This window comes from Notolepis coatsorum (assembly GCF_963971535.1).
Source record: "Notolepis coatsorum genome assembly, chromosome: 11".
Lineage (NCBI taxonomy): Eukaryota > Metazoa > Chordata > Actinopteri > Aulopiformes > Paralepididae > Notolepis > Notolepis coatsorum.
This window is the reverse complement of record NC_140175.1, coordinates 39,974,394-40,025,687: the sequence shown is the minus strand read 5'-3', so window position 1 is coordinate 40,025,687 and position 51,294 is coordinate 39,974,394. Positions and strand designations below refer to the sequence as shown.

Genomic DNA, 51,294 nt, shown 5'->3' with positions numbered 1-51,294 from the left:
GTCGTGGGGTCAAGCCACGGTCTGCTCACCCTGTGCGTTAAGTTGCTTGAGTGCCTCTTCGCACGGTCGGGTCCGTCGCCTTCCCGTGAAGCCTCTAATAGGGGGGATACCCTCCATTAGGGGGGGTCGGGGGGGCTCGGCCCTCCCTGTTCTGATGGTTTTGGGGGGCTGTCAGCGGGGTGTATTTGTCAGCCAGTGGCTCCGCTTGGCCTCCCTTGTGCAGTAGGTGATGCCAAGCTAAGCCACTAACGATACAGAACGTTAGGTTATGACTATAACCAAGTTCTGTTAGTTAGGGGCGATGCTTGGCATCAGACGGCCGCTGCAGCCCTTGACCTCACCTTGTGGTGAAAGCTTGGGAAGGAGGAGAGCAGGTGACCACACACCTGCTTATGAAGGTAAGCTGATGAGGGGTGTGGTCAGACTAATACTGGTATTAGAGGTACATTTGTGGTTTATTCAGTACGCGTGCACGTACGCGAGATAGTGCAGTAGGTGATGCCAAGCATCGCCCCTAACTAACAGAACTTGGTTATAGTCATAACCTAACGTTTTATAGTATAATAATTCATCATTGCGATGAACATGAGCTTTTGTCTGGAACAACTTTATGAAGTGACTGCATGTAGCTGCCTACTGGAACTGCTTCATAAAGTAAAGTGTTCAAGACTATTACTTTAGGGGACAGGTTCACTTTTTTGCCCTTTTTTTAACCAGCATACTTTTGACTATACAGGCCATAATTTCACTTTGCTTTAGTATTGACAAACTGCATCCTCTCAGTCACCTGGCTCCAATCCAATGGGGCAAGTGTTTTAAGCCTTCAAAAACCATGATACAGGAAGCTCACAGTATGTATTTGTGTGTTCTCCAGAGGAAATGGTAGCAAACCATACATCTAATCAAAAGTAATGGGTATCATAGTCCAGTTATGCATGTAACTGGGCAACTTAAAGCATACTAAAGTGGAATTATGGCCTCTACTAGTTCAAGTTTCTTTAATAGTTGTCATACAGAAGTACAGAATACCTTTTTTTAGTCAACATCATGCCAGACAATGTTTAAATAGGGCCTATTTTCAAAAAGGTGAGCTGTCCTTATGAACATTCAATCAATGGGCTCCACGGTGTTCCAGGCTGCCTGGGACATAATAGGCAACGAATTAATAATAGTTTATAATTCATTCATTAGGGAATTCCTTTGACTACGAACCGTCATGTATGAAAATCAATCGTATGTATTGACCTGATAGCCTTTAATTCAGGTGTTCAAATCTGACACTGACATGACATGACCCAACATCGCCCTCCAGTGATTGGTGCAACAACCACTCCGCTTCGGCTGTATGGTGAAAACACTTCTCTGTCTTCCTACAAGACAAGGCACACAAACATGTCGAGTACGTAACGGTTCGAAATAACTGGCCATTTCACAAGCTGTGGATACACTTTTATATGATTCCCGTCGTGTTAACGGCCACCAACCCAGAGAGATGCCACAGAAAACACTGGGATCCATTGTAGGTCTGCTTTACACCGGGACCTGTTTGGTGCAGGTAAGCCGCAGTCGGCGCTCACAGCGCGGCAGGCGCTTTGAAGGGAGCTCGTGGATCGCAGCTGGACGGAGGCCTTCTATTGTGCGGTTTTGTTTCCCCACAAAGGAAACTGGCCATCGGTCGCTAGCTACACTTGGTGTGACGTCAGTTTACATAGACATAGCTAATGGTATTTTTGTAGCTACAATATGTATCACTCGAATAACAATGTGGATAGTTTTTCTCCGAATTTTTACTTTCAATTTGTAGGGTGTCGCGACTCGCGAGGAACCGGCAAGTTGTATGATCCTCCTAGGCGTAGTTACCGTTACAAGCGAGCTAACGTTAGCTAGACAGAGGGTCACTGTAGGCAGCTAACGCTAGCTTAGCCCGTCTGTCTGGTGGAGTTATCTTTGGTGCTGCTTGCTTGTTGACTAAATAACTTTTAACACATTTGTATTGACGCACCGTTTGATTGAGTCACGAGCACATTCGCTCACCGTAACCTTACTCACTGTCAAGATACCACAAGTTAGTAAATTATCATTGGTTTTGAACTCTCATCCAACTTGAGTGTTGATTAACTGGTCTGGTCTGTGTGGCTAGAATACAAAATACAGCTTGCTATTGTGTGTTTATTATTATTTTAAAGATGTATCTATTGAGAGAAAAAAACTCAAACATGTGATGTATGGAAATACAAATTACACAAGTGACAGAGAACTAAGTCAGACTCATATTTTTGTGTTTTGAAGTCAAACCTGGGTGTCAGTAGTTTGTTTGTTTGTATTTATGACCGTTGTGCAACAGAAATGTATGTCTTCTTGTTTGTGTGTGAAGGGCAAGGAATTCTGTTTTGGTGTCAACAACGAGCAGTACCGCTGTGAGATGGGCTACTGCTGTGGGGAGACAGAGTGCTGCACCTACTACTATGAGCTGTGGTGTAAGTTCCCAACCGTCTTCTCTATTTTAAAGCCGGCCTTGCTATACATCCGTTACCAGTTAATTATTTCCTTGACTTGTCTGGTAGTCATTATCCATGGAGTGGGAATATCCGACCATATCTGAATGAATGAATGAATGAAAACTTTATTAACAGATTGCAGAATGGGTACAGTGCAGTACAGCTCAATACATACAATTGTTAAGGGGATGCAGACCAGAGAAAGACTTTCGTCTTGTTTACACCAGGGTCCCCCATTTCCAATTCATCGTAACATATATGACATACATGACATACAGATAGACAGTACTGCTACATCTATACATTTATGACATACCAGATTTGCAATTGCAGTACTGTATTTGTGATACAAAAAGAGTCCAGAAAGAAAAGAGTATATACATTAGGCGTAGAAACTGTACATTGGATTGGGTAGGTGGGGGTGGGACTGTACATTGGAGGTGGTTGGGGGGGGGGGGGGGGGGGGGGGAATTTTGTTCTCAATGGCATGCCCTTTTGTTAGTTTATCCCGTAAACAACTATTTTAATCTATCTGGCATATCAGCTGGGAGGGGGGGCAGTTGTCAGAAATCACAATGTGGTGATTGAACTGCCAGTGTGTGTGTGTGTGTGGGGTATAATATCAGGTTGGATCTCATTAGACTACGCTGAAACCTTGCAACCCCCCACCCCTCCCTTTCTCTCTCAGGGTTTTGGCTGGTGTGGACTCTCATCATTATGCTGAGCTGCTGCTGTGCCTACCGCCATCGCAGAGTCAAGATGCGTCTGCAGCAGGAACAGAGGCAGCGTGAGATCAGTCTGATGGCCTATCAGGGAGCCTCCAGCTCCTTCATCTCACCCCCACCCCTCAACCTGAGTACGTAGCTCTGGGGAGAGGGGCGGTAGGGGTTACAATCTTATCTGGGGATCTTTTTACTTTATTTATTTCTTCAATTCTTCTCTTCAATTTACCTACTGATGTCTAAGTTATCCACGGTTCGGGCGCACATGTGCACCAGTTAACTCATGATTCGCTTATGATTTGAAATAGGTCCCCTGCAGTATTACAATTTCCCCAAGGGGATCAATAAAGGAATATATTATCGTAAATCTGCCTCTCTAATGCAGATTCAGACAGTAAAATCTATGACCTGGGGGTGTTTATAGTGAAAGACATGCAGCTCTATGCTGTTGTATCCTGAAGGGTTCTAGATTCCAGTGCATGACAGTGACAGACATGATGTAATATCCCCTATCGGTGCCATTTCAGCAACAAGGTTGTTTTGTGCAACACATCCTATACAGCTCTCACTTCAGATGGATGGACATTCAGGGAAGCTGAGTGTGACTGTCCAGTGTCCAGCACATTACTCTGGAGTGGGAGTCAGAGAAGGACCGAACTGAAACTATGATCCCAAAACCTAGAGGTGTAACAATATGGATACAGTATTTGAAAAAAAAAAGTTTGATACAGTGTATCAACATAAGAGTGTATCGTTGATTCTCTTGTTGTTCTCTTCCCTACTGAGGTTTCTCATTTTCTCATTGTCAAGGCATCTGCCTGCATCCTCAGTGTAGAATAGGAGGGGAGGTCACACACACACACACACACACACACAGTTTAAAGAGAGAGACTGAGAAAAAGAGAGCGAGAGAGGAGACACAGCTCTGAATCAGCTGTGTATTGTTTCTGTGTTTATTCTAGTCTGTAACTTCCACGAGGGGATTGTCCGCCAGTAATTTCCTAAGTGATGATGAAGCCAAAATGCTGTTTCTGTTTGCTATCCATCTCGTCCTTGGCTTTTGGACAGTTTTCCTCTAGATCTGATATACCTGGTTTTGGGCTTGCTAGATTGGCCTAATGTTAAGCTTAATGTTAGCTCGGTGTCTCTGCAACAGCAATATGCCGCCACTTTCTTCTCCGTCAGAATGTGCAAATTACCGTCCTGTAGTTAGCACTTTGGAAGAGACAATCTCAGTTCTACGCAGAGACGCTATAGATGTACATGAACATGATGGGGATATACACAGTACACTGTATATACGAACTTGGGAACAGCAAGGACCCAGACCCAAAGTTGCCTCCACACCGCATTATTCTGAGCCATGGCAAACGGTCAAGAGATCAAGAACAAAACTCTGGTGGTTCATGTCAGAGCCAATGATATTAAAGGGATAGTTTTGTTTTTTGAACCCTAGCCCTATTTCTTGCTCTCCAATGATGTTGTTGATTGATGGAGTCTTTTCTCAGCACAATCCATGCTGTTCCTCATACTAGCTCCGTCCAGATGGTTAACAAAGTCAATGGTGGTCACTGGTCACGCTCCTGTCCTGTCTCCTGTGCAAACTGACATAGACTAGCTGAAATTACCTTTGTGTGCACTGTGGAGTAAATTTCAGGGAGCCTCAGTCAGCTTGCACAGACAGGAGCGCAACCCCATTGACTTTGTATTGGTTTGTGGCTAACTATCTCGAGCTTGTACGAGGAAGAGCATGAATTGTGCTGAGAAAGGAAAGAATAGAAGTACTTTATTAATCCAGAGCGAAATTCAGCACTACAGATCGCTCACGGTAAACGTTTAGGTAGTCAAAAATCACTAAGAATAGAATTTACATTCTAAAATATACAGTAAGTAGGGGTGTAACGGTATTCGTACCGAACCGTTTTGGTACGGCACCTTCGTTTCAGTAAGAGCTGTGTACCGAACAAATACAACGTTACTTTAACCACTAAAGGAACACACGTGCAGAATTTGTTTTTCCATGCAGAACTTAATTAAAAACTCAAGTTCACCCCTTCCCAAAATATAACTTGCGCAAAGGGCCAGATGTTGTTTGTTCAGCACACTAAATTACCTGTAATTTAGCATAGCCTCATAGTATGGCGAACACACCCTCTCTCCCTGTGCTAGATTGAGAAGGGGCTGTCCCTCGGAGATCAAATTAATAAAAGTTTATGGCATATAGAACGGACATTCATACACAGCAACGCGCCTCCGAATAAGGTGTGATAAATATGGAACAGGAAATAGTAATTAAACCATTAGGGACCTGCATGATGCTTCTTTCTCTATTCATTATTCAATATCTACAAGTTTTACCCTGAAGGATGATTTACAATAAAGTGCTAAAAACGGAAAGGTAAGCTACTTACATTCTTGACACTAGAACTCCCAAAATAGCGTTTATTTGAATATAGAATATTCGTTGATAGCCCTACTCAACAGTAACTGCACACTACATCACCCCTGAGGGGAACATGGAAATCCATGTTCTGCAAACCTTCCCCCACTGTACTGAAATCGCACTGAACCGTGACTTCAAAACCGAGGTACATACCGAACCGTGTTTTTTTTGTACCGTTACACCCCTAGTCATAAGTGTAAAATTGTAAAATCACTATTTAAAAATAAGTCCAGGAAGATTTTCCAGAGTTGTACTTCACTCTGTGCTCAGTGATGCAGTGATGCACAGTGATGCGATATATAGTCTGATAGCTGTCAGAATGAAGGACTTCCTGTGCCTGTTGCATCTTGGGAGTCCAACACTGAATGTGCTCCTTCTATCAGCCAAGTCTGTGTGTAGTGGATGGGAGATGTCGTCCATGATGGCGTGGAGCTTAGCAAGAGTCCTCCTCTCTGACACCACTGCTAGAGTCCAGCTCCACCCCCACCACGTTACTGGCCTTCTTGACCAGCTTTTTCAGCCTGTTTGCGTCCTCCGCTCTCAGTCCGCTGCCCCAGCAGGTCACTGTGTACAAGAAGGCACCCGCCACCACCGACTCGTAGAACATCCTCAACATCGTTGTACAGACGTTGAAGGATCTCCGCCTTCAAGGAACTTCTTGACCTTCAAAGGGTTATTGTACCAATATCCAATATTCCCTTCATAGACAATTTGTCATTTATTTTATGCCAGACAGGCCCTGTTTGAATTGGATGGGGTTCATCTTCATCATGTTAAGAGGTTAACAGGCACCCAGAAAATTGGAAATGTTTTAACTTGAACTTGAGGACTGCATACTTTTTTTTTGCAAAGCTTAGCTTTATACTTATAGCACATGCATGAGCCTGGTCTCTTTTGAAAGATAACATTCTGAAGTTACTAATGCAAAAAAGGAAATCACTTTTAGTGCTAATGAAATAGAGTAACAGAGGTCTGAACTTGAGTTGAACTTGTGTACTCACATTTTTCTGTAGTGGTTGCAAGATTCCATATTCCAATATTCCAGCATAGAGGTATAAGCTGGAAAACACTGGTTCCATAGCCTGAAGTCTTATGTAGTACAGGTCCAACTTTTATAAAAATCTTTGAGAGACGTCAGAGTAAAAAGAAAAAAAACTCAAATCCATTTCCTCATCCACCGCCGTTCATTCTGTGAATGTGTGATTCACTTCTCGTTTTTGCTAGTCAACTTTGACCTCCTTCCTGTATTTGGTCGCGATTCTAAGTATTGATGTCCATCGTGTCGCCAACATAATCCATCATGCATCGGGAGCATTTGATTCTTCTCAATCCGACCGTTATAACCGTTCCCATTGCACAGGGAAAAGAAAACGACCTGGAGACATTAGATCGACGTACAGGCCAAGATACAAGGTTTCAAAGGGTGCTCGATACCGCCGTCTAGCTGGATGTGGCCGGTATTGCACTTTGGCGACCTCAGACCCATTCCCTATGGTAACACAAGGCTCCCTGGATGGATAATAAAAATATAGAAAAAAACTAAACGTAAAAAGCCGTTTTTGGCACCCACACTTTGGACGCCAGCGGTGTAAGCCATCCTTGTACTCAATGGGCCACCGCTTTAAGAGATAGGGATGCGTGGCGGTGTTTGCAGGGCTACATCTATATTCTATATTATAGCTATCGAGACAATACTATGGCTCATTTGACATCAACTATCCATCGTTCAACATGTGAAAAATAATACATTTCATGTATACGTTTGCGTGTTATACCGTGGTGAATATTGTATAGTTTCAGAGTGATCCTGGCTAATTCCTGAAAACGGAGCTATGGAGCAATACGTGAATTTTGCTAAAAGCGTTGGCGTTGCTCGCCTGGACACGCTATTATTTCCAATTCAAAGGTATAGGTATTATGTTATAATGGATGTTTCACTATCCATTATATCCAACATGGATATGGCTTTTTTAACAGTATATCCAACATGGATATATAGCTTCTATTTTTTTCACTTATTGCAGCATTGGATCAAAATTCCAAACAAAATAAAAATAAAGCTTATCAGTGGTGCACCACAAAATAATCATGTAAACTAAAACAAATGATGTGCAGAATAGTGCAATACGAAAGGTAGTGCAGTAACAGAGGTAGCTTGACTAGCTTCACAAGTTCAATTACATTCAGTCATAAATAATAAAATAAAATATAAAATTGGCTAGTGCAGAATAATTATAGACTATGAACTAATCTAGTTTTAAGGGTCAACTTGATTGCATTTTTTTCTTAATGCATTGCCGAAAGATCGGACCGGGAAAAATCGGTATCGGCAGATACTCAAAATCACATGATCGGGATCGGATCGGGAGCAAAACAATGCGATCGGGACATCCCTAATTCTAACAGGAATGATTAAAGGAGGAATATATTGATCAAGATGTGGGTGATGTAGTGTGCAGTAACTAATTGTACTTGTAGGGCTGTCAACGAATATTCTATATTGAAATTAATAATTGACTTGTAAAAAAAAAAAAAAAAAATTATTATAGATTGTGAACAAAACAGCCCCCGGTGGGCGGTCGTTAGTGGTTAACATACCGTTGTATTCGTTTGGTACACAGCCGTTCGGTACGGTACACACTGAAACGGTTCGGTACGGATACGTGTACCTTTACACCCCTAATTTCTACAATATAACAATAATAAATATTAATAACTATCTATATAGTACTCTTCACACATGGACAGCAGTCCAGAGTGCTCCACAGCAATTGGTATAAAATTAACATAGGCATAAAATCAGCACACAAATTGACGAAATAAAAATTGCATACATTTCAGACATAAGAATAGGTATAAATAGGAATATATTGGATCATCTTTCATCCTAGTTGTTATTCAAATCGTACTGTTGCTGCCTTTCATTTAATTCATTTACAATCCCCCTACGACTTTCTTTTCTCATTTCTTGTGTTTGTCTCTGATTCTACTCCAGCTTTTATGAGCATAAAATCATCCTACGGATGATTGATTGAAATATTAGACATTTGCCCCAGTAAAATGGATCATCAAGATTCTGGTTTCACAAATGGATCCTGATATATTGGTTTTGACTGGGACACAGTTAAAGAAAAATGTCAGTGATTGCAGTGTCGCTCTGACCTGGCTACATTATACCAAACAGATAAAACTGACGGAAGTTTCGGTTGGTTTGTTTTTAAATTGGAACCTAATGTCATGCGTTTACAGAAACAACAGCTTTGGTAGCGGATGGTGACGTATCCCATCGGTTCCATTGAATTATCTCAACTCTTCTGCCCATTAAAACAGACTCAGATTTGGTGGAGATGGGACACATCCTCAGCCCTGTCCAACAAACGGATAAGACTCATCGAAGAATAACTAAAAACAGACGCAACGGATCAGTGCAGCTAAGCGATTCTAATTTGTTTAGAATAGATAGGAATGCGAGAGTTGGTCAAGTAGTGATCTTTACTGAAACCGGTTTCTCTGTCACAATTCTTAAAGGGGCATTTCACAAAAAAAAACAATGCTGATTTTTGTTTTGCACATAATCTTGCACACATCCCAAAACTAAACAGTTTTGCAGACATTCATTTAGTTTGATAGTTATTGAGAGTAAATTAGTTTGAATATGGCTACCAGTGATGTCATCAGGGATTGGGTAGGGACAGTGGTGCTGTGTAGGGACAGTGATTGAGGGTAGGACAGTGGACTTTCTACCCTCCACCGCCCCTCAATCTGCAGCATGCTAAATAGGGCTGACCTTTGAATATTTTTTTGGAATTCCCCTCCATCTGCAGCATGCTAAAAGACCCCAGCCACTGAAATGGCTTCACCACCTGTCCCTCTGTTATCTAGCTATTCATAGCATTTAGGATTAGGGATGCCCCGATCACAGGTTTTTTTGCCACCGATACTGATCTTCTATGAGCCATATCGGCAAATACACTGCCGATACAGATCGTTTTTGTTTTTTTTCTTTCTTGTTACTCTTACTGTCATGCACTTGTCCTAATATACTAACCTACACTGTAGCACCAACATTGTAACCAACATTGTTACTCAGCTGATAGAGTTGTGCCCTTCCTGATGACTGATGGCTCGTACAGAACTTGTAGGTCGCTTTGGATAAAAGAGTCAGCTAAATGACTAAATGTATTGTAAATACCCATTGTTCAATTAACTCTTTGGACGCCACTGACTTGAGCATCGTTTGTTCCTACCACGCCATCGCTCTAAAAGATAGGAATAAGTGGTGTTTGCATGGCTATATATATATTCTATATTATAGCTATGGATACAATACTATGGCCCATTTGACATCAACTATCTATTTTCAATATGTGAAAAAAAAATGAATTTTTTCATCAATACTTTCGCGTGTTATACCGTGGTGAATATAAGTATAGTTTTAGAGTGATCCTGTCTAATCCCAGAAAACGACGATATGCAGCAAAGCGTGAATTTCACTAAAAGCGTTGCTGTTTCTCACCTGGACACGCTACTATTTCCAAATCAAATGTATATAATAGGTATTATGTTTCATCATGAATACATGAAAGGGGGGGGGGGTTTGATGCTTTAATCGTCACCAACGACATACGTTGTGGAGTAACGTTACACACACGTTGCGATCGAGGTGAAATCATGGTTTGATCAAAGCAGGATTGATATAATTTAGTCCTTACCTTCACTAGGAGGTACCCCAAAAAGAATATTACAATTGTCTGATCGCGAGTCCAAGTATTTGTGTCCATCGTGTCGCCAACATAATCCACCACGACAGATGCATCGGGGGCATTTGACGCTTCTCAATGCGATCGGGATACCCGCTCGACTCGCCTGACAAAGAAAAGTGCGCCCGGAGACATTTGAACGTTGCACAGGCCAAGATATAAGGTTTCAAAGGGTGCTCGATACTGCCACCTGGGAGGATGCCGGTATTGCACTTTGCCATTCTCAGGATGATTCCTCATGTTAACCCAGAGTCCGTGTGCCTGTAATGAATGGAAATATCGAATAAATGAAATAATGATGAAAACCCGACTATACTCGTGTCTGGCGCTGAACGGTCGGCGAGATAACCCGACTATCCTCGGGTCTGGCGCTGATTGAGTTAACAAACTGTATGCCTCACTCACTGTGTGGAAGAGACTGGGATCATTCTTTTGTGCAAGGCAACATTAGGCTTTACTTAAAACATTACATTCCTAACTTAGTGAAACTAAATGTAACAAATTAACACATAGATATAAATGTATCAGAGTTTCCCATTAATTACCTAGACTGTGGCGGAAAAAACCCTTTTATTTATTTTTTTACAATTTTTTTTTTTTAAATATAAAGTTTGCCAATAGGGATGTATCAGTAGTATTGGTAGTAGTCGTAATAGTAATCTTCTAAAAAATAAACCAGTTCAACACTTTTGCTTCATTTCTTTGATGGCTCAAATGTATGCTCTAGTCCAGTGGTTCCCAAACCTCTCCTCGAGACACTCCAGCCGTTCCATGTATTTGTTAAATTCCACCACCAGCACACCTGATTCAACTAATAAAGGGCTAGTTAAGTTGAATCAGGTGTGCTGGTGATGTAATTTAACAAATACATGGAACGGCTGGGGTGCTTCAAGGAGAGGATTGGGAAGCTGTTTTGAGCACAAAGTTCATCATAGATCTAGCCTCTTTATTTTGCTCTCAAAGTGCACCAGATTGATGCATTTAACTTTAAAATGTACAAAAAATGTTAAAAAAAATGTTCCGGGGCGGCATGCCCCCGGACCCCCCTATAGGGTCGGAGGTTCACCCCCCATAGTCTCTGAAAATCCTGTGGGAAACAGTGTGAATAGTTATTTATTACTTTATTTATTAGTATATTATATATAATTAATCTTTTTAATAAAAAAACAATTACCGATACCCGGTCCAGCTATTTTAGTGAATATCGGCCGATGGCAATCGCTGGCCGAGCGATCGGGGCATCCCTATTTAGGATGACTTGATTGCTGGTGTTTGTTCCCCAGACAGAACAAGCTTTATATAGATGGGCATAGAACAGCTAACCCTTTATGTATTTGTTGACTCCAGGGTTCTGGAACGTGGGTGGTAGTACAGTACAGCTAACCCTTTATGTATTTGTTGACTCCAGGGTTCTGGAACGTGGGTGGTAGTACAGTACAGCTAACCCTTTATGTTTTTGTTCACTCCAGGGTTCTGGAACATGGGTGGTAGTACAGTACAGCTAACCCTTTATGTATTTGTTGACTCCAGGGTTCTGGAACATGGGTGGTAGTACAGTACAGCTAACCCTTTATGTATTTGTTGACTCCAGGGTTCTGGAACGACTGCAAGCTCCCGGACTACGAGGAGGTGGTGGGTCACCCTCCCACGCCGCCTCCACCTTACTCTCAAATCCCTCTGGACACCATGCCTGTCCTCTTTCCGCCGGCCAGCCAGCCACAAGCCGCCGTGGTGCTAGAGCCCCCGGTTGAGGAGGAGGAGCCTCAGGCCTCGTGCTCGTCGGTGGACCAGGAAGCGCCGTCGACACTCGGCCAATCGCAGTGCCTGGCGGGGGAGGACATGGAGGCTATGTTGGCAGCAGCAGAGGAGGAATCGGAGGAGGAGGAGCTGATGACTCGGCGTCGGCACGTGACTGGTGACTCTGGGATCGAGGTATGCGTGTGCCAGCTGGACGTGGACGAGGGATCGGGACCGGAGGAGGGGGAGGGGGGCGACGAAGAGCAGCGGGTATGCCAGGGCGCCGGGGGGGACTGCTGCACCGGGCGACAGCAGCACAACCTCAGACACAAAGAGCGCACGCCGGAGCCTCCCGGACAGACCCCCAGCACCAGCACTGCAGACCGCCTGGTCTGAGCTCCACGCCTAGCCTAGCCTAGCAACCAACTAACTAACCAGCCAGCCGACATGAGAGCTGCTGTCATCACCATCATCCCCTCTCAAGATTATCACCTGACCTTTCTGTTGTTTCAGAGACGTCAAGAGGTTTGATTTCATGATGATGATGATGACTAGCCCAGACAGCTCATATTTGAGGAAGATGAATGATCTGCCATGTAGGCTATGCTAAGTAATTGTTTAATAATTCTTTAAATATCTGTGGATGGTTCTTTTGTTTTGTGAGGTGAAGGGGGGTGTGGGCATGATGGAGGAGATACGGATGTTCTTGTTTGCGGGATGGAAACAGGCCAGTGTTTTGCAAGAGACCTCTCCACCGAGCGTTGAGAAGAGTAGTACGAGTGCCCACTGCCTTAAAAGCAGAATTGACTGATTCCCTCGTCCCGCTTCTTTCTCCTCTCCCTGAACACTGCGCCCCCCCCCCCCCCCCCTTTCCTTGGTCCCAACATTTCCAGTCATCCAACCGTCTCCCTCTGACATTTCATCTCTGGTTGGATGGCCAGCTAACAGCACGGTCACCACCCCCCCCACCTGCCTCTACCCCCTCCCATGCCACCTCTACTGAGCAGAGGGGGTCTCAAACCGCAAAACAAAACCACTATTCACTACCCCCCCCCCCCCCCCCCCCCCAAACACGCACACATAAATTATACCCGACAGCAGCGCCTGGTCTTGTCAGCTTTTCTAGAATGCATGCGCGCGTCTGTGTGTTATCTAGGGCACAGCTGCACAGTGATGTCATTTCTGAGGTAATAGCAACCAGTGTCTCCCGTGTGGAGCGTTTTGGTGTTTTCATCCAGAGAATCTGGAGAGGGAGAAGAGGAGACGGGAAAGGAGCGGGAAGTGGAGATGTCTCGATCTCTTCCCGGCACTCTGTCTCTCTGGACCCCCCCCCCCCCCCCTCAAAATACACACGTCGTCCACCTCTGCCCCTCAGTATGCGTTATGTAATCGTCCCAGACTTGGTGGTCAAAACTTGGCCTGACTGGTATTGAATGGACGACGTGTGTGTGTGTGAGTGATCTCTCTTGGCTCTCACCCGTGGGATGTACGCAGACTGAAGCCTGCAAGCCGAGCCAGGCGTGACATTATGCCAGGGCTATGAGACTCAGTCGCTGTCTATAAAAAGCCTCCCACTGATGGTTTGAGTGTGTATGTATGTATCTATGTATGTCTGTGATTTCACTACGCTACAGGAAAGGGAGGGTTGTTGAACTTGGGACAATCCCAAATCTTTTGTTCATCAGACCTTGTTTTCCTCTTCTTTTTTCTTTCTTTCTCTTTTCTCCGTTTCACTGTATTAATATGTTCTGCTTTCGTCAATGCCACTATAATTAACATTAACGACTAACAAAGCTCCTGCACTCGGGGCTGCAAGCGTGTATACTAGCGAGTCTACGATGTATATGGATGGAGGTGGAGTCTTATTTAGTGTATGTACTGTATATATATATATATGTCTGTGTTCAAAGTGCCCAATCACCTTGTGGAGCACATCTGAATCACCGCAGGGCTTTTAAACCACTTGACTAACAAAACAAAAACACTGGCATTTAGAGGACATGGATGTGTCGGTCTGCTTGTTGTAGAGACTAGCGTTTCTTTTACAAGCTCAGATTAGTGACACAGAGTTTGGAAATTATGCGAAAAAGCCGTTTTTGTTACACGTGTCCCAAACATGACATCTGGGACCACAGCCGCCACCACCACTACCAACATACCGGCCAGTACCCAAAGTCGTTGAGGGCTGGGGACCTTAGAGGGTTCAAGTATAGATAGTATAAGTATCCTGGATGTGGTTTCATGGTAGTGTTATGACTGCACAGCACAGGCCATGCTGTGCTGTTACGTGGTGTCCAGGAAATCTTAGCTAGCTTGCTGGTACTGTCTTGGCTCACAGTGTGTGGGCCTGTAGCACTCTGCAATGCCAGAGATTTGCGCTGGTATTTTCCATTGCCAGTGGCGTGCGTGTGTGTGCACGCGCGTGTGTGTGTGGGGGGGTGGGCTGTGCGGAGCAGCTGGTGTTAGCGCAGCTGCAAATTCTGTTGTGATAACCAAACACTCCCCCGTGACGTGCGTTGGTCGTCCAGCATGTGTGTGTGTAGAAGTGTGGAGTTAGAATCGGCAGGTATCGTGCGGAGAGCAGCACATGTGATATGGGCTGATGTATTTAGAGCTGGGAGAACCACAACAAAGTCCCTGACAGCTTTAGTGTGTGTGACACTGTGTGTGTGTTTGTGTTGAGAGATAACGGCACTGATTGATTAGATAATGCGATACAGGGGAGGGGGGGCTTTGATGAAAAGGAAAGCATGTACAACAGATTATGTTCTGAATGATCTCACCGTCAACATCAGCTGTGTTCCCTTGATCCATCTGATACCGTCTGTCGAAACTTGGGAGTAAAGATTTAGGCCATGCGCGAGCATGCACACACTGCGTAGCCCAGCAGATTTCTACATCGTCGTCAATAACGATGTTGATACTACAGCGGCTGTGACAGCCTTCTCAGTGTGTCGTTAAAGATCTGTTGCACTGCACAGCCCAGTTACAACGTAGATGACCTGGAACGGCACAGCAGCCCCCCCCCCACACACACACGCATACATACATGCAAGGACACGTAACTTTTTTTTAATTTATTAATGAAGACCACAGGCTGCCTTGCCAGGTCAGTAGGGAACCGAGTTAAGTGACTCAAGCAGGTTATACCCAGTTAGTCGGATCATTTAGAGAAAGAATGATATGGGATTGTTTGTGTTTTTTGAGGAATTTGTCTAAATGAACTGTTTGCTGATTCTTGCAGCCATGGCAACCGATGAGCTCTCCTTGTGAGAAGTTATTGCGTAATCTATTCTATTTATCTGGTTCACTGCTCCTTGCAACAATCATCTACCCACCGCCACCCACCCAATGTATTGTAGTAGAAGTGCATCATAACAAGCACTTGTGTGATTGGACAGAATCAGTACCGGTGTGGAAACTTCTTACCACAATACGGTGGTGTGTAGATGGGTCGCGTTTTGGAACTTACTACAATGCGGTGGTGTAGATGATGGTGCGATTGGGAGGCGAGCAGTGGCAGTGTGTTAGTGAGGCATGCAGAGCATGATTGTTTTAGAGCAGGAGTGGTTTGTGATCGATTTTTAGACTAGAATGTTCAAATGTCTCTCGGGGCTGATATGAGATGGTCTCACTCACTTTGTAAGAAAAGGATGTGGTTTTAGAGAAAAGCCACGAGAACCAAACCACCGGAGCTGAGCTTCTCTACACGTCCTAGAAGCTTGTAGATTAGGTGTCATGTTTGTGTATGAAATTACATATTTAATGCTGCGTGTCCCCCCAAGTTAGTTGTGGTGCTGTTATAATGTTTAAATGTAGCCCCCCCCCCCCCTCTTTCTCTCCGTTAGATGGATTTCCATCAAGAATAGTTTGAGATAAGAACTTCCCTCAGCATGAGTAAAAAAAATGGAAAGAAAATGTTTTATTTTCTATATACAGTTTTGTCGTGATCCATTTGACTTGTTGCTCTCAAAAAGAGAATGTGTTCTAGCCTGTATGTTAACACTTTGAGTGCCAGCAGGGGGCGCCAGAAATAGCGCTCGAGTGCCAGCGCTGTAGTCAATGGGAGGGTGATCACATTTGCGAATGCATAAACTATATCTTAAATTATGGCTATGTGTCTAATACGCCCGTCGCTTATCAATGACTTGTTTGCAGTCAACATTGTCGAAACGGATTGTTTTTTAATCCGTTCATTTCCGTTTTATACCATTTTGAAAAACGCTAGTTTTTTTTAAACTTCCAGAAAAAGAAAAAAAGATTCTGCAGGAATCGCGCTTTACTGGAATACACAAAACACGTTGTCATTTTTCTGCCTATTTATGAATCGTTTTCAAATAAACGCTAGATTATCGATAGTATATGTGTACTTATGCATGCTAGAGAAGCGGGCTGAAAAATCGATTATCTTATTTCCTGATCAGCAGCCACACGCACACATATGGGACTTGCTGAGATATAGGTGAAAAACTCTTGATTATCCCAAGACTGGTAAAATAGATTCCTTACCTCAGATCAGATGTTCTCCAAAAAGATTATTCAAATTCCTGATCGCCATTCCAAATATCGATTGTGTTTATTGATCCAACGCTGGGTACTGGAAACAGATATTCCACGCTGTTCTGAGGGTGGGCAATGACTGGGATCGTCTCCGGTTACATGCCTGACAAGTAAAATGTGGATTCCGGACTCTTTTTTTCCCATCCATTTCATTCAGTCCAATCCAATGGGTGCAATACCATCCGGAGAGACGATAGGGGGTGGTATTTTCCCTGTTCGAGCTCAGACAGATCCCCACTGGTAACGTGAGGCTAGATTGATGACAAATTAATGGAAATCGATAAAAAAAAATAACGATTAAATAACAAGATTTCTCGTTCTTGGCACTCAACACATGGCATGAACTAACGAGATTTCTCGTGGCTGGCACTCAAAGTGTTAAGGTGCATTTAGGCCTGTTTTCTATAAACTGAATGAAGGTAACACATGGGGGGTGTGGTTCTGTTGTGAGTGCGTGGATAGGGGAGGAGCCATAGTTTTTCCTTCCCTTATTGCCAAGCTAGTACTATTTCTGACTTATACATGTTTACCTATAAAGGGCTATATCAGTCAGTTAGTCATAGACAAACATCCATCCATTTATTCATTCATTTATCTGCTCTATGCTTTTAATCTGCCACAGAGATTTGCTATCTGAACATAGTCCTCGTTTGGATGTGCTTATTTTGTGTGTTTTTGCTGATGTTTGCTAATAGCTGATTGTACATGATTGTATATTTTCATTCAGGCTTCATCTTTGCCTTCGTTGTTGTCGTGGTTTTGTTTAATGTTCACAGAGGTGCGTGATGCTCCCTCAGACGGACCTGATGAAAAAAACTCACAGGAATACTATAATTTTACAGTGGTTAATTTTTGTATGGGGAGCTATAGCTATGGATAAAAGCGTCAGCTAAATGACTAAATGTAAGTAATGTATAGGTCCTGTAGAGTAGCTCCAGGTGCAGTAGTGCTGGAGGCTCCGCTCTGTTGAGTCCCTATGGACCGTGACACCCCCCCCCCCCTTTGAGGGTCACATCCTGGTTACCTGGCAACCCACAGGCCCACACCAGCATGCTGCTGTTTGTTTTTCTCAGCCACCATGGTTGTGTGTGCATCCCTCCACACATGTCCCCCTAGACCAGATCACGTTGATACCAGGTTCAGCCTCAATTCACTTCTCACCTATAAAAGACCAGATCATGTTGATACCAGGTTCAGCCTCAATTCATTTCTCACCTATAAGACCAGATCATGTTGATACCAGGTTCAGCCTCAATTCACTTCTCACCTATAAAAGACCAGATCATGTTGATACCAGGTTCAGCCTCAATTCATTTCTCACCTTTAAGACCAGATCATGTTGATACCAGGTTCAGCCTCAATTCACTTCTCACCTATAAAAGACCAGATCATTGACACCAGGTTCAGCCTCAATCCACTTCTCACCTATAAGACCAGATCACGTTGATGCCAGGTTCATATCACTTTCACTTTAGTGGATGTCAGGGAGTGTGTTTTCCTCAAAAGAACGTTGCTGTGTCAGCGCTAGTTCAGAATGCAGAAGACTCATATCGGCAGCGAGTGAATCGCAAAACAAATTCTATCCTTTGAATTGAAAGTGTCTTGACCTCTGAACCCGGGCTGGTGTAAGATAAGAACATTGTATCAAATTGAATATGCCCAACCACGCTACAGTTCACATTAATACCATTTGAATGAATGTACCGATTTCTCAAAGATGGTCCGTTTCCCGATCTTAAGGACCATCGTAGCTACATAGTTCACCAGCTTTGATCCAGTAATCTCATAAAAGCCAAAGCCATTTTTACCTGCATCTCTCCCATCATGCACCTCTGTAATGTATTGTACTGTACCCAACTAGGCTATGCAAAAAAAAACATAAACCCATTGATATATGCTGCAATAACTCTTTCTCTCTTTCTGTTTGTCTGCAGTCTCTCCAGTACAAGCAATATTATTCAGTACCCGTCGCTCTGTACTGTACTGTACTCCGGTCAGTCTGTGTATATGTATTTGTTTAAGAAAACCTGTAAAAAAAAAAAAAAATGTATCTAAAAATATTTATCGCCACTACTATGGTTGTGTTTATTGTGTAATGCTTAAAAAGTCTGTATTGACCTCCCAGCGAGTGGGAGGGTTCTGAGGAGGGGGGGGGCATTTTGAAAGGCCATTGTATTCTTTTGTTTTATGTGTGTTTGGTGTTTTAGCGACATGGCAGATTGAAATACAGCTTGCTGTCGTAAATCCTCTGAGAGTTAATACTTCTCTGACTTGATCTGGATAGAAGCCACACTGTGTGGTCGTGTAAAAGCCCAAGGAGAGCTTTATTATATATTTTTTTTCCAGATGAATTCCTATTTAATCTCTCCATTATTTGTGTTTTTGTTTTGTTTGTGTCCTGTGGATAATGTCTGCCACTGGTCCAGCCCCTCGTGTTTTAATGCACTGATGTGGTCTGTTGGATGTCCTTTATTTTAATTTTTTATCTTTAAGACATTTTCACTGACTGAATACTTAACTGTTGCCTTTAATCCTCAATGATTCTCAACCCCCTCCCCCCCAACTTTTTGATATTGTACAAATCAAGAGACCTGTGTATAGCACGCTGTCCGATTCATATGCAAAGGCAGCCGTGTTGAAATTTGGACCAGGACTCTTGAATACACGAGGTTGTCAATGGATAGTTTTTATGACCACACCTCGATCAGCCTCAGCTTGACTCTGTAAGATTTGTTGCACTTTTGACAAGCAACAAGTCACTGTTAGAGCAGTGGGAATGAGTGTTTTTTGTCAAGCGACCCATTAAAAACATCGTTCTTTTTGCATTTCCTCTTCTAAACCATAGATAATGTGGAGCAGATGTGTTGGTGCTGTGGTTGATTTGTGTGTTTGGAAAGAATGTCTTTTTTGTTGTTTTTTTCCTTTTGCCAAAATTTAGAAATGGCCACACTCGAGAAATGATAGCAGGCGTTCACAAACGCAGACCCTTCTTTTTCCTATGTTTTCCTGTCACCCAGATCAAGCCAAAACAAAAAGTGGAATGAAAGAAAAACAAATATACAAGCACTGAATTGTGTGATAGATGCAAAAAAAATGCTTTGGTTAAAAAATAATAATAAAAAAGGGGAGGGGTCTGCTGTGTACTCTTGTGGTCATCATTTGTATTTTATTTTTATAATAAAACATAAACATTGGCACTCAAAACGTTATAGCCTATTGTCTTCGTTGTACTGCATTGTCAAAACGCTTCTGTTTATTGAATTCACTCAAGATAGCCGCTGGCATTTCTCCGGGGCCTCCCCCATTGTGGTGTTTTATCAGCATTGGAACAGGACCCCTGCGGGCTGCGGTGTTCAAAGAGGGAGGGGGACCCGTGTCCCGCTGTGAGGAGTGTTGCCCCCATAGATGTGTTTATATATCTATGGTTGCCCCACCCCGAATTATGTGAAGCAGCAGAGATATCGATCTCTCGAGACAGAGCACCCCCGTCAGTCACAAGGCCACGGTGGGGTGAGAGCAGCGCGAGGCACATGCACTATTGACGAGATGAGAAGGAGGAAACCGCCTGAGGCTGTTCACATCTATTTACATGGAACTATCGTGGGGTTATGTTGTGTTTGTGGATTGGGGTGCACAGCACAGCACACACACCGAAGGCAAAATGAAAAGCCCACGCGAGGCATGTGGAGGGGAAATAATGTGCACGAGTTGTAAACACCGTTCCTCCTTTGTACCTTCCTCACATCTAAGACATTTCTGATAAAAGGGGGTATTTCATGACTCGGGGTTGGACAGCCACAGCCACGTTGGACATTTAAATACGGTGGCCAGTTTAGAATTGCAGCCTCCCGTCGAATCATATGACGTGTGTGTCATACATTATATAGCAGTACTTTCAAAACGATGGAATATTTTCTAAAAACAAACACTAAAACAAAACAGTTCTAAGTCTAAGATGAAAACAGGGTCATTGGAACACTTTGAAGCTGGATGTTTTTTTTTTAACTGTTTACAATTGAATTTTCAAACATATTTACTATTACAAAAAGTATCGTATGGGCTTAACGTTTGGTTCAGTGCCTCAAAATGATTTTATTTTGACTTATTAGTACACAATAATTACATGTATAGTAGTAAACATGTATTCAATAATTACAGGCTCTGCTCTAAACAAACCCCTCATAAACCTTTTAATAACAGCTGATGGTATTTATCTAGTCAGGCCAAAAGGAAGCAATCTAGATTCATATTTATTTATTTAAACTTGGACCCATTATGTGTCTGTGCCTTATTAAAGCAAACACCCATGGATTGAAGGAAACCGTGACATCATGTCTTATTGTGTCTTTTTAATGGCAGCAGTGAAAATCATATAGGACACTTGCATGTGGAAAATAAACATGTGGTAAACATATTGACATATACCTGGGTCACTGGATGAATGACGAGGCACATTACACAGGGTTAGTTTTCAGTTCAAAATATGACACATATTGGGAATTTATTTAGCTGACAATGGAACATTCACTCTATAATTAGTTAGGTCAGAAAAGGACAATCCCAACAGTGGTGATGAAGACACCATGTCAGTATTTGAATTCTGAGGAAAAGTGACCTGTCAAAATAAATGATAAACGTGAAAACAATATAAACATTTATGTAAAAGAATAAATAGGACATAAATCTCATATGGGAGGATCATCAAAGTGGGCGCAGGAGAGGCAGTACAGTACAGTGTTGTCATCAAAGTGGGCACAGGAGGCAGTACATACAGTACAGTGCCCACATGCAATGTTTGTTCAGAATCAAGTCATCATACAGTGCAATAAACAAACCCTAGTGTACAGATACTCTATATAAGGCTTCAGACAGTGGCTTGGAACCCTTCCCAGAACCAGTAGAGGAATATTGGATTGTGTCGACACCACCAGGCTTTCCTTTTCAGCCAACAGTGTCCTCTTCAAGGTTATATTCCAAGAGGCCAGACTTGAGGCGAAACACGAATGTGTGCATTGTTTGTGGAATGTGGAATTCATTCCATGGGACAAAAAAAAATATTTCTCTGAACATGTAGGCGTAACACAATGAAAACAAACACACACAAAAAGAGAGATGAGGTTTTAGCACATAATGTACAGTATGAGAAGCACAGTGTGAACGCTGTTTTAGTGTTTTGGAGGAGTTGCAGTGAGTGCACATACAAAGACTCAAAAGAGTTGAAAAGATAAACAGGCTTCAACAAACCACAGATGAAAACACAATGACATGTAGTGGTTGTCACTTTGATTCTCTCCTTCAGTAAAATTAACCCCACTAATCAGTGCAAAGTTCCTCTTATAATCTAAATTCACTTGGTTCCTGTGCGGATTTGTACGATGAATATAACTATCGTCGATTTTTTTTTAAATAGATCCGACACAAAACAGTTTGAATTAGAAACAAAAGTGATATAAATAAAAAGAAAATACATTGTTAAGACTCAACAAAAACAGGTAACTTATTGAAATGTAGGCATTTCACCTTCAGGATCCAGTGGTTTTTCACATGCAAGGATGAGAGAGAGGTCAGCCTTCCCTTCACTTCCACACAATCATACATGCAAGGATGAGAGAGAGGTCAGCCTTCCCTTCACTTCCACACAATCATACATGCAAGGATGAGAGAGGTCAGCCTTCCCTTCACTTCCACACAATCATACATGCAAGGATGGGAGAGGGGTCACCGTCAGCCTTCCCTTCACTTCCACACAATCATACATGCAAGGATGGGAGAGAGGTCAGTCTTCCCTTCACTTCCACACAAACATACAATACATGCAAGGATTGAAGGGAGGTCAGCCTTCCCTTCACTTCCACACAAACATACATGCAAGGATGGGAGAGAGGTCAGCCTTCCCTTCACTTCCACACAAACATACATGCAAGGATGGGAGAGGGGTCAGCCTTCCCTTCACACAAACATACAGTACAGTACCAGTTAGGGCTGGGAAGCTAACTTTATAATTGGAATAAATTACTGATTACCACCATCAAAATTATAATCAGTAATACTCTTTTGGACTAAACGGAACTCAGAAAATGTTATTTGATTACTTTCCACTACTTTGCCTCCCAAAGTAGTAAAATATGTTAAAAAAGCAATTACAAATCACAACTGTAATTTGAATAGCATTAGCATATTTCATCATCATTCACAACCACCATTAACCATTAGAAAAGAGAAAAAAAGTGATGTTTGTGTCCATAATCTCAAAATCAACATGCCTTTTTTTTCTCGCAAATAACTCTGAGGAATCCAACAACTAATCGCCTATAATTCTTCTAACTAATGGATTAGTTACCCATTTTCTTTTGTAACCCAATTACATATAACCGGTTACTCCCCAAATTAGCAAATAATGATCTAAAAATACAAACCAGCCTATTTCTGACTAACAACATCATGGGAGGGTACATGTTTCAGAACTAAATGACCTCATGGAACTTCATGCGTTCTACAGCAACTACACCAGCCTGCAGTCACATTGACACTAATAATATCATTAAATATGAACTCTGGGTAACAATGCGGGACACGTTTGAAAACAGTTTGAATTGCTTGCGAGTCAAACAGACCTGCACTGAAAGCGAGCAGGTGATCTAAAATAAAATCCCATCACCGTGACTGTTCTTCTGATGTGAAGCAAAGTAGCGACTCATCGGTCAGTTAGCGGTCTGAAGCCATACGCAGAATTCGCTTGGAGGCATTCTTGCATATGTTTTAACTGGTGACAAGGGAAGAGGAACAGATTAAATACATTGTCCCTGCTGGCTTTTCAACGTGTCCAAAACTATTCCTTTTAGAAGCTTTGTTGGGAAAGCCCCACTCCCCGCGCCCACAGTGAACTCTTCTACTATATAAACCAAACCAGTCATTCCTCAATTTTGGAACGCAGTAAAATAAAAATCCTTTATCCATCTGTTGTACAAAGTCACATTATATACAGCATATACCGTATACACATTTTTACATGTACAGCTGTGAGAGCGGTAAGGCCCGATTGGTGTCGGATGGCAGGCAGGTCCACAGTCCTCTCTCACGTCTCGCGACTCCCCCGTGACAAAGCAGCTGGACTGTGACTTTAACGTAGTGTGGCGGACGGTGCATCGTCTCTGCAGTTACTACGGTGTTGTCCTTGGGAAAACAACAACACCACCACCACCACCACCACCAACCTATTGGGTTACAATGGTCAGCAACAGAGTCTCAATTTCCATTCCATCTCTCCCAGTGCAGTTGCGTCCACAGACCGCAGTAGTCATTGGTAGTTGGAGATGGAGGGAGGGAAGGCCGCGTTCCCCGTCCCCCATCTTGTCAGTAGAAACGCTTGCGTCGGTTCTCACTCCAGTGGCTGTAGACCACCAGGCCCACCACGATGAGCAGGAGACACCCCAGCATGGAGAAGAGCACGGTGAAGAAGATCGCTATGCCACTCATCCCCTCTTCAGGCTGACCCACTGGGAGGACATGAGGACAGAGTCAGAGATATATGCTACATCGTTCAGATTTTTGGGTAGGCCTCTAGGCGCTTTCAGTGGAATTGTGTTGCTAGGGAACAGCTTGGACTGCAGTTGATTTCCTGTTGCAAGTGTCTGCTAACGTCAACAACTGACAGGGAATCAAATGCAGTTCATATATTCTAGGATTGCTAGAGGGTCTGATCCAGATGTAAAGAGTTCACACAAACATTCTATGGCCTCATAAAGTCAGAGCCCCATTCATTGTCTATGGAGCTTTTTACATCCCAGTGACATCACCGATTGCAGGTCGGTTGGTCGGTCTCTCTCTCTCTCTCATTTCTAGCTTTAGGAGAGTGGAGAATGTCCACAAATACTGACAACTGTCCTGGGAGCGTGAATACTTTCGGCAGCCCACTTGTCCTTCCGCATTGCTCCGATTGGCCGAGTGCGCGCATGAGCCGCGACGCGGCCCTCAGCCAGGCAGCAATACTACGCTCCAGTTAACCTAATTTATACAAATGGAGTATTGATTACGCCGTAACGAATCATTAAACAAATAGTTAAGTATGTGTTCACTGTTGTGTTACTGGCTGCTTCTCGGCATAAGCCCCATAATAAGACCGTCTCTGGCTTTGTCCAGCGGACACCAGAGCTCAGCGATGCCGCTCGCTGCAGCATATTCTCCCTGCTGGCGATCGGAGCACGGAGGGTCGTGGACCCGGCCGCAACGCAGCCGCGAAGCCGGCGATGCGATTTTTTATTGGTTTGTCATGACAAACCAATTACATAATCCAACATATGTGTAAAGAAACAACATATTCCAGTTAACGGTATATTTTTTTAATGATTCGTTACGGCGTAATCAATACTCCATTTGTATAAATTAGGTTAACTGGAGCGTAGTATTGCTGCCTGGCTGAGGGCCGCGTCGCGGCTCATGCGCGCGCTCGGCCAATCAGAGCAATGCGGAAGGACAAGTGGGCTGCCGAAAGTATTCACGCGTCCTGCGATAGTGAGAAATTAATTCCTAAAATGCGCGGCATTCCCCTTTAACACATTCAGCGCCAATAACGAGTAAACTTGGCCAAAACTCGTTATTGGCCGCCAAGCGTTGAGCGCCAATAAGGAGTAAACGAGTTAAAAATAATTCTTTTTTTTGTGTGTGAAATATTTTAAAAAAAAAATCTCATTCATTCCATAAGAACGTAGAATACACATTTATAGACTTTTTTAATATGGTCCATTTGCATGTTCTTGGTATCTGATTCTAGGGACATCTATGGATCTGTATTCCCAGTGTCAGAAATAACTGTGAATAACACCATGCTAAAATTGACCAGACCTGAAAAATCTAAGCAAATTAATAAATGGAAGATGATTAAACAGAAGATTTTGTAGATACAGTACTGAATTCTGCCATCCGGACACATGCAATTTGAAATATGATTATAGAATATCAGGCATAAAATGGTTATGCGATTAAAATGCGATTAATTAGATTAATTAATTACAAATCCTGTAATTAATTAGATACATTTTTTTAATCGCCTGACAGGACTAATTATAATCATATATTATGAACTGACTCATTGTATGTTTGACTATATCCCGTCCACTGCATTGTCAACATTGTAGTCTGATAATAGTTTAATGCAAATCAGGCCACGTGAGCGGATCGGTGCGGCCGAGAAATCCGCTCTTCGCTCTTTAAAGCTTGGTCCGCTCCGCTAATCGCTCATGTTGACCCCGCCCCCAAGTCGCTCTCCGCTCGCTCCCCGCTCACCTTGAATCGAGCGCTCCCCGCTCCCCGCACCAGATCGCTCGGCAGATTTTTATTTTTATTTTTTTGGAGCATGGTGTAAATTAGCTCAAACTACAACAGTCTACACCCCCTGGGCCCCTTAACAATTGTTTGTATTGAGCCGCATTGTAATTGTACCCATTCTGCAATGTTAAATAACGTTGTTTATCCATTCACTAGCTCTATTAAGCGATGATAGGCTAGCCGAGCCACAATGCTATGGTCGCTGCCATTAACGTTAGCATGTAAGCTAACGACAACAACAATGGCGTCGATACTTTTTCTAACAGGAGTGAGTGACAAAGCCTGAACAGGATATCACAGGTTCACCCTTCTCATTGGTTGAAAATGGCCTTCATGTTTGTACATCGCCATCTGTTGCTTTGGCATTGTACTGCATGTATATATTACATCAATTCAACAGTGTTAAACCACTGTGAGCGGCCTGGAGTGGATTGGAGCAGAGGAGAACTCTCGCTCCGGACGTCGCGCCGACTCATTTTAAAACCCACTCCTCGCTCACGTCAAAACCGCCCGCTCCGCACCCCGCGCTGCTCACGCGCCGCGCACATGGCCTGATGCAAATAAAGCATATTTTAACTGAAATTGAGACTGTCAGAGAGGGGGATGTGTGAGAGAGAGAAAGGCAAGCAGAAAAGAGACAAAAAGGGTGAGGGAGGGAGAGGGAGAGAGAGAGATGACAGATGTCTCAGGCCATGGTTACACTGGGGGAAAACAGCAACGTTGTATTTTCGAATGATTACGTTTGCATGTCCAAGTTAAAAGGAAACGCCGTTTTCCTAGCGGCAACGCTGAAAGGGTGTTTTCGTTTTGGAAACTCGCCGACAACAGTGCCATGTAATTTGCACAAGCCGGATACGGAGCCGATCTTGGTGACGAAAGCAATCTCCGCTCGGCCACCTAACCGCCCTTGTCACAGAACATTCTAACGATGATGGCACAACGGCTACTAGCCAATGAAAGCTATAGACAGTTTCAACTCAACAAAAGAGACATTCCAAATGGACTACATTTAACTTGTCGTTAGCTATTGAACACTGCAGGAAATAAACTCGTCTCCCAAGGTTTTCTCTAGCAATGCAATTCCACTAAAAGGGTCTATAGACCTGAAAGGGCTTTAGTTGGCTGGTAGATAGTGTGTAATAGTGTGTGCAGCTCTAGGATTACATTTTTTTTTGTGAAAATAAAAAAGACTATATGAAATGTGAGTGTATATGATTTCAGTCATCTAAAATTATTTTATTAAATTTGATTAAATTCTAGTATTACTTTTTTCACCAGTGAATTTGTCCTTTTTTAACATGTTCTTTTCTTGGAAAATGATAAGCACATCTCCGGCGTCCGTCATAATATTGGCTTAATAGATTTTGGCTTCATGACTACGGCCTTTGTTTAAAAGAGGTCCTTTGGGGTGACGGCGTTCGTTTGCAGAAGGGCATTCACTTGGGAAAAGCAACTTGACCGATTTGTCAATTAAATAAATGAGTCAACAAAATCCTATAACTTTTAGTGGACAAGAAAATCCTTTGATTGACAACAGACGTACTGTGTTGTGGTTGAATGAAGGCGGTGAATGTGCTCTTATTGCCTCATCTTATTTGGCTTTTCGACCACCCCAATGTCACCAGTCCTTGTGCGTGATCCCACTCCAGGGACAACGTTAGCAACTAAAGCCTCTCCTAAAACCAGGGAACATCCTGTTGTGCTGCTAGAACTTCAGGGGGACGGGCTCAGTCTTTTCAGCTGTGACCAGCAGCTGGTATAAGTTGGTTTGTCCGTCTCAAAAATGTAAAAAAAAAATAAACATTGTTTGCAATAACATAAAATGGTAAATGATAAGACATGAAATATGGCACAATGATAGATATTGGTGTGCCATAATTAACACCATGGTAACAGCCCTCCATATATCAGTCCACCTCTTTGTATCCTTTTCACTAAGGCATAACAAAAAATATAGTTTGTTTCCTGTTGGTTGTCAGTTAAGGCCATGGGTAGGTAGGGCATTTATTTTATTCTTTTTTATTTTATTCTTTCCCACGGCGACTATGGATAGGGAATTTCTTTATTTAATAAAAATGTTCACAACAACATGGATGCATGTACTCTGCCAGCATGTTTAATATCCATAATACTAAAGGTTTGACTAAGATTTCTATGAAACCTTATTCTTAAAAAATAAAAAATAATTTTTTCTTTTCTTTAACTCATAAAATATATTGGGTCGCACCTAAATCGGCAGGGTCGGTCGGCAACCAGAAACAAACCATTATTTTTTTTAGGCCTAACCACCCACTCCAACTTAAAACAGTCTCATTCAGTTGTTCCCCTCCACCCTCTCCTCTGACATCCTGCCGTATATGCTTCTCCCCACAAACTCCAAGTGCTGAAACAGGAGCCTTTCACTCCGTCATCTTTCTCTCCCATTACAGATGGCAAAGTTCTGACATTGGTGACATTGAACCGTCCCACTACATGGCAGCTGGACCCGATACCCTCCCCACTCCTCCAGACCATCGCACCAGACATCCTGCCATTCGTGACTGCAACCATCACCTCCTCTCTTAACTCTGGGGTGGTTCCCACCTCTCATCAAAAAACCAACCCTGAACACCACTGTCATAGAGAACTACCACCATGTCTCTCCTCTCTCTTTCCTCCCCAAAACACTCTGTATCAAACCAGCTCACTGACTACAGAATGACCTTCTAGACCCAAACCAGTCAGACTTCAAGACTGGTCACTCCACAGAGATGGCGCTCATAGCAGTCACAGAGGCTCTTCACTTAGCAAGAGTGAAAGGCCTCTCCTCTGTCCTGATTCTCCTGGATCTGTCAGCAGCCTCTGATACAGTCAACCATCAGATCCGCCTCACATCCCTTGCAGGAATGGGAGTTGCAGGTTCTGCGCAGGCATTGGCTGACATCCTACCTTGCCTGCCTGCCTGTCCCATCCTCCCCACTGACCGACCTTTCAATGTACTGTAAGGATGTACTGTATGTAGTACGTGTGTGTATGTACTGTAAGTATGTACTGTATGTAGTATGTGTGTGTATGTACTGTAAGTATGTACTGTATGCAGTATGTGTGTGTACTGTATGTAGTATGTGTGTGTATGTACTGTAAGTATGTACTGTATGCAGTATGTGTGTATGTACTGTATGTAGTATGTGTGTGTATGTACTGTATGCAGTATATGTGTGTATGTACTGTATGTAGTATGTGTGTGTGTAATTATGTACTGTAAGTATGTACTGTATGTAGTATGTGTCCACATCTTACATCTCAGTAGGTCCATGTTATCTACGCTGGGTATTGTGATCTCCTCCTCCTCCTCCTCTTCCTCCTTCTTGCTCCTCAGCACGGTCAGCTGATACAGCTTCAGGGAGATCACATCATGGTTGTCTGCAGAGGAATGACAGAGTCCCTGTTATCCACACTGCACACAACCTCTCAATGGGAGACTGTTTAAGTCTTATGTAGTTCAGCACACGTGAGTCTCATCACCACTCATTCAGTTACCATCATTCGCTCATTTGTATCAGTCAAATCAATCATTCACTTCATGTAATACAGTTTTAAAGCTAGAGTGAAGATACTGGCATGATATTAGACTAGACAACCTATGGTATCCATTGGTACCAACCAAGTCATGCCTGCTTGTCAGTAAGAGGTGATAAAACTGAAGCTGCTCCATAGACAACCAGAAGAATACACTGGCCGCCATATGGTGGCGCTAAAGGAAAGGTCACAGGGTTACTCAGATACACTCATTTGAAAATGGAAGGTTTAGCCTAATGGTGCCATCTATATGATTTTGTCTTAAGTTGAAATATTCGCACACATTTTCTAAAATGTGGCAATGTGATTTCCTGGATTAACTAAATAAATGTAGAATATAAGTAATGTTAACCTGCCAGATACATGTATTCTGTCTAAAACAAGCTTGGAATTATTTCCATGCAGTATGTGTGAGTCTAAATAACAGCTGTGATGGAGGATAATGTTTTACTGTACACAGCCACCCAAGTGTAGGCCTTCAATGGGTTTCAAACAGTTTCTGAAACTACCAGTAGGTTCTAAGTCATTAAAAGTATAATGTTTTCACAACACCTGAAAGTATAGATTGCATTGTGAATGAGGACCGTGTAGATTAGACTTCAGAAAGAACGCATGGAGGGAGGAGGGGGCATAAACACAACACACAGCTCAAGCTATACTATGGAACCATGTCTTCTTTAAATGGATACTTGTGATCTTTGAAACTCTAGTCCTATGTCCTACTTACCACTGATGGTGTTGATTGTTACGAGTCCTTTCCCAGCACAATCCATGCTGTTCCACATACTAGCTCCGGCTAGTTAGCCACACACTAATGCAAAGTCAATGGGGTCAAGCTCCGGTCTGTAAAAGCTGACTTGAAGCTCATTGAAATCTACTTTGTGTGCACTACGGAGTCAATTTCATTGTTAGCTTCAGTCAGTTTGTACAGACAGGAGCTTGACCCCATTGACCTTGCATTATGTTGTAGAGATAGGTTTGTGCTGAGAAAGGACTCTAATAGAAAATACCATCATTGTTAACCAAGTAGGAAATAGGGCTAGGGTTTGGTTAAGCACAAATTCTTCTCATGGTACTTCACCCGACAGGTCTCCGGTGACGGCCGTGGCTCCGAAGTAATAACCCAGAGGCAGCTGCACGCCGGGAACGTCCAGACAGTCCCTCCACTCATGCTGCCCATCAATGTCTATCATCACCTAGACAACAATGGAGACAACAGGCCGCAAAGTTACCTCTATCCCAATTTACATATCTCTAAACCCTGCCCTGTTTTCATGATCCTCTGAGACCGAGGGAAGCAACAGTTGCGATTGGAGGATCAAGAAAAGAGGGCAGGCTTGATATACAGTACGTATAGAGGTTAATCGAGTATCTAAGACGAAGAACCATATAGATAGAAATATATATCTGTTTGACGTTTTCAGAGGAACAATGTTTTCAAACTTGATTACGGTATCTAAAGATGGTAAGTTAGAGTGTTGTGTTCATTCATAGTTAAAGACAGTAGAGGTTGAGTACTTTATTATCTAAAGATGGTAAGTTAGAGTGTTGTGTTCATTCATAGTTAAAGACTGTAGCTGAGTACTTTCTGGAGATATATCACATTCACACTCCAAGTGATTTTGATTGATTTTTTAAACTGCAAATACATGGGCTGTCCAATAAATCTCTAAACGGACTTATATGGTTCTTTGGTGCAAGGGTTCAATTAACACTTTGGTTTATTAAATGGCGTCTGTATACTCTGCTGTCTGTGAAATAAACGATGTTGGTGCTGTGAGTTTTGGAGATAACAACAAGGTGTAACCTAACTTTAAACAGAAGGTCGAAGCAACGATCCCACATTCATTCGTACAGTTCGGGGTGTTTGTTCGTACCGTGAGCCTGCGGCGGACATATCGGATGAAGAGGAAGGTGTCATGTTTGAGGTTGCGCACCATGGCGTTGCAGCCTCCCAGCTCGGTGGGCCGGCCGTCCCTCTCGTGGTCGTAGCTTATGCTGCCGTTCCCCACCATGGCCAGGACGAAGGGGAAGATCCTCTGGAGGACAGATGCAAACAAAAGACTGGGTTAATGTTAAGCCTCAGGCATGAACCATCACTGACTGGAAGAAGCTTTTCACTGTTTTGCTCATGTCCCCTAGTCCCTCAGTCCAACCCAACTAAGGCTGGCATGATACAGAACAACTTTGACAATTTTCTCTAGATCTTTCTCTAAATGTATCTCTAATATTTCTAGATACGTGACTCATGTCTAAAACCCTTTATACATATGATATGGCTTTGGTCAGTGACTCTTGCCTGTGATGTTAAAATAGTTAATTGACTCATCAAATATTGTTAAATGATGGTGTATATTGTATTGTGTGAGATGATGACTGAATAAACTACTACTACTAAACTACTACTACTTATCACAATAATTTGAATTCACATAACCACAGAACTAGATGGGCTAGAAAAGGCATTCCCATTCAAAACTCTTTAGGAGCCATTTGCCTAGTAGCTACACCAGCGATGTCTCCAACGTTGTCATGACAAACAGCAGTGGTGCATGAGATGCAGGGAGCTGATGCGTTCTTATGGCATTAACGCTACTTCACTCAACATGCCACTGGTAGCGGTGTTGATTTTAGTTGTGGGAGTTTAATTCTTTGTCAGTTATCTTACTGTTGATAAAAAAAAGCGGTGCCTTTTCTAACTATTTTAATTCTATGGTCATATCACTGGTGGTAGAAACAAACACAAACACACACATCCAGATGTAGGTGCCAGGCAGAGTGATAGTAGAGAGAAATGAGACGTGTCAAACAAGACAAAGATCCATCTCCATCAGGATCTAAAGGTCACAGTAGGATAAATGGGGCTTTTGGCCACTGGTGGTGGTGACATGAGACTTTGTTCACACATTGCTATAAAGGTGCCGCTGCTTGCGCAGCACAGAGCTCCGTTGGCGGTTATGGTTACTGAAAACTCATCTAGTTTGTCACATCATCTGCCTACACCTTCTTTGATTACAAGCTGTGTGGAGAGTCACAACGCAGCTTGAGAATGTTGAAAAACATCATATTTTTTTGGCATTGCTGCTAGCAGTTACACAACATCATGCTTGTGGAGTCTACTATGTCACAAGAGTTAGTTTGTTTTTATTTTGTCATCCTAATCAATGGAGAGCATTGATGCTATATACACTAGCAGCATAATTTTTGACCCGAGTGTGTGAAGAAAGCCTAAGATTAAAGGGTGCTTTGTGATCTTATAATTTGCCAATGGGTCTTTGTTCAGTCAAAAGTACATTGTGTATTCTGTACACTGATGAGATAATTGTTCTCTGTGATGTCATCTAAAATGATTCCAAGTATTCTATGAATCATCTTTTTACATCATGTCATAATATTTAGGTGGTTTACCGGCGGTCACTGTGATGTAACCAACCATGCAGAAACAAATAATTTGCATACACCACCAACAACAACACGGAATCCACTCTTTTAGCTTAAATCAGGATTAGTACAGTGATGTTGTAGACAGGCCTGGGGTGGGGGGGGATCACTCAGGTTAGCACGCTTAGTAGGGACTGATTTGAGGGTGTACGAGGCTTAGTAGGGACTGATGGAGGGTGTACGAGGCTTAGTAGGGACTGATGGAGGGTGTACGAGGCTTAGTAGGGACTGATGGAGGGTGTACAAGGCATAGTAGGGACTGATGGAGGGTGTACAGGGCATAGTAGGGACTGATGGAGGGTGTACAGGGCTTAGTAGGGACTGATGGAGGGTGTACAAGGCTTAGTAGGGACTGATGGAGGGTGTACAGGGCTTAGTAGGGACTGATGGAGGGTGTACAGGGCTTAGTAGGGACTGATGGAGGGTGTACAGGGCTTAGTAGGGACTGATGGAGGGTGTACAGGGCTTAGTAGGGACTGATGGAGGGTGTACAAGGCTTAGTAGGGACTGATGGAGGGTGTACAGGGCTTAGTAGGGACTGATGGAGGGTGTACAGGGCTTAGTAGGGACTGATGGAGGGTGTACAAGGCATAGTAGGGACTGATGGAGGGTGTACAATGCTTAGTAGGAACTGATGGAGGGTGGAGGTGCGAAGAACATAGACAAGGGGGTTGGTGGTCAACGATACATGTGGTCTAAAGACGGAGTACCTGTGTACGGGGAGTGTATCTCTTCTTCTGTGCCTGTCTCCATAGGGTGGCACAAAAGAACACAGAAAATGGGTACTTTACACAACTCTGTGAGAGCCCTTGCCCAGTTGATGCTTTGTCAGGGGCAACACCTCCCATTCAAATTCAACAAGGTTCAAATTCAGTTTTGTCACACGAGTCATATGTGTACCAGGTGGGAGGTGTTGGGGTATAGAGACACGGACACACACATGCAAACCTCTGTCCAAGGCAGCGCTGCACAACATTAATTAGGAAGCTGCTAGAGTCTTGTATTTACAAACCCAGGGTGGAATCTGATAAGAGAGCTGGTGTTGGGTATTAAAAATACAACACTTTAACTACTTGACAGTTAAAGTACTAAGCCAACCCAAGACTGGAGAGATTGTTAAAACTCATAAATAATTTGGAATGATTGAAATGCATTGAAATACTGCAGTAAAACACATGTTACACGCGTAAAGAAGAAATCCCCAACTCTCTGCATAGTCCAATTTGCAGTTGAAATGCTTTTAATTGCGTTATAATCTTAAAACACCTGTGCATATTTAACAGCACTAAACATTTTGCTTATTGATTACTTTCATCAAACCAATGAGGTCTGAGGAGTTTCCCCATACATAGATTTATATTTTTAATAGCTCATTTAACATTTATTTGTTGCAGCCTCCAACACTATCAGATTGTATGGCCGGACATGGCTATCCGTTCTCCAGTTGAGTTGCATAGTAAACGTATCACGCTGTACCAAAGATCATTGGCTGTACGTGGCTTCGAGGCGATAGAATCAAAGCTGTAGCAGTGCCAAGCTAGTTTAATTAAGCTTAAATAAGATGTTTTGCCTTCAAAATAAAAGCGCCAACCAAGCCAATTCATTCATTCATTTAGCACGCTAGCAATAATTGTAAACGTTAGCAAACTAGCAGAAAAGCATAATGGTGGGGCCATTGTCTCAAAATCTAGGAGTTTCTTTGCGCTTGTGAACCCTCATGCTAGTTTAACACAAACTCAAGTGATAAAGACAAACAGTGTTTATTTCCTCATATAACGTTAATTCCATTCGTTCCACCATTTCACCTAGTTCAGTCACTTGATGACAAATTTGACACCATCGCCATGAAGCCATGTACACAGCCAATGATCTTCGGTACAGCGCGATGAGCATTGGAAGTTCACTATGCGATTCAGCTGAAAAACGGACCCTGAACGGAACACATCTGGTACCTACTACAACGGCACAAATAGATTATTGTGTGCTGCGACAACCGCTCGGCTGCATCTCTCCCGCACTGCCTTGCCTACCTCCCCCACAAATAACCAGAGACGACCTGTGGGAATTACTGGTGTTGCATTGCATGGTCATACCTCCAGCTGCTTCTCCTCGTTGGGATATGTATCCACAAACAAACCCAAGCCGGTGAAGTTGTCCATATTTCCAAACACCGGACCTGCAATGGCATGCGATCAGACATTGTGTATTACATAAACAACCCAGTTTCTTAATTAAGGTCATGTTAGGTGACCCCTGATCCCATAATATTTACCTTTCTGCATGCGCTCCTTGGTGTACCAAATAGCCAGGCCATCCCCGTTCAGGTTCTTCTTGCCTTGCCCGTGAATTTTAAAGTGCACCTGCATCTCCCAGTCCCTAAGGTGGCAGGGCTGTACACAGAGACACGTAAAGATGCCGTGATGGAATGGGTTTGCAGTACAATGTGTCCCAGTTTCATAGAGAATAGAAAAGGGATTGCTTAAATGCTTCAGTTTAAAAAAGATTTACATTTGGGGCAATGGTATCCTCTGGGTAAAATGAGTGAATTCAATCCCTGAATCGACAGGGGTAATCTGACTACAGGAAGCCTGGATCGACAGGGGTAATCTGACTACAGGAAGCCTGGATCGACAGGGGTAATCTGACTACAGGAAGCCTGGATCGACACAAGTAATCTGACTACAGGAAGTCTGGATCCATAGGGGTAATCTGACTACAATAAACCTGGATCGACAGGGGTAATCTGACTACAGGAAGCCTGGATTGACAGGGGTAATCTGACTACAGGAAGCCTGAATCCATAGGGGTAATCTGACTACAATAAACCTGGATCGACAGGGGTAATCTGACTACAGGAAGCCTGGATCGACACAAGTAATCTGACTACAGGAAGTCTGGATCGACAGGGGTAATCTGACTACAATAAACCTGGATCGACAGGGGAAATCTGACTACAGGAAGCCTGGATCGACACAAGTAATCTCACTACAGGAAACCTGGATTGACATGAGTAATCTCACTACAGGAAACCTGGATTGACAGGGGTAATCTAACTACAGGACAACCCCTCCCTCAACAACTAGAGTTGAGGAGCCTTAAAGATGCTATAGATAACAATATTATGCAGAGTAATAATTTATATCATTTTAAATTATTAAAAAAATAATACATCCAGAGCTTTTAGAAAGTTGCAGAATAAAAGTATTGCCCCCCCCCCCCCCCCAAATAAAGTATTGATTAATTTATCATTTAAATAAATGTGGGTCCAAAATGAATGTTGTTGTTTACGTGTTCGTGCATCTATCCCATCCCTACTTCAAAATGTCTCCACATGGAATGCACCGGATTGGATAAATGACATGCAGCTGCTCTAGTGCAACATCTAGTGGCTGAATGTTATCTACAGCACATTTAAACAAGGTAGTGGAGCTGCTCAGTGGTCAACCCCAAAAGACTGTGGTTGTACTGGGCAGCTCCCAGTCGGTGTGTAATCCTCCCTCCCCCGTAACTACTCACCCCAGGCTGTTTTTCTAAATAAGAATGTGTTCTTAGACAAAATGCCTGCTTAAGTGAGGGCTCAAAAAATAAATCTGTCTTTAAAATACACTGTTGATATGAGATCACCCTTCACCTTCATAGTTCATCATCATAGGGGTCAGAGTGGAACCAGTGCTGATACTCACTATGCGACTCCATACTGCCCCCTGCCTGCTCTGTAGGTCTGGTGTGAGGCGCACCTGGTCTGTGGTTATCATGGAATCTCCCATCATCTCCCAGTGGGAGGAGCCTGAGGATCCAACACCTGTACACAATAGCATCACAACAATGACTGAAACAGCAGGGGGAGATGAACCTACAAACAAACTCATAATGCCAATGGGTTAATCACGAGACTGTCGTGACTGAGCTGCAATAGGGAGGTAGGGGGAATGTGGTGGGCAGACAAAGGCTGAATGAATAAATGAATGAATGAATGAATGAATGAATGAATGAATGAATGAAAACGTTATTTAACAGATTGCAGAATGGGTACAATAATACAGTACGGCTCAATACATACAATTGTTAAGGGGATGCAGACCAGAGAAAGACGTTTGTCTTGTTTACATCAGGGTCCCCCATTTTTTATTCATAGTGACATTTATGACATACACAACATACATGAGTCAACATGACATCATGACATTTATGGCATAGGGACATTTATGGCTTTAGTGACAGTGTAATAGTGTTTGTATACAATTAAGTAAATAGGCTATAATCATTATAGTAATTATAGTAATAATTTGCCCGAGCTGCACGGAGTAGAAATGAGTCATTTGTGGAATATTGCAACTGAAGAACAGAGGGCTGGAAGGGGTGAAAACATACTAGTCAAGTAAAAAACCTCAATCATATAATTTACACACAGAATAATGTTGCATTCTAGAATGTTCCTCTCAATGTATATCAATCTAAAATCGTTCTCCTCTCGTTACACCGGTGTTACAATGTAGCTACCTTGATAAGGCTTCGATAGTGAATATTCTCTCTTCAGAAACTCCTCCATTTCGTGATGATCGTCGTCGGCAGAACACTGACTTGTAGCAAAAAGAATAAAGGCTAATGTCCAAAGAGATTTAAAAGCCATTGTCATTGTTTGTCGTTTGAAAATATGAAAAGATAGCATTTTGCACCCCTCGTAATTTTCGCCTGTGGCAGCGGCCATCGTAGATTAAGACTCCTCCCACTAGAGGTCCAATGTTCTTCTCATTGGTTTACGAGGTTGCATGGCCTTTAACTATTTGTTTATTCATCTGTCAATCACACTACACGTTTACTATTGCATACATTTGGCGATTTTTGACAGTTCTTGACAGATCCTCCATAGGCTGCAACAAAATGTTCAAACAACGCGTTCAGCGATTATTACTTGATACAATGCATGCCGAGCTGTCTGCCGATGAGTCGTAACGAGGCTACAGGACCACCGGTCTGATGGTATCTTGCTCAAATAGATTATTTCACTTACATGTATTACAACATTAAGTAAGGGGGGGGAAATAAAACGTTAGTCAACTTCCGGGTAGGATACAAGGAAACTATAAAAGAAGGAAGGGTCATGTCATCACGTCAGAATACCAGCGTAAATATACATCAACCAACAGTAAATTACAGTGAATGAATGAAAACTTTATTTAACAGATTGCAGAATGGGTTCAATACAGTACGGCTCAATAGTATACACACAATTGTTAAGGGGATGCAGACCTGAAAAAGACGTTTGTCTTGTTTCCATCAGGGTCCCCCATTTTCAATTCATATAGATAGTAATCACACGTTAGCTAGTTAACGATGCAACAAATTGGCGATGATTGTGACATTCGAGGTAATAACTTGTTTAAATTACATAAAGGAGGAGAGCCGAAAGTTTCCACATTTGTCACCAATGTGCGTTCACGTGCTACACACAGTGACGTGATGACCCTTCCTTCTTTTATAATTTCCATGGTCGGTCGTCGTTGAATACATGTCATAAGGGAGTATCTCAAAATTAAACACAATTTTTAAGGCAGTTGACTCGCGTGTCTTTTTTTAATACATTTCTCGAATATAATTGATTTGACAATTGATGATAACGTTATGATCAAAATCAAGCAAGTGTTTTTTGTATACATATAGGCTAGCTATCCCAAATAGTTATTTACGCTCTAAATAGCACTTTTAACTCTGGTCATTATAGACACTCCCCGAGGGTGGCGCATCGCAAGTCTTCCAGTTGAGTAGGGTATATCTGCAGAGCCGCAAGGCCAACGTCTGGGCGGGGCTTCGTGCCTTGTACTCGGTTTGAGGCGGGTCTTCGGGGCTTGTACTCGGTTTGACTGTGCGTGGGCGGGGCGTCGTGGCTTGTACCTTGTTTTGTTTCCTGTAAAACCCGGAAGTCAGTTTGTGCTGTTTATTTTTAACCCTAACCCTAACCCTAACCTTAACCCTAACCCTAACCTTAACCTTGAATGAATGAATTAATGAAAACTTTATTTAACAGATTGCAGAATGGGTACAATACAGTACGGCTCAATACACACAATAGACCTATCGCTCAGCCACGCCCCCTTTGAAAAGTCGGACAAACAAAGTCGACCGTGAATGACTGTTGACGATGGCCGCAGGCAGCCCCTTTCCTGACTGTGATGCAAGCCTTGCTTCACAGTCACGAAAGGGGCTAGGCCGCGGGAGATTTACCACAGCAGGTAATAGACCTGTTTAGTGTTTTTTAAAGATAACACGAATATTTCATCTAGAGGCAGACAGAGAGGGTTACAATATGCAGTGGAAAAGTACGTTCATGAGATACACATTTACCTTAGACCTCCATGGTGATGCAAGCATTAGCTATAGATAACGTCTCAAGCATTACTTACAGTTGACTTGATTGAAGATTACAAGAACTATGACGATAATCCATGATTACTACTATTGCTGATACATTTAGTTTAGGCTAGTGGTCCAACGCAGTATACGAGCTAGACCCGACAGTTGTGTCACTAGTCACTAGAATGAGGAAAAAAGTGAGAGCTGTCATTCTGCAACCAGAATAATCCACCTCTTTTGTAAACATGTTATGTTGGTTCTTTTGTGACCCAGGTAAATATGCCAACAATCCTCCATAAAGGGGTGAGACGTCAGAGAATGGTATGCTGCACATTCTAGTGTACATCAGGTCAAATGATTGATTACACTAACTATAAATGTATAGTGATAGAGACCAAAGTAAAAATACCTAATAATAAAATAGACCTAGTAATAGGGGGCGACAGTGGCTTGGGAGTAGAGCAGTCGTCTGGTAATCCGGAGGTTCCCGGTTTGATTCTCACTCCTCCCGGGCAGCGTGTCGAAGTGTCCTTGAGCAAGACACTGATGAGCAGGTTGGCACCTTGCATGGTTGCCTCCACCGTCGGTGTGTGAATGTGTGAGTGAATAGGTAAGATGTGAGAAACAAATTGTAAAGCGCTTTGGATAAAAGCGCTATATAAATACAGCCATTTACCATTTACCAAAATACCTGTAAATCACAGTATATGGGTACAGGACATAGCTTTTCTTATAACACTAAGTGTAACTGAGGGGTTACAAAACCCTGACTGTATTAAAGATTGTGATAGATTAAACCACTGCTAGTTATGTACTTTAATTACTGGCCAGACAGTACATCAAATATAGATGGTGAACACCCACAAGAACACGGCATTGACACAGAAATACTATTGGAGGGTAATTTATTATTATTAGGCAACGTTAGGTTACAGAATGAGAATTAGGGTCGCGCTTGTATGGCGAAGAATATACGTAAAGTCAGTCAAGAGCATAAGTCACTAAGAATAGCAGGAATCCTACGATGGGTCTAAGCTGACGCCACCTGTTGTATAGTAGCAATTATATAGGGCAACACTGGTACCAACTGGAGACAATGGGTTCCCTCCGGGGTGTAAGGCCTGGAGGGTAGAGGAATGTTCGGGTACTCCGTCTGATTCAATGGGGAATAAAGAGACTCCAGGTACAGGAGTCGGTGCTTGTAAACTCCCTTGATCAGCAGCAAAAGCAATAGTTGTAATCCAAAATGCTTGACAGCATTGATGACAGCTAGCCAGCCCCGTCCACGAGGCAGGCCCGAGTTGTAATCCTCACGAGGTTAAATCCCAAACGATAGTGGAAATCAACGATGCTCTTCTCCGGTGGTCACGTCCCAAAGCAATATAATCCAACCAGGAATGGTTCTGCAATCGCCGGCGCCGATTCTCCTGTGTACATGTCCAACGGTTCTCCGCCTAGGACTCCTCGGGTGTGGGCGACGTATTTAGGCCACACAGCCTGGTTAAGTACACTAGCTAAAGACACGACGAACCGCTGGGTACTGCTACACACGGAAGAACTGTGGCCGCACGATATACAATAAATGATCGACTATTTACTTCACATTAGATTAAGTCGAACTCAACGTTACTTCATTAAACTCTGACACTTTAACATTCTATTCGCACGCGGTTCTCAATACTCTATTTAGACGCAAGGTTGCTCACTTCACTGCACGTTGACTCGTGGTGAAGGTGGGTAAGGTACTGCTGTTTACACCTGCGCCAATATATATACTTAAGTGAATATCTAGTCCCAACCTCAGTCCTTGTCTCGTATTACTACGCTGACTCTGGGCATGTTCTGACATGCCTGCAGTTGTCTTTGAACTTGCCGTTGGGGGCTTGCGCGCTGGCGCCTAGGGGCGCTGTCCAATAGGAGAGCGAATATTACTCTGGTCTGAACGCAGGTAAAGGGATATTCCGTGTATATATATAAATAATATACAAAGTATATCAAACGATACATATATATATTCAGTTTAATCTGGCCCTTCACAACAGCCGCCTCCTAATTAGTCCGCACCTAATTAGTTAAAGGAAGACAGATTAATAGTCTAGTCAACTGCTCAATGTCTGTTGTGGGGAGTAGGGCAATCTACAAAGTCAGTGGGTCATGATCGTCATCAGGGGAGTCAGGGAGCCTTGGCAATTCTATCAGCCTCGCCACCAGTCGGGTGTGACAGTGAGGCAGGTCGGCCATCCTGGGTATACTGGGCTGTGCTCGCCACTGGCGACAGTCTGGTCGAGTCCGCTGGAAGCGACGTACTGCTTCTCTTCCGTTCAGTATCCAATAGCGACGTCGGATCTCAGCGAAGACTCTCTCTGCCCCAGCGTGGTGCACATCCTCGTCGTATTTCTTTATGATGAGCTCAGTGACCTTGTGTCGGCTGTTGAGGACTATAGGAAACTTGACGTCATCCGTTAAGTCCGGGGCCCGTCTCAGACGACCACCCACCCTGATGAGGCCATGGGTGTCGCGCTCGGGGGCCAAGTGGAGCAGTCTGCTGTCTGACGGGACTGGCTTTGTTCCCTGCAGGCAGTCTAGCTCGTCGGGGAACGAGTCTCTTTGGGCTCGCTGTAGCAGAAGGAGTTCTGCCTCTTCGTAGTTAGCTGCGTTAATGTCGGTAGTGGGGGGAACCTCAGGGTGGTGCCACAGGAATGTCTTTAGCTGCGCACTCTCAAAGGTGAGGCAGTCGTCTATGTTAGGGTCAGTGGGGACTGGGGTGTGCGTCAACCAGGCCATGTGAGCGGATCGGAGCGTGAGCGGCGCGGGGAGCGGAGCGGGCGGTTTTGACGTGAGCGAGGAGTGGGTTTTAAAATGGGTCGGCGCGACGTCCGGAGCGAGAGTTCTCCTCCGCTCCAATCCACTCCGGGACGCTCACACAGTGGTTTAACACTGATGTAATAATATACATGTAGTACAATGCCAAAGCAACAGATGGCGATGTACAAACATGAAGGCCATTTTCAACCAATGAGAATTGAGAAGGGTGAACCTGTGATATCTTGTTCAGGCTTCACTCCTCCTCCTTCACTCACTCCTGTTAGAAAAGTATCGACGCCATTGTTGTTGTCGTTAGCTTACATGCTAACGTTAATGGCAGCGACCATAGCATTGTGGCTTGGCTAACTATCATCGCTTAATAGAACTAGTGAATGGATAAACAACGTTATTTAACATTGCAGAATGGGTACAATTACAATGCTGCTCAATACAAACAATTGTTAAGGGGCCCAGGGGGTGTAGACTGTTGTAGTTTGAGCTAATTTACACCATGCTCCAAACAAAACAAAAAAAAGCCGAGCGATCTGGCGCGGGGAGCGGGGAGCACTCGATTCAAGGTGAGCGGTGAGGGAGCGGAGAGCGACTTGGGGGCGGGGTCAACATGAGCGATTAGCGGAGCGGACCAAGCTTTAAAGAGCGAAGAGCGGATTTCTCGGCCGCGCCGATCCGCTCACGTGGCCTGGCGTCAACCCACAGAACATAGATTTCTTGATCTCTGCCTCCTCTTGACTAGCCTCCCGAGGGTTGGGGGTAGGCCACTCTTCCTCCGGGAGCTTGAGGAACTCAGGACCGTCACTGTAGATATTGTGACGTGTGAGGTCATCTAGGGACATCCCCCGTGTGATGACATCGGCTGGGTTCTGTTTCGTGTCCACGTACCTCCAGCACGCTGATCCTACTAGGTCTTGGATCTCTGTGATTCTGACTCCCACGAAGACCTTGTATCTACAAGAATCGGACTGGATCCATGTGAGTACGGTCATGGAGTCTGACCACAAGATTGTTCTTTGCACCGGGATGGTGAGTTCACGTTGGATTAACGTGGCGAGTTGCGCGCCTACCAGAGCTGCGCAGAGCTCTAGACGCGGGATCGATTGTTGCTTGCGGGGGGCTATCCTTGAGCGAGCCATGATGAAGGCTGTGTGTATTTCTCCTCCCTCCTCTCGGGCCCGCAAGTAAGCCACCGAACCGTAGGCCACTTCTGAGGCATCGCTGAAGACGTGCAGGTCCATCTGGCACGTCTCCAGCCGCACTGTGGGTGGGAAGTAGCTTCGGCGTATGTTCTCTCAAAACAAACTAGTCAGACTACTACTTGACCTGACTCCTAGAACCCACCTCACCCCTGCACACTTTGCCAACCTAGGATGGCTTAGAGTAGACAACAGAGTACAGCAACTTGCAATGGGCCTGGTCTACAAGATACACTACACGACCAAGGTACCCATGTACATGTCAAAATACTTCCCAAAGGTCAGTGAATACCACGATCACAACACCAGAGGGAGCTCCACAAATCATGTAAAACCCAGATTCGGCTCAAACAAGGGACTAAACACGTTTCGCAATTATGCCACAACAATGTGGAACGCCCTACCCAAAGCTGTAAAGGAATGTAAATCACTACCCACCTTCAAAAACACTCTCAAAGAACACCTACGGGAGACTGCAATTCAAAACTGGCCCCTACAAATGTCCTAACCCAGTTGTACAATAAAGACCAAGCATGGCTTTGTCAGTATTCCAATGTACAGCCCCACCCAACCCCACCCCACCTACCCAACCTCCTCCAATGTACAGTTTCCATGTCAAATGTATGTCAGTATTCCAATGTACAGTGTCCCCCCCCCCTACCCAACCCCCCCCCCCCCCTCCAATGTACAGCCCCACCCTACCTACCCAACCTCCCCCAATGCACAGTTTCTATGTCAAATGTATATACTCTTCTTCTGGATTTTTTTAGTATCACAAACAGTACTGTATTTGAAAATCTGGTATGTCATAAATGTATAGATGTAGCAGTACTGTCTATCTGTATGTCATGTGTGTCATATGATGAATTGAAAATGGGGGACCCTGATGGAAACAAGACGAAAGTCTTTCTCAGGTCTGCATCCTCTTAACAATTGTATGTATTGAGCTGTACTGTACTGTACCCATTCTGCAATCTGTTAATAAACTTTTCAATCAATTCAATCAATCAATGTTCACATTTTGGAGCGAGTTGAGTTCTCTCTCCCACTCTCTCCAGGTGGAGGCGAGGTGGTCGGGTATGGGGTCGTCCCAGCCCTGTTCCTTGTCCCACAGCTCTCGTACAATCATTTTCGCCCGGGTGGTGTAAGGTAGGATACACCCCAGCGGGTCGTATTGCCTTGCAAGTGTTCTGTATACGCTCCGTCTGGTGGTCGGTAGAGGGGTCGACCTTCCCTGCTCCGTGGTCAGGGGTGTGTATTTGTAATGGAGCGAGTCTGTTTTGAAGCGCCAGGCTAGGCCCAATGTCATTTCCTGTGCTTCACCTGGGATGGTCGCCATCCAGGTCTCGCTGCTTGCTGCCTTTGTCTCTGGGGAGAGGCTGCGAAGTACTTGAGGGTCACTGCTGGCCCACTGCCGGAGATCAAAGCCGCCTTTGATCAGTGAGGTGCAGAGCTTGAGTAGGAGGGCTTCGGCTTCTTTTGGCGTCGAGACGTTTTGCAGACAGTTGTCCACGTAGAAACTCCTCTCTACAATTTGTCTGACCTCCTCGTCAGCTTCCGGGTCTTCTGTCACATGTTTTTGCAGTGCGAACGTAGCACAGCATGGGCTGCATGTGGTTCCGAAGGGGAGGACCTCCCATTGGTAGATGGATGGTTGCTCATCTTTGATCCTCTCTCTCCATAGGAACCGCAGCAAGGGCTTGTCCTCCTCCACTAGTCTCACCTGCAGGAACATCCCTTTGATGTCGCCGCTGATGGCCACCTTGTCTTGGCGGAAACGTAGTAGTACGCCGAGGAGAGAGGGGCCGAGTGTTGGGCCGGGCAAGAGTTCTTTATTCAGATTCTGTAGTCCGATCTGGTAGCTGCAGTTGAATACAATGCGATCCTTGCCGTTGTGGTGGACCTTGTGGTGGGGCACGTACCAAGATTCGATCGTCTGGTCGGCCTCTTGAATGTCAATTTTCTTTATGTGTCCCGCTGTGATCAGCTTGTCGATCTCAGCGCGGTACACAGTGGCTTGAGTGGGGTCTTTGGCTAGACGCCGCTCTGTGTTCAGTAGATATCGCTCTGTCGCTTCTTTTGAGGCGTGGAGGGTGGGCATACCCTCTCGCCTCAAGAGTGGAGTTGCGTATCTCATCACTCCATTGACCTCGACTCTCTTTGTCCTCTGCTCGAGGAGGGTTATGGCATAAGTGTCTTCCTTTGAGCGAACGAGTTTCTTTTCATTCTTAAAGGGCATCGCGTCTAATGTCCATAGCCTCTCGACGTGCTGTAAGAGGGTGGTGTCTTCTTCGTTTATCCTCGAGTGGAGACAGCGAGTGGCTGTCGGTCGGTTGGGAGACCCGGAGAGGGGGCCTTGTAGTGTCCAACCCAGGCGGGTCTCGACCGCTGCTGGACATCCTCTGGGCCCGATGTGGACCCGGTCCGTTGGGACGATGAGGTGTGTGTGGTCGGATCCTATGAGCAGGGTCGGGGTGGCGTCGTCGATGAGCGGTATAGGTAGTTGACGTAGGTGCACGTATTTTTCCATCAGCTTTGGGATGGGGTAGGTGTACTGTGACAGGCCTATGTCGTGGCTGGTGAAGGCGTTAGTGATGCTATACTGCTTCTCGGGCTGCCCGACCGCTGCTATCGTGAAGGAGACATTTTCACCCTTTATGGTCTTCAGGTCTCTTCTAATGGTACGGATTGTCATTGTTTCTTCGCTCCCCCGCAGACCCAGCTGGGCTGCGGCGGATGCGAGGAGGAGAGTCTTTTCTGACCCATCGTCTAGGACGGCGTAAGTGTCCATGACCTTGTCCTCGTAGCTTAATATCACTCGGACCACCTTCAAGAGCACTCGGGAGCTCCTGCTCTTCGCAGGGTCTATGTACATGACGTTCACTCTCGAGCTGCTTGGGGGTACGGGTTTCTTCTTGTTGCTGTCGTGTAGGACCTCCAAGTGGGCGCCGTCGCACTTGCTGCATCTTTTCTTTAAGCGGCACTCAGCTGCCATATGGCTGCGCGCGCAGCGGAAGCAGCGGCGGTTGGCTTTGATCCACTGACTCACCTCGTCAGCGGTCAGCTTCTTGAAAGTGTCACATTGAGACAGCCAATGTTCCTTTTCACAGTACTGGCATACAATCTTCCACTTCCCCTTGGTCTGGGGGGTGCTGTGGTTCTTGTGCTGCGGCACTGACTCGGCCTGGTGCATAACGGTCACTGACCGGCGGTTATCGTTGGACCTCCGAGGTCCATCTCTTGGGCTAGATCCACTCCACACGAATGTGTCCAGTCGTAGGCTGCTAACTTCCCTTGCGAGGAAAGCGGCCAGGTCTAGGAGGGATGGCTCGGGGCCGTCGGGATCACGGTGGTCTCTCTGCCGCCGAAAACGCTCTTGGCGGGCTGGAGGGAGCTTCTCCAGTATTCGCTCCACATTAGAATTTGCATACAGTTCATATCTCCCCTTCTCCTTTTGGGACCCCAGCATCCCTACTAGGGATTGTACCTTGATAGAGAGGTCATCCAGTGCTCTATTGTCTTTGGCTGGGGGGAGGCGGTCGATATCCCGTATTTCTTGGATCACGTAATCCCATATGCGTCCATAACACTGGTCGAGGGCCACTAGAGCCGCGGAGTATGGGGTGCTTGAGTTGGAATATGCCAGCGCTATGTTATGCGCTCTGGGCACCTTGAGATGCTTGAGGAGGATGGCATATTTGTACGACTCGTCGGGGACGTCGGACATCATAGTCTCCAAACACATGCGTAATTCCGTGTACTGTGCTCTGTCCTCGCGCGTAAAGTCTGGGAACGTCGGTGTGCCAAGGTACGATGCCATGGATGGCTGGCACATCGGTGAGCGTAGGGGAAGAGGCCTCCTGGGCGAGTCTCCCCGTACGTGTTGTCGTGGGTTAGTACTTGGTGGGTACCAGAGGCCGGGTCCCCAGGTGCTGTTCCTCGGTGCTGACTGTACGTCAAACTCACCCGTGAGTTGGGTCGGGGGTTTGTAGTGCAGTGATTCGGGGCTGAAGTCGGGGCTGTACTGGGCCTCCTGGTCCAGAGTACGTTGCTGCTGGTGGGCTTGACATTCCTCCTCTTCCTCTTCCTCTTCTAGGTCCTGGAGTCTTCTAGTCAGTCTCTCGGCGACGTAGGCCGGTTCTTCCCGTTGGCTGGGTCTCGTATGGACCGGTCGGGGAGGGGGGTCGGAGACGTAGACAGGTTCCTCCTGTTGGCCGGGTCCCGGGTCGCTTTGTCGGGTAGGGGAAGGTGCCCTAGACCCTTGTCGTGATGATCTCCGGGAGCTCCGTGCGGAGAGAGGGGGTGTCGCCCTGGCAATCAATTGTTCTATCATCTGCGCCTGCAGCCGGTCGCGCTCTGCTTCGCGCTGGGCATTGGCGGCGTCGCGCTGTGCATTGGCGCGGTCTCGTTCGATGTTCTCTTCCGTCTGAAGGCGCCTCTCCTCCAGTCTTATGCGGTCGTCCTCACTCCTTTGTTGCGCCTGGAGGCGCTCTCGTTCGGTTGCAGAGTGTTCGCGCTCACTAAGGGCTTGTGCTTGGAGTTGCGCGTGAAGGCGTTCTCGTTCCGCTGCAGAGTGTTCGCGCTCGCTTAATTGTTGCGCCTGGAGGCGCTCTCGTTCCGCTGCAGAGTGTTCGCGCTCGCTTAATTGTTGCGCCTGGAGGCGCTCTCGTTGTTCGCGCTCGCTCATCTGTTGAGCCTGGAGGCGCTCTCGTTCCATGGCAGAGTGTTCGCGCTCACTTAATTGTTGCGCCCGGAGGCGCTCTCGTTCCACGGCCGAGTGTTAGCGCTCACTAAGGGCTTGCGCTTGGAGTTGCGCATGGAGGCGCTCTCTTTCCGTGGCGGAGTGTTCGCGCTCACTAAGCGTCTTTGCTTGAAGCCGGTCGCGTTCACCCTGAAGTCGGTCTCTTTCGGTGGAGGCTGTCAGTGTGGCGATCAAGGCTTGCGCCAGTCTCTGGTCCGCCTCGCTGGGGGATGACACTGACGGAGGTGATCGGGTGCTGACAGGGCTTGTTGGAGATCTGTTCTCCTGGCGCGCTCCGAGGTCTATCTCCTGGGCGCGGTTCTCTTCTCTTGGTTGTGTGTCGGGTTCTATCCCTGGAGCGCTTTCTTTATCCTGGAGCGCTCCGGGGTCTATCCCGGTGACGCTGTCTGGAGGTATAGTCATGTCATGTCCCACCTGGTCCCCCCCGTGAGCTGAGTCAGTTTCGTTTGAACCCACTGGGGTCTCTACTGGCAGGGTCGCCAAGTCGATAGGATTGGACATGCTTAGACTATCCGCTTTATCCGTATTTAACGTCTGTTTAGATAAGCTAGGGGGTAGAACGAAAGCGAATTCCTCCAGATATGGAGGTAGCTGACGTTTGCGCTGCGGGCGTTCTAGCTTAGGGGAGCCGCTTGGGGAGTGTTCACCGCTGGCCATGGTTAATATTAATATTATATTAAATATTACACTGATACCCTCCGGCTCGAAGGACCAATTGTAACTGAGGGGTTACAAAACCCTGACTGTATTAAAGATTGTGATAGATTAAACCACTGCTAGTTATGTACTTTAATTACTGGCCAGACAGTACATCAAATATAGATGGTGAACACCCACAAGAACACAGCATTGACACAGAAATACTATTGGAGGGTAATTTATTATTATTAGGCAACGTTAGGTTACAGAATGAGAATTAGGGTCGCGCTTGTATGGCGAAGAATATACGTAAAGTCAGTCAAGAGCATAAGTCACTAAGAATAGCAGGAATCCTACGATGGGTCTAAGCTGACGCCACCTGTTGTATAGTAGCAATTATATAGGGCAACACTGGTACCAACTGGAGACAATGGGTTCCCTCCGGGGTGTAAGGCCTGGAGGGTAGAGGAATGTTCGGGTACTCCGTCTGATTCAATGGGGAATAAAGAGACTCCAGGTACAGGAGTCGGTGCTTGTAAACTCCCTTGATCAGCAGCAAAAGCAATAGTTGTAATCCAAAATGCTTGACAGCATTGATGACAGCTAGCCAGCCCCGTCCACGAGGCAGGCCCGAGTTGTAATCCTCACGAGGTTAAATCCCAAACGATAGTGGAAATCAACGATGCTCTTCTCCGGTGGTCACGTCCCAAAGCAATATAATCCAACCAGGAATGGTTCTGCAATCGCCGGCGCCGATTCTCCTGTGTACATGTCCAACGGTTCTCCGCCTAGGACTCCTCGGGTGTGGGCGACGTATTTAGGCCACACAGCCTGGTTAAGTACACTAGCTAAAGACACGACGAACCGCTGGGTACTGCTACACACGGAAGAACTGTGGCCGCACGATATACAATAAATGATCGACTATTTACTTCACATTAGATTAAGTCGAACTCAACGTTACTTCATTAAACTCTGACACTTTAACATTCTATTCGCACGCGGTTCTCAATACTCTATTTAGACGCAAGGTTGCTCACTTCACTGCACGTTGACTCGTGGTGAAGGTGGGTAAGGTACTGCTGTTTACACCTGCGCCAATATATATACTTAAGTGAATATCTAGTCCCAACCTCAGTCCTTGTCTCGTATTACTACGCTGACTCTGGGCATGTTCTGACATGCCTGCAGTTGTCTTTGAACTTGCCGTTGGGGGCTTGCGCGCTGGCGCCTGGGGGCGCTGTCCAATAGGAGAGCGAATATTACTCTGGTCTGAACGCAGGTAAAGGGATATTCCGTGTATATATATAAATAATATACAAAGTATATCAAACGATACATATATATATTCAGTTTAATCTGGCCCTTCACAACACTAAGTATAAGTATAAGTTATATTTAATATAAATATAAATAAATGCATATACAACACATTCTCAAGATAGAGCTGTATGGGGAAGGAGTCATTTCTGTATTCAGCAGCTATCTATTGGAACAGTCTGCCCAGTGACCTGAAAATCGTAGACAATGCCGTTAGATTCAAGTCCAGCCTGAAGACATGGCTCAAAAGGGACTATACTTGACCTAGACACTTAGCTTTAAGGCACCCTTGCATGTTGTATGAGTCTGTTATGTATATAAATGTTAAATGGTATATGTGATGTGTTGTGATGTCACGTTTTGTATGATGCATGTATTAAGCATCACACTCCCCCACCCCCCTACAAGGACCACAATGGAAATAAGCTCTGAGCTTTTTTGTGTTTCATCCTTGGCAGTATATCCTGACTGTGCTCTTCTGTCACATGTTTATTTTTTATATTGTCAAATAAAGTCATTCATTCATTCATTCATTCACTCAAGATAGATGTTGAATGCCCACGCTAGGTCTTAGGTCAGATCGATAACTTCATAACTCATTGGTCTGCTCATCTTGACATCAAACAGCGTCCTGCGAAGTGGTTGACATGCAGAACCAAACGAGTCTACAAAATGTTGTTGTTACCACTGACCGACAAGAGATAGCGAATGCACCGTTCCGACCCCCGTCAGTCATCGACCTTAGGTCGAGTGATTGAAGTTGCGGAATCTTTTATTTTATTTGCACTGGGAAGGACTCTCTTTATTCAGATGAGGTCCATTTCCCTTATCCGTTACACGTATTATCACTGTATGGCTTTACTTGATAATCCCATGATACAGTACACGTATTATCACTATATGGCTTTACTTGATAATCCCATTATAGCTAGGGATAAAGCCACTTACACATATTATCACTGTATGGCTTTACTTGATAATCCCATGATACAGTACACGTATTATCACTATATTGCTTTACTTGATAATCCCATTATAGCTAGGGATAAAGCCACTTACACATATTATCACTGTATGGCTTTACTTGATAATCCCATGATACAGTACACGTATTATCACTATATGGCATTACTTGATATATATTTCTCTCTTTAGGCCTGAGC

The 51,294-nt window shown here is 44.5% G+C and overlaps 2 protein-coding genes across 3 annotated transcripts; one reads left to right on the top strand and one right to left on the bottom strand.

Annotated features, from left to right (window-relative positions):
* Positions 1 to 1,348: 1,348 nt before the first annotated feature.
* Positions 1,349 to 13,179, top strand: wbp1 (WW domain binding protein 1). Its single transcript, XM_084325114.1, has 4 exons — positions 1,349 to 1,555; positions 2,375 to 2,477; positions 3,187 to 3,354; positions 12,015 to 13,179. Exons 1-4 carry the CDS (start codon positions 1,493 to 1,495, stop codon positions 12,554 to 12,556), a joined length of 876 nt encoding a protein of 291 aa, XP_084181240.1. The 5' UTR covers positions 1,349 to 1,492; the 3' UTR covers positions 12,557 to 13,179.
* Positions 13,180 to 24,071: 10,892 nt separating this feature from the next.
* Positions 24,072 to 37,735, bottom strand: lman2la (lectin, mannose-binding 2-like a). 2 transcript variants are annotated; one of them, XM_084324428.1, is made up of 9 exons: positions 37,544 to 37,735; positions 36,727 to 36,845; positions 35,316 to 35,433; positions 35,137 to 35,219; positions 33,754 to 33,786; positions 31,480 to 31,641; positions 30,684 to 30,798; positions 29,324 to 29,446; positions 24,072 to 24,216 (listed from the first exon to the last, which is right to left on the bottom strand). In XM_084324428.1, exons 1-9 carry the CDS (start codon positions 37,710 to 37,712, stop codon positions 24,074 to 24,076), a joined length of 1,065 nt encoding a protein of 354 aa, XP_084180554.1. In that variant the 5' UTR covers positions 37,713 to 37,735; the 3' UTR covers positions 24,072 to 24,073. The 2 variants fall into 2 exon arrangements, with proteins under 2 accessions (XP_084180554.1, XP_084180555.1); XM_084324429.1 differs by lacking the exon at positions 33,754 to 33,786.
* Positions 37,736 to 51,294: the final 13,559 nt, after the last annotated feature.

What these genes read in the sequence shown, in the direction of transcription:
- wbp1 (XM_084325114.1), top strand. Translation starts at nt 1,493, where the DNA reads ATGCCACAGAAAACACTGGGATCCATTGTAGGTCTGCTTTACACCGGG. An exon ending in CCGGGACCTGTTTGGTGCAG is followed by an intron (nt 1,556 to 2,374) that starts GTAAGCCGCAGT and finishes TTGTGTGTGAAG; the next exon opens with GGCAAGGAATTCTGTTTTGG. An exon ending in ACCCCCACCCCTCAACCTGA is followed by an intron (nt 3,355 to 12,014) that starts GTACGTAGCTCT and finishes TGTTGACTCCAG; the next exon opens with GGTTCTGGAACGACTGCAAG.
- lman2la (XM_084324428.1), bottom strand. Translation starts at nt 37,712, where the DNA reads ATGCTATCTTTTCATATTTTCAAACGACAAACAATGACAATGGCTTTT. An exon ending in GGGCAGTATGGAGTCGCATA is followed by an intron (nt 35,434 to 36,726) that starts GTGAGTATCAGC and finishes CTCTGTGTACAG; the next exon opens with CCCTGCCACCTTAGGGACTG. An exon ending in GATACACTCCCCGTACACAG is followed by an intron (nt 31,642 to 33,753) that starts GTACTCCGTCTT and finishes TCTGTCCTCCAG; the next exon opens with AGGATCTTCCCCTTCGTCCT.